The 70,548-nt window shown below is 45.5% G+C and overlaps 2 protein-coding genes across 7 annotated transcripts in view; both read left to right on the top strand.

Moving 5' to 3' along the window:
- The window catches only part of HEXA (hexosaminidase subunit alpha), a 26,744-nt gene extending 13,398 nt beyond the window's left edge, over positions 1-13,346 (top strand). The window contains exons 2-14 of one of the 2 annotated variants that reach the window (XM_021694082.2): positions 650-742; positions 1,644-1,709; positions 3,350-3,396; positions 3,913-4,023; positions 5,364-5,465; positions 5,930-6,062; positions 6,678-6,858; positions 7,842-7,928; positions 8,201-8,273; positions 9,023-9,206; positions 9,416-9,506; positions 9,910-10,014; positions 12,591-13,346. In XM_021694082.2, coding sequence (XP_021549757.1) covers positions 650-742; positions 1,644-1,709; positions 3,350-3,396; positions 3,913-4,023; positions 5,364-5,465; positions 5,930-6,062; positions 6,678-6,858; positions 7,842-7,928; positions 8,201-8,273; positions 9,023-9,206; positions 9,416-9,506; positions 9,910-10,014; positions 12,591-12,696 — 1,379 coding nt within the window. In that variant the 3' untranslated portion in view covers positions 12,697-13,346. Of the gene's footprint in view, positions 1-649; positions 743-1,643; positions 1,710-3,349; positions 3,397-3,912; positions 4,024-5,363; positions 5,466-5,929; positions 6,063-6,677; positions 6,859-7,841; positions 7,929-8,200; positions 8,274-9,022; positions 9,207-9,415; positions 9,507-9,909; positions 10,015-11,048; positions 12,127-12,590 lie in introns of those variants that run through there. The other variant, XM_021694083.2, reaches the window with a different exon arrangement.
- A 22,091-nt stretch (positions 13,347-35,437) lies between these two features.
- CELF6 (CUGBP Elav-like family member 6) lies at positions 35,438-61,296 on the top strand. Of its 5 annotated transcripts, none has more exons than XM_021693813.1 (12): positions 35,438-35,699; positions 39,454-39,536; positions 48,213-48,261; positions 58,650-58,778; positions 58,878-58,957; positions 59,126-59,269; positions 59,375-59,507; positions 59,591-59,740; positions 59,926-59,988; positions 60,248-60,328; positions 60,415-60,558; positions 61,169-61,296. In XM_021693813.1, exons 1-12 carry the CDS (start codon positions 35,438-35,440, stop codon positions 61,294-61,296), a joined length of 1,446 nt encoding a protein of 481 aa, XP_021549488.1. The 5 variants fall into 5 exon arrangements, with proteins under 5 accessions (XP_021549488.1, XP_021549489.1, XP_021549492.1 ...); XM_021693817.1 differs by having other exon boundaries at positions 35,555-35,699; positions 59,375-59,514; positions 59,598-59,740; positions 60,251-60,328; XM_021693816.1 differs by having other exon boundaries at positions 35,555-35,699; positions 59,375-59,514; positions 59,598-59,740.
- The last annotated feature ends 9,252 nt before the right edge of the window (positions 61,297-70,548 follow it).

The raw sequence follows: 70,548 nt of genomic DNA, 5'->3' as shown, positions 1-70,548 counted from the left end.
CATCAGCTCCTGGGCTTTTACAAAGCTGGAAACCTTTTACCTGGAGCCCTCCAGAACAGTGCTCCTTCAAGCGAGAGTCTGCACTGAGAGGAGAGGTACACACACCAGAATGTGAAACTATTCCCTTCATCAAAAAAATGTGTTATGAAAAATGTTAGGACTGAACAGTGTGTTTATTCTGACATAATTGATTTACATTCTGGCATTGTATAAGCTTCCTATCTATCAGTACCTTTCCTTTCAACCAGTATTGCAGTTTGCAAGTCAGCAGCTAATCTGCAGACCACGCTTTGAGTAGAAATGCCCTCAAGCTGCCTCTAGTTTAAAAGCAGTTCTCAAAGTATTGGAATCGTGCTTACTGTACCAAACTAGAAGTATAGAGCCCTGGTTACAAAGAACTGCTGCCAGATCATTGATACGTGGGTCAGGGCAGGTTACTGGGGAGAGAGGGCAACACAACCAAAATGAGAAAGTTGAGCAGGTGATGAGGCATACCTGTGCCAAGGGTAAATGCCCTCTCCTCCCTTGCCTCTTCCCACACGCATGCAAGCAGAAGGGACTAGAGCTAGGGACCTTCCTGTAGGACCTTGATTTTGCCTGTTGCTTCTGGTGGCAGGTCAGCCACACTGAGTTTACCCTGTCCTTTCAGGAAAACAGCATGCACCGGAGAAGAATTCATTGGTTATCCTTGTGGTCACTCCTGGATGTAACCAGCTTCCTTCTTTGGAGTCGGTGGAAAACTGTAAGTACCACCCTGTCCCCTGTTGTAGAGAGCAAGCACTTGTCTGGGGCTGTAACTCTGGTTGGTCTGACCTAAGTTCCTGGTGCTAGGCCTACAGCCCTCCAGGACTGTGGAGACCCCGGGTCATCAAGGGCTGAGAGCCACAGAAGGTGAATTTTTCATACGCACTCTAACCAGTGTCTGAAGGTTGGCTGTGGAACATCACAGTGGCTTTTCACGGAGTCCCACAGGACACTTGCCTTCTGGACTGCATATAATTCTGTTGCCGTTTTAGGAGTTTGTACACCTTGCTGATTTTCTTTAAGAGACCCCACTCTGGGGAGAGAAGGAGTTTTTGGACATAATGACTGAATAAAGTCAATTCATGAGCCCTGTGATGCCTCCTGTCTTCCCTAAGCAGCAGTATCGGGGAACTTCTCAATCTCCAAAATGAACGTTCAAGTCTTGGCTTCCTCCTCACATTCTTGGATGAAGTAGCTAAATGAAGCCTGGAGACAAAGGGAAAGGAGGGTGATTACAAAGGCTTTGGGAACACTGTAACCTGGACACATCCTCCAAGCATCCCTGTCCGCCTCATACTTTCAGCTAAGGGCTGGCAGGAACTCATGTTTCTGGAGGGGTAGACTGAACCACAAGGCAGGTGGTACTTTTCTTCTCTAGCCTGACCCTCCTTGTGCATTATCTTCTAGGGCCCACAGAGCCTCTGGGAGACCACCCTCCCACTCTGACCCAAGCCTAGCTGACCTGCAGCTGCTCTGCTCTGGGGATGTCTCCTCTTTGAAAGGAAAAAAAAAAATGTGATCTTACTGTTGTTTTGTAATCCAAGGATTTACACAGGACGTGTGATCTGTAATCTGAGAGTAGAAGTCCTTAACCAATGGAGTCATTCCTGTCGTTTCAGACACCCTGACCATAAACGATGATCATTGTTTCCTCCTCTCTGAGACTGTCTGGGGAGCTCTCCGAGGTAACATGGGGACTGATGCTGGGAGAGAAAGAGAGGGATGAAGTGGGAAGGTTGGCATTGGTGGGTTGGGAGGACAAGACTGGGGGCCCAGCACGTATCCTCAGTGTAGGAAGCTTTCTTTATGGAGACCGATTGGAGTGTTTCCCCATCTCGCTGAAGGGCGTGTTCTCCTTACAGCTGTCTCTAGAAGTTGGCAGGTGTCAGCCCGTGTGGTGGTGGCAGCAGCTCTCCTGGGCAGGTGCTCTGGGGAAGCAGTGAGAGACCCTGCAGGCTGACGTTCCGGGTGCCAGCAGGCAACAGGCTGCTTGGGACTCTGCCACAAACACTGCCTGTTCAGCTCTCACGAAACACACGTAATTGGAAAGGTTCTTTAAAAAGGAAAACTTGATCACAAGAAATAGATAAATGTCAAAAAGAAGTAAATAGTGTAAGTCATGTAGAACTATAGTATTTCAGGAGAAAATTGGAACTTTACTAGCTAACATGTGATGGGCCTCTGCCCTTCCTCTTGCTTTACTGAAAAGGTATTTGGTCCTTAGATATAGACTTAGCCAAATACCTCTACTACTTTTGCAAAGTCCCTGCTGGTGAATGAGGAGGGAAATTCTCACAGAATTTCAGACCTTGTTTTGGTTCATCTTTGTTCCCTTACCCCTCCTCTCCTCCTCTCCTGTGTTTGGGAGAAACAGGGAGCTGACTCCCTTCTCTGCTCTCTCTATACCTTTTGTGCAGGTGCTGTGATTAGTCAGGTTGGGGCAGGGGGAAATCTGGGACTCCAGAATTCTGGGTGTCAGAATCAAAATAGAAAGAAGCCAAAACAATGTAAGAGCAGTCTGCCTCGAAGTAGGTGCCAAGTGACCGCTAAGACCTCAGATTCTTTCATGCTGAAATTTTGGGACTCTGGAAATCCTTCTGCTGCGTTTTCAGAAGAGGGGCTCCAGTTGTCGAGAACATACAACACTCTGGACTCAGCCTGCCTGCCCTTGGGCCTTGCTAGAATCTAGGAGTTTGTGTCCAGTGGACTGGGGCAGTCCTTCTGGGGCTGTTGCTGCCTACCATATCTCAGCTCTCTATAGCTAGTTCCCTTCTCAAGAGGAAAGGTAGATGATTCTTTGTCTTTGCGGTCCAGCTGTGGACCCAAGCTCCTTGGAAACTTCAGCTTATAACTACTTTTTCACAATTCAGTCTTGGATAATAGAAGGGGCAGTAGATTGAGGAGCCCTTTTTCTCAGTTCCCTTAGCTCCTGATCAGTATTAATTTGGAAAGCCTTAATCCATGTGAGCTGGTTTGTCCCTGCCTCTGTACTCATAAGCAGACATCTTGGCCTGTCTTAATACTCTTGTGAGTTCAAGGCTTAGGAAACATAGATAAGAGGTATGTGGATTTTGAGGGTTAGTGTGTTCCTAGGAGAGGCACTAAAGTCCCTTACACTGCCACCTCCCAAAATAAAATGCAGAGTAAAAACAGATGCTGGCTTCCTAGTATCCCCTTTGCATCTATGTTGAGACTCATCAAGCCCATGCTATATCCACTTTTACCATGTGCCCAGGCATTCTCCTCTGTCACGTTGGGAACCTTCCAAATGGGTGCATCTCTTTTCCCAAATCCCTAAGCCTTTACTCTCTCTACTTCCCCATAGGTCTGGAGACTTTTAGCCAGCTTGTTTGGCGATCTCCTGAGGGCACGGTGAGTGGGGGCCCTCCGAAAGGGTTCCTTTTATACCTCTGGGGATTTGCTCCGAATGTTGAGAATCCTGGAAATAACTTACTTTGTCTTAGACAGAGTCCTGGTGGCTCATGATGGCCCCAACAAGAGTTAGAAGGAGACATGACTGGAAACCAGTTTGGTAGATTTGGCCTGTTTGTAATCACTGTAATTTAGTTCCCCTGAGTCATTATTTAGTAATGACCTTGAGACCACACTGCTTTGAAGAAAATAAACAGATTAACAGTGAAAATCCAGAATGTGTAGGCTGAGTATTGTGTGGGACAGTTATATCTGGCTAGCATGGGACCGTTACCCTCTGACAGGAGCCTGCTTATGGTCGCCTAAGTTGAGATGTGGGGCATTTGGGGAGATAGTTCCTCTGCAGAACAGTCATAGATTGGCTTTTGAAGGATCAGGAGACTTTTCCTCATTCCCCTCCACCCCCATGGTGAGTTCCCTTTGAATCTTGATATGTTCAATGTTTGGTCCGCACAGTTCTTTATCAACAAGACCGAGATTGAAGACTTTCCCCGCTTCTCTCACCGGGGCTTGTTGTTGGATACGTCTCGCCATTACCTGCCACTGACTAGCATCCTGGACACTCTGGTACCCAGGCCTTAAGGCCATCTTTGCCCTTAGTGTTTGGGGTGATGGGGCAAGGGGTAGACCAGTTGCCATATTCCTAAAGAGTTGCAGAGGGAATGTATGTAACTTCATGAGCTCCTAGGGAAAATGGAAAAGATGACCCTCTCTGAGACAAAAAAGAAAAAAAAAAGGAGTGATTTAAATCTACCCCACTGGCTGCTCTGGATCAATGTCCAGGTTATCTCCAGGAATACAGAAGGTAGTCTGGGGAATTGGCTTCTTTGATCAAGCCGAGCTTATTTTAGCTTAGTTACGGACAAGGTCATAGGAAAGAGATGTTCAAAAGCCATAGCTCAGGATGTTCCTAACTATTTTTTTTTTTTTTTTTTTAAGATTTTTATTTATTTGAGCGAGAGAATGAGAGAGAGAGAGAACACATGAGAGGGGATAGGGTCAGAGGGTGAAGCAGATTCCCTGCCGAGCAGGGAGCCCGATGTGGGACTCGATCTAGGGACTACAGGATCATGACCTGAGCCGAAGGCAGTCGCTTAACCAACTGAGCCACCCAGGCGCCCTGTTCCTAACTATCTTAAGTTTGATGGGCAGTCTTATCTTACAGTTGCTGATCCCACTCATGTGTCTACCTTTTCCTTCGCTCCTCTTCTGGAACCAGAGGAGGGGACACATCCATCAGTCTTGGCTTCTGAGATTTATGGGTTATGGCGCTACCAAATTCAACAATAGACTTCACAGTTTGGATAAATGTTAGTCATACAGGGCGCCTGGGTGGCTCAGTTGGTTAAGCGACTGCCTTCGGCTCAGGTCATGATCCTGGAGTCCCGGGATCGAGTCCCGCATCGGGCTCCCTGCTCGGCAGGGAGTCTGCTTCTCCCTCTGACCCTCCTCCCTCTCATGCTCTCTGTCTCTCATTCTCTCTCTCTCAAATAAATAAATAAAAAATCTTTAAAAAAAAAAAAATGTTAGTCAGACAACCCAGAACAAATGGCAGTAAGACCTATTAGTCTTCAGGGCATGGTGGTGCTTTTGGAAAACCAGGGTACCACATAGTTGTGGCTGTCCTCTCAATGTGGCTAAAAAAGAGGAGGTAATGCCTCTGTCAGACATCTTTGGATGTCCCCTGGGAGAAGAAGAAATGTGTTAGGTCTTCCTTCCCTCTATGGTAAGGCATTCCCTGATGGGAAGATTTGATAGATAGACCCTATAAACATTGATCAGGAAGCTGGTGCAGATTGAGCCTGGTGGGGTATGTGGAGCAGCCTACCAGTCTGCCTACCTTCCCAAGTTTGAGGCCGAAACTGGAGAAGCTCTGATGGGTTCACAGTGTGTGCTCTCATCTACAGGACGTCATGGCATACAATAAATTCAATGTGTTCCACTGGCATCTGGTCGATGACTCTTCTTTCCCATATGACAGCTTCACTTTTCCAGAGCTCACCAGAAAGGTACATCTTAATTTCTCCAAGAGCAAGTTTGTGGGTTGATGTCTGAGCCTGGGCTGTGGCCCTGCTGGCAAGGACACTGGCTCTCATCCTCACCAGCCAGTTTGAGGGACACACTGACTTAGGGGAAGGGCACTGGATTTGGACCAGGAGACCTAAGTTTGAGTCCAAACTTTGCCATTAATTTTCTCTGACAGATAATCTCTCCTAGTCTCATTTTCTTTTTGTTTGTTTATATTCTGCTACCTGCCTACCTGTTGTCTCACTGGCATTATGACACTCAGGTAAAGCAATAGATGTGCTAGCTTATGGGAAATTATGATAAAGATCTTTGGAGATAGTCCCTGATACCAAAGAGCTGTGGGTAGATTTCCTGATATGCAGTGAGTCCTGGAGGCATTTTGAGTATCTTCTACTCTGCTAGCCTTCAGATAAGGACGTTGTTAAGGGTGTCTTGTGCCTTTCAGGGGTCCTACAATCCTGCCACCCATATCTACACAGCACAGGATGTGAGGGAGGTGATTGAATATGCACGGCTTCGGGGTATCCGTGTGTTGGTAGAGTTTGACACTCCTGGCCACACTCTGTCCTGGGGACCAGGTAAGAATAAAGTCAGATAGAAAGAGTCTACTGATCCCCCTCGGTGGGGCTTCAGGGCATTGACTCTTGGATGCAGCATGCCCCGGCCTTGGTCCCTGGAAGAATGTTTTCCATCAGCTCCTTCCACCTGGGACTTGAGGTAGGCAGAACTTACTTTGGACAAAGGAGGCCACTGCTTACTATTAAACTATGGGCAGATTCTTCTCAGATGTTCTTGTCTTAATGATGCTCTTGCAAGTTTTGCCCTAGAGTGGAAGAAAGGTCTTGCCAGTTTGGCTGGATCAGGCAGTCTCTCTCTGCTGCCTAAAGGCAGTATGAGGAGAGCGGCCTTTGGGAACAAAGGTGAGCCCTGCTGTGTGTCAAGGCTAGAGTGTGTGTGTTGATAGCCGTCTGGCGGTAACCCATCTCTGTCTATGATTGTGGATATACTTATTTCTTTGTGACTAAAAGCTCATGATCACCAGCGTCTGTGAGTGCCTGATGGTCCCTACCTATGTACATGTAATGTTTATGAACATGATTATCTTACTTTGTGCAGCTTAATGTCCTTAAGTATATGACAGTGTGGGGGTCTATGTATTTGTGACACTTGTGTGGGATTCTCTGTCGGCTTAGGTGTCCCTGGATTATTGACTCCTTGCTACTCTGGGTCTCATCCCTCTGGCACCTTCGGACCAGTGAATCCCATTCTCAACAGTACTTATGAATTCATGAGCACATTTTTTCTGGAGGTCAGCTCTGTCTTCCCGGATTTTTATCTTCACCTTGGAGGAGATGAGGTTGATTTCACCTGCTGGTATGATCCCTTTGATCTTCCCATCCCTGCCTGATGAATTGCTCACTCAGAATAGAGGTTAGCTCCTAAGACGCTACCTACCTTAGGTGCTCCTCAGGGGCTAACCTCTGAGAACAATCTGTCTCCGTCCAGATGGCTCAGGCCTGGGCCTTTCCTCTCTCCACCTACATCAGGGCCCTCCCTGATTTTGGCAAGGCTGTGAATGTGAAACTGTCCCTTTTTCCTGTCATATTCTTGATATACTTAGGGAAGAACCAGGTCTGGGAACAGAATTGTCTTGGGAAAGTCCAGGATAGAGAAAAATAATCCCCGCCTTTGTAAAATAGTCTGGTTGAAGGGTCAAGACACAGATGAATTTGACACTAATGTATGAAAGTGTCTAGTCAGTATTAAAGTGTAAGGTCCAAACCTTCAGATCTACTTTGCTCAAAAGAGGCTGATGGGCTTCTCTGAGAAGTGGACATTAGAGCTGGATCTGGGTGAAGTAGGCTTTTCTGAGAAGTGGAGGAGGGGGAAAACATTCCAGGAAGAAATGTGAGCAAAATGTAAACGTTCTTGGGGGAGGGAGCTGCAGCAGGTAACAGCAATAGTTAACATCCAGCTGGAATAAAGAATAAATGAGAAGAGCAGAATATGCCTGAGTGTGGGGGGTTAAACAGGGAAGCCAGAATCCAGTGTGCCAGAGCCCCAGACCAAGACCTCAGAGCCACATGCTGTAGACCAGACAGGTTAATATGTGTTCTTGTTGAGAGTTTAAATTGAAAGCTCTTGGGGTCGAAACTCCTCCTTGCTCAGCCTATGTCAATGGCCCCCTTCACACAGCTTTGTTCAGCCACACCTGCCATATTTGGGGCCTCTGAGATCCGAAGTTGATTGGTTTTTCAAGTGAAAAAAGAAGTTGTGGGAGGCCAGGTGACTAATCCCCAAGCTTTGGACTTTGAGGATGTTGAAAGAATTAATCTTCATTTTCTCTTGGGATTCAGGAAGTCCAACCCAGATATCCAGGCCTTTATGAAGAAGCAAGGCTTTGGTAATGACTTCAAGGAGCTGGAGTCTTTCTACATACAGACGTGAGGAAGGAAAGAGGGTGGGCAGGGTTTCTTGGGGTTACCTCCTGTGCAGTCCTCCCTTCCCATACCAGGGCCAGGCCCTGCTTGACCACTCTCTAGGCCCTTGGAGGGGTACTTTGTCCTATCTTTTCAACTTTGGAGTAGTCCGTTCCCAACTGGGGAAGACACTGCTCAATCAGGAACGAGTCCCTAGGCAGCCTCAACCCCTTGAGCACCGGCACCAACAGCCTAGAACCTATTTGATCTGAGCAGACCCTTTCTTTACTCTCCAGGCTGCTGAACATCGTCTCTGCCTATGGCAAGGGCTATGTGGTGTGGCAGGAGGTGTTTGATAATAAAGTAAAGGTGAGCCAGGAGCAGAGAGAGAAGGAGCCACCTACAGTGCTTCCCTCTGGTCTCTCAGCCCTTCTCTGCCTCTGCACAGACTGGTCCTCCCTGGGTTTGGATTAGGCTTTAATATTCAGAGCACTGAGGGGCCATCTCTCCTTTCCCCTCCAGAAAGGTCACAGAGGTCTAAGCCCTGGGTGTGAGTGTCAGAACATCTGTCTCTCTTCCCTCACCACAAACTGATCAAGAGTTATTTCTGCTGCCAGGTTACTTGGGATTCCTGAGACTGGCATGCTGGGTTGGCTTTTCCTTTCTGAGTCATAGACTAGGGTCTTCCAGGTTTGGGAGCAGGGCTTCTTTCTCCTTCATTGTTGATCAGTTAGGTCCCAGCCTCTTGCCAAATGCAGGGGCTCTTCAGGAACCTTGTCTCATCCTCAGAAACATCTGGAGATTCTTGGACATGGTAGCTCTTGATGAGTCTCCCTTGCTTGTCTCCCACTGCTTGTCTCCCTTAGCTCACAGCCAGTATTACTGTCTCATTCCGGACAAGGAGGCTGCAGAAGGACTGGGGGTGGAAGCAGCAGGGAGGACTCCTAGCGCCTACAGAGTCCTTGGCTTCTGTTCTGTGCTAGGCGCCCAGGGGTTAGGAGTCACAGAGAAATGCTTAGCTGCTTGAGAGCAGAGTGGGCACACATCCCTTGGCCTGGGTGGTTTGTATAAGCATGTGGGCCAGAAATCTCAGCTATGTGCCATTAATTTTCTGACAGGTTCGGCCAGATACAATCATTCAGGTATGGCGAGAAGAGGAGCCAGTACGTTATATGAAGGAGATGGAGCTGATCACCGGAGCTGGCTTCCGCGCCCTGCTCTCTGCCCCCTGGTACCTGAATCATATAACTTATGGCCCTGACTGGAGACAGATCTACATGGTGGAGCCCCTGGAATTTAAAGGTGAGAGCAGGGAGCTCTCCTTGCTGACCAGAGGAGGCTGGGCTGGTGCACAGAGTGGGAGACAGGAGGGTCTGGGCTAGACCTTTCAGGTGAGATGAGGTATGAGCTCTCTGGAGAGGGGCCTACAGTAGGAAGGCGGTTGGGGGGAAACCCTAGGGTTACCACCTCCCCTCACCAGCAGCGGCCTGTTGGCCCTTGTTTCCCCTTAGGTAGCCCTCAGCAGAAGGCTCTCGTGATTGGTGGAGAGGCCTGTATGTGGGGGGAGTACGTGGACAGCACCAATCTGGCCCCCCGACTCTGGTAAGGGCTCCCTGAGGATGTGGTGGTTGAGCTTGTGGGCACGGGTTCTTCCTTAGAGGCTCGCTCCTGTCTAGTCGCGCCCACACAGGTGCCCTCCTTCCAGGCCCGAGAGAGAAGGAGCTGTACGTTTTGAGAGCACCTGCTGCTGCTGTCAATAACAGCTCATGAGCCCTTTACAACTTACTCTGGTTCCATATCTCTGGGAGAGGATGGGAGTGGGATCATGATCCACCTCTTAATGAAGATGGAGCTGAGCCCTAGAAGTCCCCAGGAGCCCCCCAGCCAGGTTGTCGCTCTGAATGACCTTGGCCCTGAGTGCAGGGTGCCTAAATAAGAGGCAGCAGCCTGTGAGTGTCCGGCTCCCTTGAAGGGAGCCAGCCTGGTGCGTGACCCTTCCCTCTAGGCCCAGGGCAGGGGCTGTTGCTGAGAGGCTGTGGAGCAACAAGTTGGTGACTAGCCTGGACTTTGCCTTTAAACGTTTGACACAATTCCGCTGTGAGCTCCTAAGGTAAGCAAGCAAGCCGTGTTGGGGCCTTCCCACAGTGGGCGGGCGGATTGAGGACTTACAGGAACAACAATAGCAAATGCTCACAGAGGCTTACTTTGTGGCAAGCACTGTGCTGAGCCCTTTATGGGCATTATTTCACTGAATCTTAACCATAACTCTGGAAGGTAGGCAGTTTTATCCTCCCTTTAGAGATAGGCAGCTGAGGCACAGAGAAGTTAATGTAAAGCCCCAAATCACTCAGAACCAGAATTTGATCCAAGCCAACTTCAAAGTCTATGCTCTTAGCCATGGCCATGCTTTTTTGGGCTCTCCTGGCGCCCCGTGCCACTGTTGGGGATGGGCCTGCATAAGGTGGTCATTTCCCTGATTTATTCATCGACTAAGTCTTGAGGACCTGGAGGACGCAGCCTAGTGCAGGGCTGAGAGCCAGCCGTGGCAAGGTCTAGGCCTCAACTGTGGGTAATTCACCGGGCGACTAAGCTAGTTCCCTACCATCTCTACGCACCTTGCTCGTTTGAATAATAAAGAAGGCATGCCCAGGGGTCCCCTATGGAGACTGGTTACATCCTGGAACTTGTGAGGTTAAACGGGATTTCATGTCCACACCCCGTGCGTGAACAGGACAGCACGTTGGTCCCCCGCCGCCACTGCATTTACAGCATTTGAGCCATTTTAGGGGGGCTCGGTGGGCCAAGAGCACTAGGCACCCCTAGGCATCAGCTCTTTTCTGAAGGTGCTGCGTTATTTGGAACTCGGGTTCAGAGGCGGGTTAGAAAGAGGTGTCCCCCCAAATTCCCGGATGTCCCTGTGGGGCGCCTGTTCAGAATGCAGATTCTTGCCAACAGGTGAGCCCAGGCCAAGTAAGAATCTCTGGAAATGAGATCCCTGAGTAATTCTGGTATACAGTGGCAGTTCGAGATGCACTGGGGGAGGGGAAGGGGAGACTGCTGGTTGTGGTAGAGGTGTTGCGGGGGCCTTGGACTGACCCTGTCTCAGTGGCTCATCTCGCCCTGTTTCTTCATGTCCTCTTGCAGGCGAGGTGTCCAGGCCCAGCCCCTCAGTGTAGGCTACTGTGAACAGGAGTTTGAACAAACCTGAGCAAGCAGCCCCAGGCACTGAGGAGGGTGCTGGCCCTAGGAGATTGGGAGTGGGGCCAGGCTTCCACTGCATCCCGGCCGGGGGACGGAGCCCCTTGCCCACGTGCCCCTGTGCACGGAGAGAAGGGGGCCAGTGTTGGCACTAGCATCCAATAAAGAGTGATGTGGCATTTTTCCATAAGGAACATGGATTACCTGTGTAAGAGAAATGTGACTGGCCCTGGGGTAGGGAGCTGCCTGCCCTGGCCTTCTGCTCCCGGGAGCGACAGGGCGCAGCAGCCCAGCCAGGCTGGGATCAGTGTCGGCCCCTGGAGGAATCTCAAAAGTTGACAGCTGGGAATGAAACCCTGCGCAGCCTCTGAGCTGTGTGACGCCTCTCCCACCCCCGACACTTAGTCTAACCACATACCCCCATGCTCAGTCTGCTCACTTCCCTTCCCTCCAAGTGCAGAGGTCACTTAGGCCTCCAAGGCTTCTGTGTATGGAAGAAGGCATTAGAGTAGCCCCAGGAAGTTCCGGGGAGTGGCAAGGGCTCCAGACCCAACCTAGTTACAGAGCAGCCCTCCCCCATGCATACTCACACACTTCCCTGCCCTGGAGCTTTTCTTCTGCTTTGGGTTTCTTGTTAGTTCAGTTTTGTGCAACCGTTATTTTAATAATATTGAACATACATTGTGGTCTTGACACTGTGTTAGGTGTTGCATTTGGAGGATTTGGTCCCAGGAGGCCCTGGTCCACTCCCCAATATGCCAGCAACTTCCACCCACCTCCTCCCATCCATTTGCAGCCCAATAGCATCTTCTCAAAGACCTAATGGCTCAGCCGAAGCCATGAGGGGACAGCCCCTGAGGTCTGGGAGGTGGGCAGGTGGCTCTGGTAGAGGGTCTTTGCGCATGTGACCCGCTTTGCCTAGGAAGAAATGACTCACTGTTGGGCCAGACTGCCCCTTGGTGGTTTCATGTTCAGAACCAATGATGCAGGGGCGCCTGGGGGGCTCAGTCGTTAAGCGTCTGCCTTCGGCTCAGGTCATGATCCCAGGGTCCTGGGATCGAGCCCCGCATCGGGCTCTCTGCTCAGCGGGAAGCCTGCTTCTCCCCCTCCCCCTGCTTGTGTTCCCTCTCTCGCTGTGTCTCTCTCTGTCAAATAAATAAATAAAATCTTAAAAAAAAAAAGCAGCAGCAACGATGGCAGTCCAGAGGCTGGGCCAACAGTAGGCAGCAGCTGTTCTAGATGAGGATTTCTTTGACGATGATTTAATTCTTTTACGTGGTCCTGGGTTGCAAGGGCAATGGAGAAGTCTCAGACATTTCTTTCAGAAGGTTTCTAGTCTGGTGGACACAGAAACTTGGGGAAGACAGGCTGAGAAGGGGTCTGAGTAGAATTTGGTCCGTAAACGACATCTTTCGGTCCCTTTATCACGCTCCCGTGGGGACCTGGTTGGAGGTATACCAGCCCTGCGTTCTTGTGCTGTTTTTACAGGGACAGGGTGGGCATCTTCTGTCTGCAGAATCCTCTTGGGGACAGGGTCTCCATACAGCCCAGGTTAGCCAAGCCCAGGGCTCTGGCCTGGAGAGATTCAAGCTAAGCCTCTACCATCTGCACTACCAAAGGAGCCCCCTTACCTGGGACCCTGAAATGCTGCTCACTTTAAGTGCCCCTGCTTCCTTCCTGATCATAACTGTTACTTTTTGAGATAATGTGAAGTAAAAAGATCAGACACTTAGGTTGTCTCAGTCAAGTCAAGGAAGAGGCCATGAAAACACTGTTGCAGCAGTTCATTTCTATGATTTCTTATTCCTATTATTATAAACATTTTCTGTAATGTTACTATTTTTACAATTAAAAAAAATTCGTGTGGCCCAGTCAAGACTTTCACTTGTGGGATGTGCCGTTCCCCAACCTCCACCATTGCTCCCTTGGGCCCACTGATCACGAGCACATTGACCTGAAGATCCTCATCAGACCTGGAACCTATGGGGGGTCAGAGGCAGTAACTGCAGCAACTGCCCAGTCTGTTCCAGTGCACAGAACCACTGCTTCTCCATCTCCTCTTTTACTTGGGCAGTGCATTCAGTGCCCCACCCTGCACCGGGCCGGCCACCTCCAGCCTGCTCATGTTCCTTGTGCACCACCAGGGGGCGAGGAAGTGCCCCGATGGATTTCCTGATTCTTCATCTTAGCGCAGGGTCCGTGCTCCTCTCTTATGAATCTTAGTACAGATGCAAAGCAGGCCTAATGGGGATACAATTAAAGGAGTGAATGGAGCCTGGGAGGACATGCAGCGTCCCCTCTCCTTGGTAGGAGCTGAGATCAAGTGCCAGAAAGCCCACACCCTTGGAATCTAGGTGCACCTCAGTGCATTAGCAGAGGGATGGGAAAGCAGAGGACCTGACAGCACAGGGGAATAGCAGGGGCTTCAGAAAGCCGAATGATAATGGGAAAGGGTGAAAAGGGGTTCTGTGGGTATAGACTGACTTAATTTGTACTGATGTACATATACACACATGGTGGCAACATTGCTGCACTCTAAAGTTCAGGTTTTTATAGTTTTGTCAACATCACTTGTAAGATTAATCAATACAGGCCATGACAATTGTGTTTCATATACTTTTTTTTCCCCACTAAGAAAGAAAATAAGTAGGAACTGGGTACTTTGTTAAAATCATTCTGTATTTTTTCTTATAAATAAATAAACCCTGAAAAATTGAAAATTAGTATCCTTTTATTCCAACTGTTAATAAATGTATACATAAATACATATTAACCAGTTTCAGTGAAATGTTTACTTGTTGAATTTTTTCATTACTTTTCACTCTGTATATAAATCTTTACAGTCCTCACGGTTGTTTTTAAAAATCCTTTTTGCAAAAAAAAAAAAAAAAACCTTTTTGCAGCAGTCCGTGTGTGTGTGTGTTTTCCTGCATTTTTCAAAGAGATTTTTAAAGTGAAAAAGTCTGTGAGTCTTGCTTATTTTCACAATAATTACTGTACCTAACCACATCCATGTTATGTCTTCTCTACCACAGTAACTACTTATATTTTTTCATGATTTCAAATGTTTCAAGCAAATGGAAAAGTGTAGAGAATAAAATAATAAACACAGTATAACCACCACCCAAATTTACCACATCTCAGTAGTTATATTTGCTTCAGATTTTTTTAAAAGAGATGAGATGTTATATATGTCCCTTTCCCAGTCCCTTCCCAAAATAACCGCTTTCTAGAATTTATTTTAAATCTCATTTTCTTTGGAGTATCTGATACTTAGCTGTGATTTTTCTTCATTGTTAATCATTTTTTATAGCTCACTTTATAGCAAATTAGGGATATTTGAGAAGGCACCCCCAAAAGAGACAGAGAGAGAGAGAGAGAGAGAGAGAGAGTGTGTGTGTGTGTGTGTGTGTGTGTGTGTGTGTGTGTACCAGCCGGCAGGCAGACACAGGCTGGGAAGAGGGGCATCTCTGCTGTGCTGGGGTGCTGCTGAATGTAAGAGAAAGCATGTTGGAGGTATCTGGATAATCTATTATAAAAGAGAAGATGTTGAACATAGGAATTTTGAGAGAACTATGTGGATGTTTAGACTCACATAAATCAGAAATTTGAATGAAGATGCTTGTGAAGATCCATCTAGGGGAACAGTGCTTCTTCATTTTTATGTGCTTTCTGTGTCAGGCACTGTTATAAGTACTTTATTGGATATTAACTTATTTAACCCCCTTCCTAACCAGTGAGTTAGGTATCAATATTATCCTCACTTTTTATTTTACTTTCTATTAGCTTCAGACAGATAAGGAAACAAAGATTAAATGGTTACACAGTTAGGCTGAGTCAGGATTTGTACTTAGGCAATATGGATCGAAGCTCACCTGGTTAATTCTACCTTACACTGCACCCAGCCATTAGCCACTACCCCACACCGCACTCTTCTGCTCTTGGACACTATGCTCAGGCACATGGATAGAGCTGAGTACTCAGCTATATCTGGGCTCTAGTCCATTTCCTCTCGCCTTGCTCTTCAAACCTTTTCCTTATGAATGGTTCCTTTCTCTCTGCACACAGGCATAATATGTCAGTTTTCTGCTTTTAATTTTTCAAAATCGCCCCCTTGTCCAATTCACTTAAGGTATGCTAGTTTTCCCCTTCAAAATGGGGTGTCTCTTGAGCTCTGCATCATTTCCTGACATTCTACCTGTATTAGGACTCCTTGAGTTGCAAGGAAACAAACTGGTTTAAGCAAAAAAACATAACATTGACTCATGTAATTGCATACGTCATGTAACAGGAGTCAACAATTATATGATCCTAGGAATAAATCTAATAATATAGAGAGAAAATTATTAAATTTCTGAAAGACACAAGAAGACCCAAATGTAAATAGGTAACATGTTCATGAGTGAGAAGACTCAACATTGTAAGGATTTAAATATGATCTGTAGATTCCATGTGATTCAAATTAAAATCCAAGTTTTAGTTTTTATGCTACATTGGTCTAACAGGTAACAGTTTGTTCAAAATAATATATTTGGTTATTATAGCTTATAAATGAGATAAATGATAGTAATGTTATCACAGATGGGAGGGAAGAATTGGAAATACTCTGTTATAAGGCTCTTGTACTACTTGTGAAGAAGTATGGTGTTATTTAAAAGTGGGTTTGGATTAGTTGTAAATGTATTTCACAAGAACTAGAGCAACCACTAAAAAGAAAGTGTAACTGATGGGCTAATAAAGGAGAGAAAATATAATCATAAAATCCCCAATAACCACCACCCAAATTTACCACATCTCAGTAGTTATATTTGCTTCAGATTTTTTTAAAAGAGGCAGGAAAATAGAATACCAAAAATAGAAACAATGAAGAAGGGCAACAAATGGAAAACAGTAACAAATATGTTAGATAGTAATCTAGCTTTACCAATAATCAGTTTAAGTATGAATGGTCTAAATACACCAGTTAAGGGTGCCTGGGTGGCTCAGTCGGTTAAGCGTCTGCCTTTGGCTCAGGTCATGATCCCAGGGTCCTGGGATTGAGCCCCACAACAGGCTTCCTGCTCAACGGAGAGCCTGCTTCTCCCTCTCCCTCTGCCCCTCCCCCAACTTGTGTGCTCTCTCACTCACTCAAAATCTCTTTTTAAAAAATTTAAAAATAGGGGCGCCTGGGTGGCTCAGTCGTTAAGCATATGCCTTCGGCTCAGGTCATGATCCCAGGGTCCGGGATCGAGCCCCGCATCGGGCTCCCTGCTCTGCGGGAAGCCTGCTTCTCCCTCTCCCACTCCCCCTGCTTGTGTTCCCTCTCTCGCTGTGTCTCTCTGTCAAATAAATAAAATCTTTAAAAAAAAAAAAGTTTAAAAAAATATTTTTTTAAATAAATACACCAGTTAAAAGACAGAAATTGCCAGAGACGATTAAAAAAAATAAGACCCAACTACATCTTGTCTGTATACATCTGCTTCTCCCTCTCCCACTCGCCCTGCCAGGCTAACAGTAATGGAAAGAAAAGCTGGAAAGGTGATACTAATTTCAGACAGAGCCAGCTTGAGAGCAAGGAAAATTATCAGGGAAAAAAGGGCATTACATGATGATAAAGGAGTCAATTCCCCCAAGAAGACATAATCCTTAATGTGTGTGGCCTAACAATAAAGCATAAAAGTATATGAGGGAAAAATTTATGAAACTGCAAGGAGAAACAGATGCACTATTACAGTTGGGAGTCTTCAACTTTATCAATTGAAGACTCAGTAACTGACATTCAGCACATAGAAAATCAGTAGTGGCATAACATCATTTAACATAATTTAGCATCATCAGTCAACTGGATCTATACATTCCTCTTGAATTTACATGGAACATTCACCAAGATAGACCACATTCTAGGACATAAAACACGCCTTAACAAATTTTTAAAAGTTGAAGTCATACAATGTATGCTCTCAGACCACAAAGGGATTAAATTAGAATCCAATAATAAATATAGCCAAAAGTCCTGAAATATTTGAACAACATAGTTCTAAGTAACACACAGGTCAAGAGAAATTTTAAAAATATTTTAAAACTAAATGAGGGGTGCCTGGGTGGCTCAGTCAGTTAAGCACCTGACCCTTGATCACAGGGTTGTGACTTCAAGCCTGGTGTTGGGCTCCACGCTGGGCATGGAGCCTACTTAAATATATTTTTATATATTATATAAAATACATATATTTATATAGTTAAATATATATAAATTATATATAAAATATATGTGTGTATATAAATATTTATATGTATACATATATATAAACTAAATGAATATGAAAATACAATTTATCAAAGTTTGTGAGATGCAGGAAAAGCAGTACTTAAGAACTTACAACACTGAATACAGATTAGAAAAGAAGAAAGATCTGAAATCAATAAGCTTTCGCCTTAGGAAACTAGAAAAAAAATCCAAAGTAAGCAAAGAAAGGAAATAATAAGAATTAGGGCAGAAATCAATGAATAGAAAAAACAGAGAAAATCAATAAAACCAAAACCTGCTTCTTTCAAAAGATCAATAAAATCAGTAAACCCCCAGCCAATCTAACCAAGAAAAAAAAAAGAAGACACATATTACTCTTAACAGAAATTAAAGAGGAGCCATCACTATTGACTTCATGGATATTAAAAGAATAATAAAGGAACATTATAGATAATTCTATACCCACAAATTTGATAACCTAGATGAAATGAACTGGTTACTTGAAAGACAATCTACCAGAATTCTCACAAGGGGAACTAGATAATCTGAATAGGCCTATATGTATTAAATTGAATCAATAATATTGTTCCAAAATAGAAAGCACCAGGCCCAGATGGGTTCATTGGTGAATTTTACCATACATTTGAAGAAGAAATTGACACCAGTTCTCTCCAATCTCTTCTTGAAAGTAGAGGGCAGGATTATCCTAATATCAAAACCAGATAAATACACTATAAGAAAGGAAAGCTACAAACAATCTCTCTCCAAACATAGATGCAAAATACTCAACAAAATATTAGCAAATCAAATCCAACAAGGTACACAAAGAATTATACACCATAACCAAATGAGATTTACTCCAGGATGCAAAGCTAGTTCAACATTTGAAAATCAATTAATGCAATCCATTGCAACATGTTAAAGAAGAAAAATTATATGAACATATCAACAGATACAGAAAAAGCATTTGAAAAAATCCCAAACCCATTCATGATAAAAACTCGCAGTAAACCAGGAATTGAGGGGAACTTCCTCAACTTGATAAAGGACATCTACAAAAAACCTACAGCTACCGGGCGCCTGGGTGGCTCAGTTGGTTAAGCGACTGCCTTCGGCTCAGGTCATGATCCTGGAGTCCCGGGATCGAGTCCTGCGTCGGGCTCCCTGCTCGTCAGGGAGTCTGCTTCTCCCTCTGACCCTCCCCCCTCTCATGTGCTCTCTCTCTTTCAAATAAATAAATAAAATCTTTAAAAAAAAAAAAAAAAACCTACAGCTACCATCATACTTAATTGTGAAAAGCTAGATGCTTTCCCCCTAAGAGGAACAAGGCAAGGATGATGCCTTTCACCACTCCTGTTCAACATTGTACTAGAAGTCCTTGCTAATGCAGTAAGAACAAGAAAAGGAAATAGATATACAGATTGGGAAGGAAGGAATAAAACTGCCAATGACGTTATTGTCTATGAAGGAAATTTAAAAGAATCAACAAACTCCTAGAACTAATAAGCAATTATGGTAAGGTTTTTAGGATGCAAGACTAATATACAAATGTCAATTGCTATCCTATATATCAACAATTAATAATTGGAATTTGACATTAAAACACGACACAATTTATATTAGCACCAAAAAATTAAATATGTACAAGATCTATATGAGGAAAAGTACAAAACTACGATGAAATCAAAGAAGATTTAAGAGGTATTCCATGTTCTTGGATAGGAAAATTCAATATTGTTATCAGTTCTTCCCAATGTGAACCATAGATTAAACGTAATCCCAGTCAAAATCCCAGCAAGTTATTTTATGGACATTTACAAACAGATTCAAAGTTTTTATGGAAAGGCAAAAGACCCAGAACAGCCAACACAATATTGAAAGAGAACAAAGCTGGGAGGTCTGACAATGTCTAATTTCAAGACTTACTGTAGTCAACATAATCAAGACAGTTGGCATTTGGTGAAAGAAGTCTAGACAAATAGGGGTGCCTGAGTGGCTCAGTCATTAAGCATCTGCCTTTGGCTCAGGTCATGATCCCAGGGTCCTAAGATCGAGCCCTGCCTGGGTAGCTCAGTCATTAAGCATCTGCCTTCGGCTCGGGTCATGATCCCAGGGTCCTGGAATCAAGCCCTGCATCGGGCTCTCTGCTCCGCGGGAAGCCTGCTTCTCCCTCTCCCACTCCCCCTGCTTGTGTTCCCTCTCTCGCTGTGTCTCTCTCTGTCAAATAAATAAATAAATAAATAAATAATCTTTAAAAAAAAAGAATAGACAAACAGATCAATGGAATGGAATAGAGAACCCAGAAAGACTAACACCATATAATCAATTGATCTTTAGTGAAGGACTAAAAGCAACTTAATGGAGAAAGCATGTTCTATTCAACAATGGTCCTGGAACAACTGGACAACCACATACAAATAAAAAAAAAAAAAAAAAAAAGAGGGCGCCTGGGTGGCTCAGTTGGTTAAGCGACTGCCTTCGGCTCAGGTCATGATTCCGGAGTCCTGGGATCGAGTCCCACATCGGGCTCCCGGCTTAGCGGGGAGCCTGCTTCTCCCTCTGACCCTATCCCCTCTCATGCTGTTTCTCTCTCTCTCTCTCTCAAATAAATAAATAAAAATAAAATCTTTAAAAAAAAAAAAGGAACATCCAACATTAGTTAATATAATACAGCATATTAATAGAATAGAAGACCCACATTCTTATCTCAATAGTCACAGAAAAAGCATTGGACAAAATAGAAAACATAGTTATAATGAACGCCCTCAACAATATACTAATAGGAAGGAATTTCCACAACCTGATAAAGAATATCTAAAAAAAAATCTACAGTTGACATCATACTTAATGATGAAAGAATAAATGTTTTCCCCTAATATTGGGAACAAAGCCAGGATTTCCATGCTTCGCTCTTGTATTAAAGATTATAGTGGAGAAGGGCGCCTGGGTGGCTCAATCCTTAAGCGCCTGCCTTCGGCTCAGGTCACGATCCCAGGGTCCTGGGATCGAGCCCCACGTCAGGCTCCCTGCTCAGTGGGAAGCCTGCTTCTCCCTCTCCCACTCCCCCTGCTTGTGTTCCCTCTCTCACTGTGTCTCTCTCTGTCAAATAAATAAAATCTAAAAAAAAAAAGATTATCCTGGAGGAGAATCAAATGTTTCAGTTTTCTGAATTTCATGAATTCAATTTTGGTAATGCTTACTGCAGATGTGTGCTATAGACATTTATGTAATAATAATATAGCATATACTAAAAACGAAAGTGCCTAAGGTAGAGTTTATATATCATAGTATGATCATTATGAGTAATGCCACCATGTAGGAGAAACAACTCCCCTACCACAGACTTGGATTCCATCAATATCTTATTTTTTATATATATAAAAAGAGGAAATTGGACTAGATATAGCTAAACTTTGTTGGGTCCTATAATTCTGTGATTATTTCCTTGATGATTTATTTTGAAATACAACTAAAATATTAAAACATCTTTTAAAAACAATTGTATTGGAAGTTCTAGTTAGTGCAATTAGGCAAGAAAAAGAAAGGCATACAGATTAAACAGGAAGCAGTAAAACTGTCTTTATTTGCAGATGGTGTGGTTGTTCATGGAGAATATCCAATTGAATCTATAAAAAAGCCACTAGAACTTATATTTGAGTTTAGCAACATTGCAGGATATAGATCAATATACAGAAATCAATTACATTTTTATATACAAGCAACAAACTACTAGAAATTGCAATTTTTAAAAAAGATACCATTTGCAATTAAAAATTTGAAATTCAGGACACCTGGGTGGCTCAGTCGGTTAGGCGTCTGCCTTCGGCTCAAGTCATGATCCCAGGGTCCTGGATCGAGTCCCGCATTGGGCTCCTTGCTCAGCAGGGAGCCTGCTTCTCCTTCTGCCTGCCACTCGCCCCTGCTTGTGCTCTCTCTCTGACAGATAAATAAAATTTTTAAAAAATTGAAATTCAACAAAATATATAAAAAACCTTATACACTGAAAACTACAAAATATTCTTTTGAGAGAAAAGCCTAAACAAATGGAAAGACATACTTCCTTCAACAAGCAAAAGTCTCAGTTTTGTTAAGATGTCGATTCTTCCCCATAATGATGTGTAGATTCAATGCAATTCCAGGCAAAATCTCAGCAGGCTTTTTTGCAGAAATTGGCAAGCTGATTCTAAAATTTATATGGAAATGCAAAGGTCCTAGGATAGCCAAAACAACTCTGAAAAAGAGCAAGGTTGGAGGTCTCACACTGATTTCAAAGATTATAGTAAAGCTACAGTAGTCAAGGCAGTGTGGTATTGGCATAAAGATAAAGAAATAGATCAATGGAGCCATATAGTCCAGAAATAAACAAACACATATTCATACCATTGATTTTTGACAAAGGCAATTCAGTGGAGAAAGGATAGCCTTTCTCAACAAATGGTGCTGACACAAATGGATATCCATATGCCAAAAAATATATATATCTTTTAATTAGCTCAATCCATATCTCACACCATACACAAAAATTAACTAAAAATGATGCATAGAACTAAATGCAAGACTGAATGCTATAAAACTTCTAGGAGAAAACATGGAAAATCTTTGTGTCCTTGGCTTAGGCAAAGATTTCTTAAATATGCCACCAAAAGCATTATCCATTAAATTACAAATTGATAAATTGTTCATCATAGAAATTAAAGCTGAAAACTGCTCTTCAAAAGTTACTGTTAAGAGAATGAAAATATAAGCCACAGCCTGGCAGAAAAAAATCTTTGCAAAGCATAAATTTGACAAAGGATTGGAACTAATTAAAGAATATCTAAAGAACTCCCAAAGCGTAACAAGAAGAAAACAATGCAATTTTTCTTACTGGGTAATAGATTGCGGTAGATTGTAAATAAATGCATGAAAATATTCTCAACATCATTAATCACTAGGGAAATGGAAATTAAAACTATAATGAAATATCACTACATGCCTATTAGAATGATTAAAATTTAAAAGACTGACTATAAAAACTGTTGACAAGAATGTGAAAGAACTTGAATTCTCATAACACTGTGAGGATGTAAAATGTAACAACCACTTTGGAAAACAGTTTGACATTTTCTTAAAAAGTTAACCATACACCTGTGATGTGATCCAGCCATTCTACTCCTTGGTATTGACCCTAAGAGAAAAATAAATATATGCCTATAAGGAGACTTGTACATGAGTGTTCATAGCAGCTTAGCTTGTAATAGCCAAAAACTGGAAATAACTCAAATGTCCTTTAAAGGTGAATGGATAAACAAATAGTGGTGTATACATACAATGAAATAGTACTCAGCAATAAAAAGGAGTAAACTATCCATGCTCACAACAACATGGATGATTCTAAAAATAATTTGCTAAGTAAAGAAGCCAGAAAAAAAAAAAAAAGAGTACATACTGTATGTTTCCATTTATATAAAACTATAGAAAGTACAAATTAATCTATACTGGCAAAAAAATATATCAGTGATTGCTTGAGGATGGGATAGGCAGGAAGGAGCGGAAGGGAGAAACAACAGGAACACAACTAAACCTTTGAATGTGATGGATCTGCTTGCTATCTTATTTGTGGTGATTTCACAGGTTCATATGTCAACATTTATCAAATAATATATTCTAGGGGTGCCTGGCTGGCTCAATTAGTAGAGCATGTGACTTTTGATCTTAGGGTTGTAAGTTTGAGCTCCACATTAGGTGTAGAGATTACTTAAATAAAATCTTTTTTAAATTATATATTCTAAATATGTGCATTTTATTATATTCAATCATACCTCAATAAAGCTATTTTATTTTATTTTTTTAAAAGATTTTATTTATTTATTTGACAGAGAGATAGAGAGCACAAGTAGGCAGAGAGGCAGGCGGAGGGAGAGGGAGAAGCAGGCTCCCCGCCAAGCAGGGAGCCCCATGCGGGACTCGATCCCAGGACCCTGGGATCATGACCTGAGCCGAAGGCAGCCGCTTGACCGACTGAGCCACCCAGGCACCCCAACAAAGCTATTTTAAAACACGCTATCACCCTATAACCCCCCCCCCCAAAATACTACCATTTGGGGATGAATCCATGCCTGTACAACCAACATGTATTCAGTATCTATGCAGGAAAAAGCAAGGGAAGGCAATGAGAGGTATAATATTCTTTTTTTTTTTTTTTTTAATTTTTATTTTTTTATTTTTTTATTTTTTTTTTATTTTTTTTTTTTTAAGATTTTATTTATTTATTTGAGAGAGAGAGAACGAGAGACAGAGAGCACAAGAGGGAAGAGGGCAGAGGGAGAAGCAGACCCCCTGCCGAGCAGGGAGCCCGATGCGGGACTCGATCCCGGGACTCCAGGATCATGACCTGAGCCGAAGGCAGTCGCTTAACCAACTGAGCCACCCAGGCGCCCGAGAGGTATAATATTCTTGAGAATAGGAAAGCCCACAAATCACTGACAGAAAGTAAAGGTAAGTACAATCTGAGAATCACTCCAAAACTAGGAGGAAGTCATGCAGACTCAATTTGCAGGCGAATGCAAAGGATCTGCAGTAATTTCTGGAGATGTTGAAGTGGTCTGACTGCTTATAATATCTTGATACTAACAAATCAAAACTTCCTTCCAGGACAAAGCCAAACTGAGAAGAAACTGATGGGAGTAGAATCCAAATAGAGCTGGGCAGGGACTATAAGGGCAAAAGACAGAGAAGGCCCTGATAAAAGTGGGTGGGACAGTGGAAGATGCAGGTCTCAGAAGTCAGAGGCCATATTTTCATTATTTCTTTAAGGAAAAATAAAGAAAACTCTATAGCTTTGAAGCTAAAATACCTATTCTTCCCATTGTTCCTTGTAGTCAGAAAAGCTCATTGCACTCAAACATGAGCAATTGAAACCGATCTCAGCTGAATCCCATAGTCATAATAAAAAAGAAAAGAATATAATAATGTCCCCATTGACAATGAAAGCATGGAGGAAGGATTTACCCAGAAAGAAAAAAAGAAGAAAACCATTAAGAAAATGAAAAAAATTATTAAAAATCAGTATAAGAATTAGAAAATTTCAGAAATGTGATAACAGGAAAAAATTAAGATTTTTTAGAAGTCAGTTTACAGAAGTCAGGAAAGAGAATAAACTAAAAGTTATTTCTGAAATGAAAACTAAATGAGAAGGAACCCAAGAGAAAATGACAATGCCTAATATTTTCAGACAAACAAGTTTCAGTGAAGGACTTTTTTCAAATACAGAAGAAAGAGATAAAAATGGATTTGAGAGAAAGTGATAGAAAAAGAAGATAGTCAAAGAAGATCTAACATTTGTATGATAGGATTTACTGAAGAGGAAAACCAAAGCAATGGAACAGAATATGTACTAAAACTATACTTTAATAATATTTTTCTCGGGATGCCTGGGTGGCTCAGTCAGTTAAGCGTCTGCCTTTGGCTCAGGTCATGATCTCAGGGTCCTGAGATCAAGGCCCTCATCAGGCTCCCTGCTCAGTAGGGAGCCTGCTTCTCCCTCTGCCTTCTGCCCCCCCTTGCTTGTACTCTCTCTCTGACAAATAAATAAAATCTTATTTTATTTAATATAAAAAGGCTTCAAACTACAGGTTGAAGAGACACACATGTACCTGGAAGAACAAACCCAGATTGACCAACACAGAAGAAATGGTAACACACATCTGCAATGCCAGTGCTGGGCCCTTATCCAAAGATGGTTTCTGTATACTAGCCCTATGTTGTTTACTCCTTCAGACGGACTAGGACCTACTAGCCCAAAAGCCCACTGCCAACAATTTTACACATTGAAAAGCTTTATTTGTTTTTAACTTTTTTTTAAGAGATTTTATTTATTTGTCTGAGAGAGAGAGAGATCATGAGCGGGGGGCAGGGATAGAGGGAGAAGCAGACTCCCCACTGAGCAGGGAGACTGATGCAGGACTCGACAGGACTCCAGGATCATAACCTGAGCAAAGGCAGACGCTTAACCGACTGAGCCACCCAGGCACCCCACACTGAATTCTTTTAAAGATTGTTCAAATAAGCAGATTTTTAGCCATTTACAACCTGCCTGCTTTGTGTAATGTTAACCTTAAAAATAAAACTGCCAGTTATTTTACCAGCAAAATTGAGTTTATGCAGGAATAACAGAATTGTGATTCAGGACGAGCAAACTACAGCAAGCCCATAGGCAACTACAGTAAACAAAGGGGAGGAATGCTGTTTTGTAGAAGAAAGGGGCAGTTCTGGGAGGGCTGTGGAGTAAAACTGGGAGTAAAAAAAAAAAAAGCTCAGTGGAGTAAACTGGGAGTTTGCAGTAAAGTGGAATTTCATTGGCTGAGTTGTGGACAATCTTTTATTGGCTGGGCTCTTCCCCAGAGAGGAGAAAAACCTTTTCCCCTCCTTCTGGGGTAATAAAGTAGTATTGACTTGCAAGGTATGTCTCTTCCTGCTGGATCTGCAATCTACTAGGAGCATGAGAGCTCCCCCTGCTGGTTTCCTGACTCCATTCTAAAGTTGTTTTTTTTTTAAAGGTTTTACTTATTTGACCCAGAGAAAGACAGCCAGAGAGGGAACACAAGCAGGGGGAGTGGGAGAGGGAGAAGCAGGCTTCCCGCGGAGCGGGGAGCCTGATGCGGGGCTCGATCCCAGGACTCTGGGATCATGACCTGAGCCGAAGGCAGACGCTTAACGACTGAGCCACCCAGGCGCCCCTCCTGACTCCATTCTAAATGAGGCTTCATTTCATTAATTTTCATAATGCCTGTGAAACTGAAGCTGACATTAAAAAGCCATAAATAAGGGCGCCTGGGTGGCTCAGTTGGTTAAGCGACTGCCTTCGGCTCAGGTCATGATCCTGGAGTCCCGGGATCGAGTCCCGCATCGGGCTCCCTGCTTGGCAGGGAGTCTGCTTCTCCCTCTGACCCTCCCCCCCTCATGCTCTCTCTATCTCAGTCTCTCTCTCAAATAAATAAATAAAATCTTAAAAAAAAAAAAAAGCCATAAATAAGTAAAACCCCGGGGCTGTAAAGACCCTGAGCCACTGTTGAGCATCACGGAGACATGTAAACCCTCTCTTTGGTCTCCCTCCCATCAGGAGTTCTCTTGCTCTCCTCCCCTTCTGGGTCGTGGCTCCTGTGCAGGTGCCCTTGGAAGGTCTCCAGCTGGGAGAAACACCAACGCCCAGGAACCCCTTGCAAACCTGTCAAAGCGCCACACAAATAAAACTCATTGTGTGCTACTGCCACTCTGTGGTCATATCTTTTACATTAATCAACCTTGAAATCTTTCAAACTCACTATAGGCCAGCACCCCTGATTATTAAGTGAACCAGGTCCTACAGAAACCCTACATTGATTTGATTGGAGACATTACCAATTGGGTTACAGAGTCTCCCACCTGATTCTCAGGCTCTTGTCCTCTTCATCATAAGACCCTACTCAATGGTTACATCGCCTATTACTATATATTTTGGCACATGGTTATTACCACAACAGAAATAGATGGGGAAGTAAGGCACAAAACTCCTGGCTCAATCTGGGTCCTTGTTCCTTGTCACATCCCTTTCCTGATTCTCACTATTACTGTTCAACGTCCACAGGCCAGTCACATTGATTTATGAACTGTGTGCTCTTACTACTGTCTAGTCAATCTTAGTGTTTTGGGGCGCCTGGGTGGCTCAGTAGGTTAAGTGTCTGCCCTTAGCTCAGGTCATGACCTCAGGGTCCTGGAACTGAGCCCTGCATCGGGGCCCCTGCTCCACAGAGAGCCTGCTTCTCTGCCTCCCTCTACCCCTCCCCTGGCCTGTGCTCTCTCTCTCTCTGTCAGAAAAATAAATAAAATCTTAAAAAAAAAAATCTTAGTGTTTCCCTCCTTCCTAGGTCTGTAACAGTAACAAAATGTTGGGCAAAGATATGTCTAACAAGCTCAAAGTAAAAGAGAGTATGGATGGTGAAACAAATCAGAATTAAATGCAAATAGCTTGTGACCTGATTGTGAGGATAATTTTATGTTTTAAGGGTACGCTGTCATTGCAGACATAACCTCTATAAATCTTAAAATTCGGTATAACTTAGCCTCAAACCATATAACACAAGAACTGGTAGGAAAATCTATGTGTGCATATATGGCAAAATAGAAAGCCATAAAACTGTCAAGGGAGTTGTTGGAGAATGTGACCCCCTCTCCCATAATGATATTCCATGTAAAGGATGTAGATGTAGAGGATGTGCAAATTATAACTGAATTACTGCATATCTGTAGAACTTTACATCCCAGAAACAGAATCAGTATTTTATCAGGTTGGCAAGCTAAATACAAGTTTCAGCTTCCCTCTGCTCTCCCAAATCATACAAATATTATTATATATATTCCATAATTAGAGTGGGTAAAAGTATTGGATTAAAATCATGAGAAATTTCTCTAAGACAGAAATGAAATGAGTTAGGATTAAAGATAAAGTCTCACCCCAGGAAAAATTATTGCAGTAAGTGGGAATAGTTTCAGGGTATCTTACGGAGTGTATATACAGGCATGCCTCATTTTACTGTGTTTCACTTCATTTGCTTCACAGATACTGCATTTTTTTACAAATTGAAGGTCTGTGGCAACCCTGCATTGAGGAGGTCTATTGGCACCATTTTCCCAACAGCATTTGCTCACTTCATGTCTGTGTCACATTTTGGTAACTCTCATAATATTTAAAACTTTTTCATTATTATTATATTTGTTATGGTGATATGTGATCAGTGATTATGACTTGCTGAAAGCTCAGATAGTGAGTGGTTAGCATTTTTTAGCAATGAAGTATTTTTAATTATGCATTTTTAAAGACATACTACTATTGCACACTTAAGAGATTACAGTATAGTCTTTTAAAAAATATTTATTTATTTATTTATTTATTTATTTATTTATTTATTTAACAGAGAGAGAGCAAGAGAGAGCACAAGCAGGGGGAGTGGCAGGCAGAGGGAGAGGGAGAAACAGGACCTGGGATCATGACCTGAGCCAAAGGCAGACACTTAACCAACTTAGCCACCCAGGAGCCCAAGAGATTACAGAATAGTCTTAAATATAACTTTCATATGAACTGGGAAACAAAAAAAAATTATTTGGCCCAATTTATTGTGAGATTCACTTCATTACAGTGGTCTGGAACTGAACCCGCAATATCTCTGAAGTGTGCCTATATAGGGTAAAATCAGCATAATACCAGGTATACCAGTAAAATCAGAGTAGTTGCAACTACTACTACTAAAAAATTCTAGAGAGCCAATCCCTACCTTGTGCCAAGAAGCAAGTAGTAAAAAATTCAATAAAGATGAACATAGAAATTAATGAAATGAAAAATTACAACACAGTTAGTCAATAATACAAAAAGATTATTGTTTGGAAAATGCAAGCATTAGTCAACCATGATCGAGAAAAAAAAGGTGGGAGCACCTGGGTGGCTCAGTCGGTTAAGCATTCCACTCTTTTTTTCTTTTAACTTTATTTATTTATTTGAGAGAGAATGAGAGAGAGCACATGAGAGGAGGGAGGGTCAGAGGGAGAAGCAGGCTCCCTGCCGAGCAGGGAGCCCGATGCGGGACTCGATCCAGGGACTCCAGGATCATGACCTGAGCCGAAGGCAGTCGCTTAACCAACTGAGCCACCCAGGCGCCCAAGCATTCCACTCTTGATCTCAGTTCAGGTCTTGATCTCAGGGTAGGGAGTTTAAGCCCCATTTTGGGCCCCATGTTGGGGGGGGGGCCAAAAAAAAAAAAAAAAAAAGGAAAAAGAAAAAAAGAGAGAAAAAAACATTAAGAATGAAAGACAAGATATAGCTGCAGGAATAGAAGAGATGAAAAATTGAGAAATATTAGGTTAAATATTGTGCAAATACATTTAACACTACAACACAAGTTTTTAAAGGAATTATTAATTACCAAAACTGAATCATGAAGAAGTATGAAGATATTTGTGTGGTACCAGATATTTGAATGGAAGAGACGCACCAACCAAAACACTAAGCCTTTTTTTTTTTTAAAGATTTTATTTATTTATTTGACAGAGAGAGACACAGTGAGAGAGGGAACACAAGCAGGGGGAGGGGGAGAAGGAGAAGCAGGCCTCCCGTGGAGCGGGGAGCCCGATGCGGGGCTCGATCCCAGGACCCTGAGATCATGACCCGAGCCGAAGGCAGACGCTTAACGACTGAGCCACCCAGGCACCCCCACTAAGCCTTTTAAAAATCAGTTTTATGCTTTTTTTTTCCCCTAAAACACATTTTATTAAATTTTCCAAGTAAATCTGCTAGAAAATTTTGTAAAGAAATACCTTAAAATAATAATTCATAATAAAAATGGTTGAAAAGAAAATTAGTGAGCTAATCTAAAGTAATAGCTCTTAGGAAATTACCCAAAATGCATCAAAGAAAGTCAAGGGGATGGAAATTGTGAAAGAGATAAAGAGTTAGGGAGAGAGAGTGAGACCATCTGACATATCTAATCAGATTTTCTGAGGGAGTGACTAGAAAGAACGGGATATTGCAGGTTTGGTTCCCTGGGAAGCTGCCTCTTAGACCAACTTTAGCATTCAGGATGTTTATTAAGGCGTGCCATTGGAGTCAATTTCCATAAAAGGGAGAGTGAGAGGAAGCAGGAATAGTGGAAGAAGATGAGCTGTGATTCAGGGCCAACAACAACTACAGATGACTCCACAGGAGCTCTGTTAGCCTTCAAAATTGTTCTGATTTGGGCTGAGACATGTAGGCTTTTATAATCCTATGTTGATCAGTCATTGGATGTGGGCTGCCCTGGAAGGGACATGACCTTGAGGCAATCTCTGAAGGTGCTGACAGCTGAAGGCTACCTGCCCACAACACTCCTAGCAACGATTACAACAGATTCTTCACCAAAGGGGATGGAAGAAGGCCTGAACAGCACATCATACCACATGGGAGAAAGACACTAATTAAGAAAACAATGACTGAGGATTCTCTAGAATTGAAGAAAAATATAAATATGGTGATTTAGGAAGCACAAGAAATTTCAAGCAATTTAAAGAAAAAGAATTATACACTTAAACACATTTTGAAAATGAAGATTATAGAGAAAAAAGAGAAAAAATCTTAAATGCAGCCATAAAGAAAACCCAGTTACCTGAAGAGAAATCACAAGCTGACTGCTAATTGACTTCTCATAAGCAAAAATGGAAACCAAAGGATGGTGAAATCATATCTTCAAAATGTTGAGAGAAAATAACTGTATACACACTAAGCTATCATTCAAGAAATGGGCCAAAATACAAAATTTCCAGATAAGCATAGCAAAGTTTACCACCAACAGACTCCTCACTAAAGGAAATTCTAAAGCAATAGTTTTTAAACTTGTTTGCAAGTACACTGAAATCAACAGGGCAGCTGTGAAACACTACACCTATGTACCACCCCAGCAATTCTGATTCAATTAGTCTAGCCTATGGCTGTAAGAAGGTACCCCTTCTCCTCCCACCACCAAGGTGGTGTCAGAGGAGGTCAAATGGGGAGGTAAGGACTTTCATCCCCACCCAACATAACAAGCTCCTCTTCTCTGGGTTCAGTGAAGGCCACCTGGGACTCATCCCCCTCCTTGCTGGAATAGTGTCTAAAGGGCCTAGTTGGAAGTTCCTACCTCCAACCAGTAGTAATAAGACCCCTTTTCCTCCCATTCAGGGTGGTTTCAGCAGAGACCTAGTAGGAAACCTGCACTTAAACCCCCACCTGTCAGTAACAAGACTGTGTTTTTCAACTAGTGTAGGGTCAAAGGAGACCTGCTAAAAAAGAAATCGTAAATATTCAGAGTTTCATAAAAAAAAAAAATACCCCGTCTCATAATAGGAATCAACACTGAGATGAAATAGATATTGGAATTAACTGCCAAAGATTTAAAACATCCATCATAAAATGCTTCAAGAAGCAATTACAAACACACTTGAAACAAATTAAAAAAAAAAAATAGAAAGTCTCAGCTAAGAAGTAGAAGATATTAATAAGAACCACATGGAAAGTTGAGAACTGAAAAAATACCACAACCAAAATGAATAACTCACGAGATGGGCTCAACATCAGAATGTAGATAACAGAGGAAAGAATCAGTGAACTTGAAGACAGAATAGAACTTACCCAATCTGAACAACAGAGGGAAAATAGACTTAAAAAATTTAACAGAGCCTCAAGGACCTATGGGATTCTAACAAAAGATCTAACATTCCTGTCATCATAATCTTGGAGAAAAAGGGGAAAGAGGAAGGGGCTGTAAAAGTACTTAAAGAAATAATGGCTAAAAATGATAAAAATTTAGCAAAAGGCAAAAATCTATAGATTAAAGAATCAGAGCAAAGCCAAAACAGGATAAAGCTAAAGAAATCCGCATCAAGACACATCACAGTCGGCGGTGCCTGGATGGCTCAGTCAGTTAAGTGTCCAACTCTTGATTTCAGCTCAGGTCATGATCTCAGGGTCGTGAGGTCAAGCCCTGCATTGGGCTCTGGACTGGGCATGGAACCTGCTTGAGATTCTCTCTCTCCCTCTGCCCCTCACCCTCTCTCTCTCTTAAAAAAAAAAAAAAAGACACATCATGGTCAAACTTCTGAAAACTAAAGACAAAGGTAACAATTGTGAAAGCAGAAAAAAAAAAAAGAGATGATACTTTACCAATTGGGAAACAATTTGAATGATAAAAGATTTCTCATCAGAAACTATGGATGCCATTTTTAAAAAGTGGCACAACATTTTTTAGGTGCTGAAAGAAAAGAACTGTCAAACTAGAACTTTATATCTGCAAAAATTTCCTTCAGGAAAGAAGAAGAAATCAAAACATTTTCAGATGAAGGAAAACTTAGAGAATTCATCACCAGTACAACTACCTTAAAAGAATGGCTAAAGAACTTTTTTACATGTAAATGAAATGATAAAAGAAGGAATCTTGGATTATCTGGAAGGAGGAAGGAACAATGGAAAGAACAAAAGTATGGGTGTATACAAGAAGCTTTACTGCTCCTTTTGAGTTTTCCAAATTTTTCTTGAATAACATTGTCTTATGTGGTTATCAAAATATGGAGAGAACAGGGGTGCCTGGGTGGCTCAGTCATGGTTAAGTGTCTGCCTTTGGCTCAGGTCATGATCCCAGGGTCCTGGGTTTGAGCCCCGCATCGGGCTCCCTGCTCTGCAGGAAGTCTGCTTCTTCCTCTCCCACTCTGCCTGCTTGTGTTCCCTCTCTCGCTGTGTCTCTCTCTGTCAAATAAATAAAATCTTTAAAAGAAAAAAAATATGGAGAGAACATATTTAAGACCCTTATATTATAAATGAGGGAATATAAAAGGACTTAAAAGTAGGTGAGTTTTCTGTACTTCACTTGAACTGGTAAAATTTTAACACCGGTAAACTGTGATATTTCTGTACGATATACATAGAATAAGGAACAAATAACCCTTAGGAAGGCAAAAGACGAAAGAAAATAAAGAAACTGGGGCCCTTGGGTGGCTCAGTTGGTTAAGTGTCTGCCTTCGGCTCAGGTCATGATCCCAGGGTCCTGGGATTGAGCCCCATGTTGGGCTCTCTGCTCAGTGGAGATCCTGCTTCTTCCTCTCCCTCTGCCCCTCCCCCCACTCATGCTCTCTCTCTCTCTCTCTCTCTCTCTTGCTCACTCTCGCTCTGTCTCAAATAAATAAATAAAATCTTAAAAAAACAAAACAAAACAAAAAAACTAAGTGGCGATTTAAGCCCTAACATATGGATAATTACATTAAATGTAAATGGTCCAAATACAGCAATTAAAAGATGAAGATTGGCAGCTTGGATTTTTTTAATGACCCAATTATATGCTGTCTACAAGAAATTCTCTTCAAATATAACAGTATAGGTAGGTTGAAAATAAAACGGTGGAAAAAGATATGCAAACCTTAACCAGAATAATCAGGGGTGGTTATATTAATATCAGATAAAAGTAGATCTCAGAGCAAGAAATTTATCTGGAACAGAGAATGACATTACATAATGTCAAAGAGTCAATTCACCAACAAGACATAGCAATTCCAAATTTGTATGAACCAATCAACAGAACTACAAGACATGTGAAGCAAAAACTAGTAGAACTGAAAGGAGAAATAGTTAAATTCACAAGTAACAGTTGATAAAACAACTGCCCATAAAGTCGGCAAGAATATAAAAGAACTCAACATCATCAAGCAACAGGTTCTAATGATCATTTATAGAACACTCCACCCAAATACAGCAGAATATACATTCTTTTCAGGCACCAACAAATCATTTACTGAGTTTGATCATGCTCTGAGGGTAACAAAACCTCAACAAATATAAAAGAATTGAAATCGTACAGATTATTTCTGACCAAAATGAACTCAAACTAGAAAACAATTACAGAAAGATAACAGTAAAGTCTCCAAACACTTGGAAACTAAACAATACAGTTATAAATAATCCATGGGTCAAAGAGCAAGTTTCAAGGAAGTTAAAAAATACATCAAACTGAACGAAAGTGAAATATTCTGGTAACACACTTTATAATTAGGTAATTAAAAGGGGTAGCTTTTATTAAAAGTTAAAAAAATAAAAAAAATCACAATTTATTTCTGAATTTGAATGTTTCCGTAAGAATATTTTGTTAATTCCGATTACTACTGCTGCTCTTTAATGGTTTCTTGGAGTGGTCAATCAGCAGAGTTTAGCAATTTTGTTGAAAGAAAGCAAGAAAAAAATTTTATGAAATAATTATAGAATTTATAAATTATTTATCTCTATTGGATTCTTCTGTTCAAACATCACTAGCCTATCAAGAGAACAGTCAAACATAAACAAGAGTAGTAAGATTCCATCAGCTCTGATATTCTGCCAACTTTCAGCCGTATAAAAAACCGCTCTACACATACTTTTTATTTTAATTATAGACGTATATTTGTGAAAATAAGAGGCGAACATATTTAACAAATTGTAACTTGATTTGTATCTTTTAAATATTTAGATACACGGTTTGTCTATCTCCCCTTTCTTCTCTTACCCTGGGCCCAGCGGATGTTAGGGGCGGGCCTGTCCTAACCTCCTTAACTCTCAGACCCGCAGCTCCTTTTCCGGAGAAGGAGGATAACACTTCTGAGCTCACGGAATTGGGATGAACGAGACAACTGAGAAAATGTGGCTAATATAAGTTCCCTCACTCTCCTGCGGAGGAATCCGTGTCCAAGGAATGTTTTGGAGTTTTGTTCTGTTTTATTCTTTTTTTCTCTCATTAAGAATTTATTTTTTACTTTTATTTTGGGGGGGATGCAGGGGAGACGAACGTGTTTGAGGCTCGTGGTTAAGGAAGTGAAGACACCGAAGAGAGAAGTGTGATGGGGCGGGGTGGGATCGGCTCTGAGGAACTGGCTTTGGTAGTGGTAATGAAGAAGAGGAATCCCCATCCACCCCCGCAGGAAACGCTCCAGTGATTGGAGGTGTGTGTGGCTGCGTGTGTGCCTGTGTGTGAGGAGGGGGCTAGCTCCAACTCCCGCAGACATCACCACGCATGACGAAGCTACTTCCCCTCACGCGGTCTAAGGCGCACACGCGCGATCCACAGCCACGCCCGCACACACTCGACACACACAGGGCGTCCGAGGGTCCAGTTGCCATGGCGAACAGGAGCGCGTGAGCCCAGCCGCCCCTCCCGCCCCCAGCCGAGCCCGGTCAACTCCAGCTCTGATTGGTCGCTGCCTCCTCATTATGCAAATCATTTGCGTAGACTCGGCGGCCGGCTGCCTGACGTCACCAAGCACGGGGGCTGGGGCTCGGGGCTCGGCTCCGGGAGAGCTCGGGCGGGAGCACGCATAGCGCCGCGCGGGGACCTCAACCCAGACCCCAGCGTCCCGCCGCCTCGGCCCGGTCCTGCCCCGCCCCCGGCCCCGCCCCTTTCCAGCCCGCCCCACCCCCTCTACGCCCCTCCACCCGGACCCCGCCCCCTGTGCAGCCCCCCCCCGCCCCCGCAGCCCGGACCCCGCCCCCTCCCCCCTGGCCCTCGCCATCGGTCCAGGGAGGGGACGGCGGGACAGGCGGGACTGGTGGGACCGGCGGGAGGGCGGACCGGGCGGGGATATGGCCGCGGCGCCCGGAGGGTCTGCGCCGCCCGCCGGCCCCGGCCCGCGCCTGGGTTTCAGCACCGCGGACAGCGGCGTCGGCATGAGCGGGCTAAACCCCGGTCCTGCCGTGCCCATGAAGGACCACGACGCCATCAAGCTCTTCGTGGGGCAGATCCCGCGGGGCTTGGACGAGCAGGACCTCAAGCCGCTGTTCGAGGAATTCGGCCGCATCTACGAGCTGACGGTGCTGAAGGACCGGCTCACCGGCCTCCACAAAGGTGCGCGGGGTCAGCCCAGCCCAGCCCAGCCCAGCCCTGCCCCAATCCGATTAGAGTGGGCCCGGTCCAAACCCCAGCCTCAACCGCAGCCCCAACCTTAGCTTTGCCTAGAGTCAGTCCAACACCAGTCCAATACCAGTCCCACTTCAGCCCAGTCTCCTCCCCAGATCACAAAACCCCCAACCCAGAATTTTCTCTCTGACATCCTCCCACTGATCATCACTCTGATCCCCTGATATGTTCTCCACTCTAACCTCTAACTCCCTACCTTTCACCTCTCACATCCCAACAGTCCCGACCTTTCAGTTGGACCTCCCTCCATCGCTCTCATCAGACACCCTAAATCCTGGAATTAGGAAACTTATTTGACCTTTTGGTCTCTAATACCCTCAATCTCCCAAACCCTGGACCCAATCATTTCTGACCTCCCCCAATCTGGTGCCGCCCCCCACTCAGGCCTAACCACCCGCACACACATCTTGGACTTGTACCCCTCATTCTGGCCTCCAAGCTCAGTCAACCCCCACAGAGCCTTCTTTTGATGCAGACTGCTAACCACCCCCTCCCCAACCCAAAGTCCTCCCTTCTTCAGAATCCAGGCCTGGCTAACTCACAAAATCCAATTCTCCTCGAGGAGGCTCTGGGCTCCAAATTCCACCCTTACGTTTGACAATAACCCAATCTCTCCAACCCCCTGACAGAATGCCAACACTCTGCCTCTTCTGACTTGAGTCCAGAACCCTGACCTCAGCTGGGAAAATCTGTCACCTTGTGCCCCCTCATTTCAGGTTTCCTGTCAGCTGAACCCACATTTCTTTTATCCTTTAATCTCCCCACTCTGGTGCCTCATCTTTACCCCTCCCCAATCCTCTTTATGGCCTCCTGCTTTCCCTCCTTCACAGGCTGGTCCCGGAGCAGAGCCTGTGAACCAGAGCCTCAGGGTGGGTCAGGTTGAAGAGGCAGAAGAGATTTTCTCCCTGCCCTTGCTAGAGAGACAGGCACCACAATCCTGTCCAGCCACACCCCTTTCTTCCTGTAGAGAGAGGGAGGAGGCTTGTTTACATGCAGAAAAGTCTGTCCAGGCTGGGCTAGAGTAAGAAAGCCAGAGTCACATGTCATACATGGGCTGGGGAAGGAAAGTATTTGAGGAGAGACACCTCTACCTCTCCCCACCCTCACCATGCTTCAGTTTCAGGATTTGAGGGGGAAGGGTCACCAACTATTCTCCATGATTTTCCTAGGAGAAAAGTGGTGGGCCCTGGGTAATAGCTAAAGGTACTTTCCTAAGGGCTGAGAGTTGGAATCAGGCTACCACCTCTTTTCAACTGGGAGGCCTTGGAAAGTTCCTAGGCACACTTACACAGGGGTTTCACAAAAATGCCCACAGAAGATCTGGGACCAGCGAGGTAGCAATGTGTCTTTGATACTTTGGGGTAGGGTTACTTTAAAAGGGGCATGAAAGAATAAGACTATACCATCCAGATTCCTTCTAATGCAGTCCAACTGCCTGGCTGTCCATCCATCCATAGCAACTCGCTTTCTTATTTTCTAGACATTTATTTCAGTATGTAAGCACAAGATAATCTTTCTGGGCCATCTGTACAATAAGAGAAGTGTATAAGATACCTTTAATTCTCACTCTTCTCATTCAAATACCACCAGAGTCTCTGAATTGTTCCCTCATCCTTTTTCTCCCTCTCCATTTAGCTCTAATTCTTCCTGTTTTTTATTTTCATGTGTCTCTCCCTCAAGCCATGCTTCTCTGTCTTTCCATCCCTCCTTCTTCCACCACCTATCCCAGGTAGTCCACATGGGGCTCCTTTGGGCAGCAGTTGGGCCCCTGAACCTTTCAGACAGGGCCCTGGCCCTGCCCAGTTCTGACGTCAGCTGATATGGCTGAGTGGCAGAAGATGGAGCAGAGATGTAAGCAAAATCAGGTGTTTGGTGATTTATCCCCAAACCAAACCGAAGTTCTCCAAGGCAGTGTTGCCTTGCAAGATAATTGGGGAGGGTCTCCACGTCAACATCTTCCCCACTTTCTCCGCAGCAACAGCGATATACAAAAGCCAGAGTGACTCATTTTCCTTTTGATGACTGGGAACTGAGGGAGGCAGCCACGGTGCTTTGAAAACAACGTCAGCCTAGGAGTTAGGAGATTCCAAACCCTACTCTGCCACTGACACACTCTCTGGGTTCAGTTTCCCTATTGATACAATAGGAGTTTGTCTCAGGTGTTCTCTAAGGTCCCTTTAATTTAATGAATAACAGATAGCCACCCACCCTAAGGGGGCAGCCACATAGAAGACGTCAGAAAAAATGTTCCATTTGCCTTCCTAGTCTGCTGAGGTCTAAGTAGAAAACTTCATGAAGCTCCTAATGGCTTCTCACATCCACTTTCTCTTCCTTCAGTGTTTCTCCTTCCTACACTCAGAAGGCTCTTTTTGAAAACATAGATCTTATCATGTCAGATCCCAGCTTAAAATCCTTTAGTGGCTCTTCATTGCTCTTAGGTAAAAGTTCAAAATCCAGACTGAGGCATACAAGGTTATAGATGACCTGATCCCTGCACACCTCACTGTCCACTCTGCCTCCTTTCACCAATCTCCAATCATACTAGTTTTCCATCCATTTCCCCAAGACATCAAATTCTTGCCTCAGTCTTCATATGTGCTATTCCCTCAGCCTGAAATAATCACCACTCTTCTTGTCACCTGGTTAAGCCCTATTTGCTATCGAGGATTCAATGTGTTCTTTGAAGCATTCCTCAACCTTTGGACTCAAATTACATTCCCCTCATGATTCTTTACATAATCCCCATGGGAGTAGGGGACGTGTCTGTCTTGTTACCACTTCATCCCCAAGCCCGTTATAATGCCCCACTGTAATAAGTAAGTATTCAACAAATATTTTCTGAATGAGTGAGTGCTCAATGACTGTTGGAAAAGAGGAGAACCCTGCCTCAGTGCGTCCTAGCAGGCTACAGTTTCTGAGGCTGAACCTAAAGAAGAGTAGGACTGATCCTTTGGCTCAACCTAGTCTCCTTCTCTGTCCCATAACTACTGGCTCTTTTAGAGAAGTAAGATTTTGGGCACGATAACCCTTTAACAGGCCCTATCTTGAAGTACTGGGAGAGCTGACAGATCAAGCTCCTTGGATAGGATTGGAGGTCCCTGAAAGCTCCTCTCTACAGAAAGTCCTTAAATCAGCCCCATCTTGCAAGCCTCAAATTAACCCATTCCTCAGCTTCAAACTTGGAGGAGGGAGGCATTAAGAAGAAGTTGTGGGGTCCTGGGTTTGGCTCCCAACCCTCTTCCTCTTTTTTGCCTCCTCCCATCTGAAACTGAGTTGGGAAGGAATTGAGGTTGATTCTGGGAGACTCTGTGAGTATGAATCCAAAAAGGAAGGGAGAGGCTGGGGTTAAAGCTGAAGGCAAAGCTGCTTAGGGAGGTTTAACCCCAACCGGAATTACGGCTGGAGTGGGGAGGGAAGATGTGGGATTGTATGAGCATGTGGCTGGATGTGGGTACACATGTTCCCTAGGCAAGAAGCCAGGAGCAAATGAGAGGGAGCCAGAGTCTGGGACTCAAACACATGAAGCCCCTCCCTTCAGAGAAGGTGGGAGGCAGAGAAGGCTTCTCAGAGCAGTGCCCTTGTTAAAGGAGAGTGGCCTTGAGTTTGTCACTTAATGGGGTCTTTCCAGGAAGAGTATTTGGGGGTTTCAGGAAACCCCCTGAGCCAGCCTCTTCCTCCCCAGGCTGTGCCTTCCTCACCTACTGCGCCCGGGACTCTGCTCTCAAGGCCCAGAGTGCACTGCACGAGCAGAAGACCCTGCCAGGGGTAAGTCCACCAGGGTTGGGGGGTGGGGATCACCTCAGGCTGGGGACATGCCCTATGTGCATGCCAAAGTAGCATGTAGGGGCTGGGTTGGGACCAGGAACTAGAAGCAGAGTCACCTTTCTAAGAGTTGGCTTACCTGTGCCCTGAACAGCTATAGGTTCTTTGTTATATTTAGTCTTCTGGCTCAAAGAAATGGGCTTAACACTTGGGCCAAATGTTCCACCGTATCTTTTCAGAGAGGCGTCAGTGTTGTGGGCTATGCTAGAATTTGTCAGCCTTGGCTAAAATCATGGCTTAATGTATCATTTGTCCCTGGTGTGAGAATATATGCAGATACATGGGGTAGAGACTCTGCTGGGCTGGTATCCTATTTTTTCCAGTTCTAGGGTCCTTTATAGCACTTCTCTCTGTCCTCTTCCTGTAATTTCTTTCTTTCTTTTTATTTTTTTATTTTTTGGTGCCTTGACTCACCAAGATTGCTTTCCCCCAAACACTTGGTTAAAGCTAAGAGGACCTGATTATATGTGTGCAGTTAGGCCATTATATATCAATGGCACCTGGTATGGCCTTAGCTAATGGCTAATCACTGGACAAAAAGCAAAGTGGGACCTATGGACCATGTGAGAAGAAGAGAACGGTGACTGTTAGGAACTAGTGTGGGTTCACCAAGAGCAAATCGTACAACAGAGCCTCATTTTCTCTTGTCAAAGGAGTGATGTGTCTACAACAAAAGCACTATTCAAATGCCCTGAGCAGGCCAAGCCTGGGACTATATCCAGTTTTAAGCTTCAGACTTAAGAGGATCATTAGCCTATCAGAAAGTGACCAGGATGGGATGGGGACATAAAATATGTCATGGATGATGGTTTGAAGAAATTGGAGATATTTGGCTGGAGAAGATAGGGTTTAATGGGAGCTTTAATAGGGAGGCATCACAATGTGATGATTAAAAATACTACTTTTTGATTCTCACAAATCTAGATTTGAATCCCAGTTTTGTCATTTAAGTTTTGTGTCTCCAGATACATTACTTAGACTCTTGAGCTTCAATTTCCTCATCTATAAGGAGTGGGTTATACTAAGAGCTCACTGGGCTATCATGAGGATTAACTGAGGCTTAGCAAGTACCTGGCACAGAATAAGATCTCAATAAATATTACTGTTGGGGGGGGGGGGCAACCACCTTCAGATTCTGAAGAGGGATTTGGTTTTCCATGGGTGGCTCTAGAGGGCAGGATCAGAAAAGATCAGTGGGTATAAAGAACAGACACTCTAATTTCAGCTCAGTATAAAGATATCACTTTTCTGAATTGAAGCTGTCCAGCAATGGCACAAGCTTTGCCTAGAGCTGATCAAGCTGTTAGTAGACCATCAGCTCGTAGGACAAGTCCCAGTAATTGAAGCATCTTGAGCCTCATGCTTGAAGACTCAGCGTCAAGTAACACCAATGTATTACCCTCACCAAGTCTCTGTGTATAGGCTCTGGAGTCAGACAGACCTGGGTGTGGATCCAGGCCCTACCACTCACTAACTCTGTGTGTGGCCTATGGCAAGTCTTTACTTCTAAGCCTAAGCATCCTCCTATGTAAAACCGAATTCATAGAATTGTTATAATAATTAAATGAACTAACTCACATAAAGTACTTGGCACAGTTCTTGGTAGAAAACAAGCACTCAATATGGGTTAGCTTGTGGTGGTAGTAGTAGTAATAGTAACAGCAGCATTCGTAGGGGTAGTAGTAGAAGTTATTACTCATCCAGCCATGGGAGTAAATGACTTCTGCTGCTAAAACTGAAAGGCACTGAGACAAACTGTAACATTCCATGTGGGAAACAGCATGGTAAAGGTGCAGAGACAGAAGGAACAAGATGGGTGTGAAATGGGGTTGGGAGTGTGGAGGAGGGCCCGTGTGAGCATGGGCCAGGCCAGAGAGAAGATCCACCAGAGGGCAGTGGTGGAAGAGGAAATTTTGGATGCCAGGCTGTGGGATTTGGACTTCATCCTGAAAGCAAATGGAAGCCCTGAAAAAATTAAAATGAACTTTCGAATTAAAAAAAAAGGGGGGGGTGCCTGGGTGGCTCAGTCGGTTGAGTGGCTGCCTTCGGCTCAGGTCATGATCCCAGGGTCCTGGGATCGAGCCCCGCGTCGGGCTCCCTGCTCGATGGCGAGTCTGCTTCTCCCTCTCCCTCTGCCTGCCTCTCTGCCTACTTGTGCTATCTCTCTGTCAAATAAATAAATAAAATCTTAAAAAAAAAAAAAGCAAAACCCTCTTCAACCAGCCACAGGGCTCCACAAAGGGAGGACTGTATGAGGCTGAGGGCACCTGAGATAAGAGTTGTGAAGCTCTAGACTAGTGGAATAATTTCTGAAGGAGAAAAGAGAATAATAACTAGCATTTGTTGATTCCAGACAGTGTTCCTAGTATTTTGCATGTTCAAAGTCATTTATTCCTCTATGAAGAAGGTATTATTGGCCCTCCCATTTTACAGATGAGGAAATTCAGTCAAAGGAAACAAGTGACTTGCCCAAGGTTATGTAGCTACTAGTAGGAAGATCTGGGAAGATCCAGGTAGTCTGGCTCCAGAACTCATTCACTTAACCACTACACTATTACCTGTGCCAAGCTGGTGGCAGACAGGGGTCTAAGGTTCTGGAGGGGATCATGACTGGGTACATCTGCCCTCTGCCACCCTTTCATCCGCAGGCTTCCAACATGGCCCGGCTTTGTACTGCCAGGATGGCTTTATTCACCCTTTCCAGCTTAACAAAGTGAAAATTAATATTTAATTATTCTCCTAAATGAAAATCAATGGCTCTGTTGGCCAGCCAAGCAATGTCCGTGCCATCAGTCTTTCCTCTGGGCCTGCCAGGGGCAGCAGCAGCTTTAGTCACCTGGCCTCAGGCCCACCAGCATGAAGGGAGGAGGGTGTCCAGCTCCCTGTAGGCACTGGGTCCTGGGCACAGCTGCCATCTGCTGGAGAAGCAGGGAAAGACTTGAATCTGGGCTCCTACTAGAGACAGGCAGGACTGTCACTCTGAGAGCAGGAAAGGTTGAGTCTCCCCCAAGAGAAAGCCTGAACCCCCTAGGGACAATTTCATAGTATCTACTGGGCTGGGACCTCCCTTTGACTTCCCTCCACAAGTACCTGCTAATTTCTGTTACCTATCAAAACTTGGCTCCCTACTCAGGACTTCCTTAAACCTCAATGGTCTGTCCCATCTTCTGTAGCTTCTTCTCCATAAAGCTGAAGCTACTTCTTACAGCCTCATTTTAGGCTCCAGAATCTACCTAAAGAAGGTGGGCCCAACCTTAGCCCAGAGAGTACCCCCCTACTTGTCTCTCTCCCTGCTCATGACCTCCCTTCCCTTGGGCATTCATCCCTTCAAACACTGTGAAGGAGACAGACGATTGAGTGCATTTGCTTTTGCAGGTTGTGCCCTGCACAAAACAGCTGTGTGGAAAGGGCAAGTGGGAGCTAAAATTCAGCCATGCTCTATTGGCCAAGCCATGAACATTATCACAGGGCTGTGTCAGCCCAAAGGAAGAGGCACATTTTTTTCTAATTCATCCACAGAGTTGGGGGAGTGCCTTTTTGTAACTCACATAAAGGCACTGTATGTGCTAGCAGCTGCCTAGTGAGTAAATCAGAACCTTTGCCCTCAAGGAGCTTTTTCCAGGCCAAAAATAACTCATTGCATCTCAGTGCAGTTTACACCTGGGCACATAAAAGAAGCATCAAGAGGAGAGAGAGAGGAGATGCTTTGCAGAGGAAATGCTACCTGAGCCCAATTATGACTGTATTTCATCACATTTGAGGGTCTAGAAAGCTAAAAGACAAGGCAGTTTCTGGAATTCTGGGTACAGTGTGATAACTGGCAGGAAAGGTGTCCAGTGAAGACAGCCAAGGCTCCATGTGAATGGAGAGTATTATGTATTTGGGGCAGCAAGAGAGGCAGGACTCACACGTTTGGACTGCCAGTCTTAGGATCTTGGGCTTTATTGGGAGTCTTGCAATGGGGAACCATGGGTGGATTTTAATCAGGGAAGAGTGAGGGACTGGTTTTAAAAGTTCATTCCAGCTATAGTATGATGGTTGGGTTAGAGAGAAAGGGACACTGGAGGCAGATGATCCTTTAGGACACTGTTGCTTGAGTGCAGCTGAATGATGATGCTGGCCTAGAGCTGGGGATAGGGCAGGAATGGGGAGGAGAGGATAGACTTAAGAGCTATTTAGGATATCCATATACATGCTAGAACTAGTGGGACTTGGCAGTGGATTGGATTAGAAGAGAGGGTGAGGTAGAACAGAGAGCTGAAAATTGTGAAGTTTGCTTTTTCTCTGCCTCTCTCTTCCCTGCATCCATGACACCTCTCTTGGACCCACCAGTAATCCTGATAAGTATTCTTTCCATAAGGGGGGTAAGAGGTTGAGGGCACAAGTGCTAAGTATAAGGAATAGTTGACATCAAGTCAGAATTGTCTGAAGAGGGCAAGGCTGAGCCCAAAGCAGGAATTTTAGGCAAGTCAAGCAGGGAAAAGGGGTAGGGCCTGGCCTTCCTTTCTGCTCACGGGAGCCAAAGTACCAGGGCCTCATATATGTCTGTGCTACCTCCAAACTTCCCCACTCCACTGCCTGGAATAAGTTCTCTCCTCTTTCTGACATTCTCTCCCTTGATTTGCCTGGCAGGTCTGGGCCCTGAAGCAGATGTGGGCCTGGACTCTACCTGGGAAACTCTCAAGGGAATAGGTACTCAGCCAAGGGCAGGAGCTCACCTGAGGTCCCATGACAAATTCTTGGCCAAGGATGCAATGCCCTCTTTTCCTCAAGGCGGAACCGTGATTACCTCACCCTACTTCCACATCCTTCCCCTGGCTGTGGCAAGAATGAGGCAGGGTAGTGTTGCTTAGGCAGTTCATGCAGCCAGCTCTCTTTCTCCTCCAGTCACACAGAGTCTACCTAAATCCCAGGTGGCCTCCCCAAGCACTTCCCAGTGGGGACCAAAGAAGAACCACTCTCCCCAACTCTGCCCTCATCCTCTTGGGCTCCTCCCCTGGGACTTTCCCAGCATCTCCAAACTCCCAAACTGCCAACTTCCTCAACACCTAAGCCATAAGCCTAAAAGTCAGCCAGTATTTCCTTCTCTGCCTCAGTTCCCACATCCAACAGAACTTTAGTCCAGCTAATTCATCCTAAACATCTCTTGAATCTGTCCATTTCCTTCTGCCCTGGTCCAGGTCACCCTCACCACTTACCTGTATCCTTGATCTTCCCACCTCTAACCTTTCCCTTTCCAATCTTTTTTTCTGCATAGTGACAGCTCATGGGATCTTGCCCCACTTAATATCCTTCCCTGGATCCCTATTGCCTTTGAAATATAACAAAGCCAAAATTTCTTGTTGTGGTTTTCACAATCTGCCCCAATCTGGTCATTGGCTACCTTTTAGTTTTACACCCTTCCATTAAAAAGAAACAAACCAACCAACACAACACAACACTGCAGGTTGGATCATGATTCCCTCTTTTACTAATGTGGATACTGAGGCTCAAAGACCTTAGAAAAGTTGCCAGTGATGGAGCCACAATTTAAATCCACATCTATATGACTCAGAAGCAATTTGCTCTACCCTGGCTACCTCCGTGCCAGGTACTCACCAGAATCCTTGCTCCTGCAGACTTGCAGCTCCCTTTCGACCCCCCAGCCATCTGGAGTGCTCAGCCTCCAGCTCTATCACTCCCATTATCTCCACATGGCCCAATGACCCCAGTCCTGCAAGGCCCAGGTCAAACTTTGCCTCCTCTGTGAAGCTTTCCCTGTGTCAACCTCTCCAGTGGAGTCAGCCTCTCCTACAGCACTCTACTTTGCACTCCTCCTAAGGCCCTGGTCACGCTATGCCTCATTGCTTGTGTTCATGTCTTAAGAATGGAGTTGAGCAGCGCAATGCAAAAACATGGTCTTCAGCATCAGACAGACCTGGGGACAAATCCCAGCTCAACCACTTACCCATCCTGTGATCTCAGACAAGTGATTTAACCTCCCTCAGCCTCAGCTTTCCCATCTATACTACGGGGACAATGGTATTACCTTGCAGAGCAGTTGGAAGGAATTTAGAGACAATGTATGTAAAGTGTCCCAGAAAGGGCCTGGTGCATAATGGCTCTTAGGAAATGGTGGCATTATCTTCTGCTCTATAAGTCATCGAGGACAGGATCTCAAGGGTCATTGCTGTCTCCAATGAAGGGCCCAGACTGGGGCTCTTCACAGAGTTCAGGAAATGCAGGCAGCATGTCCGAGTGGTGGAAAGCTTAGGTGCCCAGACTCTGAGGCTTGGACTCTGCCAGGTCTATGGAACATGTATATACCACCCAATACCCACTCTCCATTCAAGAGTGAGAGAGCGGGGGAGGGGGAAAGGGGCGTCCCCCAGAGCACTGATGAGCTCCATCTCTCCAGAAACCCAGCCGGGGAGGCAGCTGCCATGGAAACCACTGCTGTCACATGTGCTTGTCACTCTAGGTTCCAGGGAGAAATTCTCAGGGTCTATTTAAGAACTAATAAAATAATGATGGTCTTGCTCACCCTCACTGCACCCCACCCCAGGCTTCTACCCCTCTCTCCTTCTCCCCGTCATACTCCTCCCTGCCTTTCCTGTGTTCCCTTCCTGACCCCTTATCCCTTCGTTTCCTTCCCATATCCACCAGTATTTCTCTCTTTTCTTGCCCCTTTCTGGGTCTGTCTCTTTCTCTCATCATTTCTGTCTTCTTGTGTCTCTTCATCTCTACTTGTTTCTCTTCTCTCCATGGCTCTGTCTCTTGGTCTCTCCTCCACAATCACAGGTGGCCATGCCCAGGGACGGTTCCCGTTCCTCCTGGTCCCTGGTCCCCGCCAATCCAGACCTGTCCAGCTCGCCCTGATCTGCTTGGATTGATCTGTCATCCCCTCTAGACTGCAGCCTGAGTCCTGTCGGTGTCTCGGCCCCCACCCACAACCTGGTACACGGCAGGGGCTCCACCACCAGCGGGTGGGTGTGTCAGAGCGTATAAGATCCTGAGCCCTGGGTGGGAGGGGGATTGTGCTGGTTCAGGCTTGGCCTGTTTTCCTTTCCTTTCCTTTCCTTCTTCTTTTTTTTTTTAATAAGCCCTCCCCACTCCTCCACCCCCAAATTTGATCCAAAGGAAATTGCTCAGCTGTGACTGCCAGGGCGTTACCATGGTTACTGGGTAGCACTTGTGGCTATGGTAACAGGAAGCTGCCTGTTGTCTCGGCAACGAGCACATTGGTAGAGGATGGAGTGGCCCTGATTGGTGCAGAAACAGTGCATTTCCTGAAGGGAGGGGGTCAGATCATCACCTTCTCAGGCCAGATGGGCATCAGTACCCCTTCCTCCATGAACGGGAAGGCTGCTGTTCTTTCCTCCCGGCACTCAGCTGTCTGCCCCCAACAATAATTCCTCACATCCTACGCACCCAGCTCTTGGCAGTTTACAAAGATCTTTTGCATCCCCAATATCTCATGTGATCCCCACAACACCCATGAGAGGAAGGTGAGATGGGGATTCAATCATGAATTCTCTCAGGGTGGTTGGGGGATGGGAATGTGTGGGGGTGTATGTCGAAATCACCTAGGAGCTTTTGCAAATTATACAATCCCCCAACTTGAGAGTCTGGTGTGGTTCCCAGGTGATTCTTATCCACCCCTGATCAGGGAACCCATGAATTAGAAGGTGAAATCGGTTGGTGGGGGAGGGGATAAAGGGAAGAGTCAAGCTGTTTTCCAGGTTTCTAGCTTGGATGACTGGAAGGATCAGGTCCGGGCAAAAAGATAAGCTCTGGTATGGGTGTGTTGAGTGGAAGATGCCAGTGGGACTTTCTAGTCACGATGTCCAGCAAGTAGCTGGGTACATGGGTCTGAAGCTCAAGAGGGAGGTGTGGGCTGGGGATGCAGAGCTCTGAGTCAGCCCTGTGGGAATGGTAGCTGAGGCTGTGGGTGTGGGCGAGACTATCCAGGAAGAATGGGAACAGCGGGATGAGCAGGGCCGAGGTTAGTGCGCTGGAGAATGCCAGCATCCTCAAGGGACGAGGGGCTCAGGGAGGGAACTGAGGGGGTGAGTGTAGAAACTGTGGCGACACAGAAGCTGGGGAAGGTTTTCCCCCATTTAACAAGCTGACTCTGAGAGAGGGTGGCTTACTTGAAGTCATACAACCATGAAAAGGCAGAGTTGGGCTAGACAGCACTAAGTCTGATTCCCAGATTGTTTAATCTAAATGACATATAGAATTATATTCTCAGTTTTAGAACAAAACACAAATCTTCAGTATCCATTCTACCCTCCCACCCAACTCCTTACCCAAAGCCTTTAAGGAGGTCCAGGAGCCAGAGGGACAGGCCTCACGTAGTCCCAGGCCAGAGCCCAAAGCAGAATCTCTTTAGCCATCACGGTCCATCCGGGCTTGCCACCAAGCTTCCTATCACCCCACCCTTCGGGTTTCAGCACCTTCTGAATTCCCTAGTTTAAGGAAGAATCTTGGAGAAAATCTATAGTCCATCATGAGAGAGGTGGAGTACAGAGTTCGAAGGGGCCAGGGCTTAGATCCTGATGCATCCAGGGGAAGAGAAGCAGGGTGCCAGGACCAGGCAGTCATGCTGACTGGGTGTGTTGGTCCAATGTCTTTCAGATGAATCGTCCGATCCAAGTGAAGCCGGCTGCCAGTGAGGGCCGAGGAGGTAACTTCCCTATGTGACAAACCTCAGGGTATCACCCATGTAGGGGATGGTGGGCCTATTCCTTGAGTTAGTCGTATCCATGGTTTATTAGTAGAGCTTCCTTGGGTTGGGGGAAAGTGGGTCCCAGAGTTGCTCAGCACCAGAAACAGCTCAGTCTTCCCAGCTCAGACTGAGGAGGGATGGGGTCCCCAAGGTCCCTAGACTCAAAAGAAGCAGGAACAGCCTAAGAAGATGCTGGAGATAAAGAAGGGGGCTCTTGTCACCTTGCCCTGGAGAGAGCTCATTCCTGTTTTTTCAGGTGGAACTTCCAGATTTGTTTGAAAAACCAGGCTGGAATTATTCTCTTTTTTCATATTCTTCTGATCAGAGGGACCCAGTCCACTCTGCACTGGGGCCACTCATTTCTTCACTGCAATTGCCTGTTTACTTGTGGTAAAAGATGAGTCTGGTAAGACAGAATTTGCAGGCCATGTGAAGGAATTTGACTCTATACTGAGGACCATGGCAAGTCTTTGAAGGTTTTTTTTTTTAGCAGCACTCTTTCCTGGTGCAGAAAGACCAATGCTTCTTAACAACAGGAGGGGTAGAAAGCCTGTGCTTTCTGACAACCAGCTACATTCCAGCCAGCTTCCATACTGGAAACGTGATGCTAGCTTCTGGTGTCAGTTCTTTGGTGTCTTTCTCACTCTTGGGTCTTATATCATTCCAGGATATCTGCTTATAGCCCTGATGTCTGCTGACTCTCTCCCCTGGATAAGATTCTCTCCCTGCCTTACCCAAGATCAGTCATGGTGTTCTTAGGTGGAAGAAGCTGCCCACGGATCAGGGAGAGAATGGAACCCTGTTGACAGGGCTTTATTAACTCGTACTAATTCTGCACATCCTCTCAGACTTCATGCTCCCTGTCTGCACTTACAAGGGGCTCTGGTAGTTTCATGGGTCCATTGTGGAGTTCTTCCCTCCATGAAATCCTTCCTTTATCCTTTTAGATTATCTGACCTCTGGTCTCTGATTCTCAATTTGAGGTCAAGATATTATCAGTTCTACTTTGCCTTGAAGAGATATTTCCAAGGAGGTACCTCCTTCCCTTCAGACATGTATCCTCCTTTCCCACTTCATTCTTTCCAGACAGGTTTTTTTTTTTTTTAAGATTTTATTTATTTATTTGACAGAGAGAGAGAGAGAGAGAGAGAGAGAGGGAACACAAACAAGGGGAGTGTGAGAGGGAGAAGCAGGCTTCCCGCTGAGCAGGGAGCCCAATGCGGGGCTCAATCCCAGGACCCTGGGATCATGACCTGAGCCGAAGGCAGACGCTTAATGACTGAGCCACCCAGGCGCCCTCCAGACAGGTTTTTGAGAAGTTCCAGCCTCCATATGGAACCTCTGGTTCACTCGTCCCAAGAATTTCTGCCTTTTGGGAAGCTCTGTTAGGCATCAAGGCCATTGTTGGCCATTGTTGGTCATCTTCTAAGCCTTGTCCACAAACATTAACTACTCCCACAGCTCAGAGGCCAGTTTAGAGTATGTGAGTGAGCCAAGAAGCAGACGGGTTGAGCTGTAGTTTATTCAACCATCCAACCAGCATCTTCTGAGTAAATTATTCCACATTAGGAATAGAGATGTGAGCAAGGCAGGCCTGGCATCTGGCCTCATTGAGCTCTGGAGCTATGAGGGGATAGTAAACAAGGGGTTACTATTCAGTGTGATCAGTGCTTTTCAAGTCCTGGAGGGACTGTGGGCACAATAACAAGGGGGCATCTATCTTAGTCGAGGAGGTCAAGGTGGATTCCCAGAGGTAGTAATATTCAAGCTGAGATCTCAAGGATGAACAAGAAGTAGTCAAATAGAGAAAGTAGGGGAGAGGGAGCAAGTTCTTAGGCACAGGGAATAGCATGCACAGAGTTCAGAACATGATGCAACTCGGATCTGGTTCAGGAACTAAGTCCACAGTGCTGGGGGCACTCTTACCGTTTGGAGTCCAATACATCTTGTTGAGGTGAGGGCAGCTCTCCAAAGGATGCTTCTGATGATGCTTCTGCTTGGTCCGGTCCATATGTCCTCATCATCCGCCCCACGCAGTGGCATCAGCCTAAGTTTTATCATTTTCCTCCCCTATTTGCACAGAGTTTTCAGTTGTCACATCACTGATAAATTCTGTACCTGTGGCAGCCCACCTATACACACCTGTTCAGATTCAGAGCAGCTCAAGAGAGCAGGAAAAGCAAATCTAGTTGAAAAGAGGTCTGCCTGGCAGTACGATTCATAATTCTAGTAGTTATGTGGTGCACAGGTATTTCTTGACAAGCGATGGCTCTTAATGAGTATATACTCCAAAGGCATCCATAAATAATCCTTCTTGCGGATTTAGATGACCAGATCTCTCAATTCTTCCCTGCTCCCACTCAGAGTCACCAAATGTTCCCTGCTACATTTCAGGAGAGAGGAGGCATATGTAATAAGTCTTGCAAAAACAGTTGGGACTTTACAATTTATAAGTATTTAAGTACCAACTGATCTGTGTTAGATAATCTTGTTACTAATCAAAATGTGTTCCTTTTCTTCAATGTTTCTTCTAAAGTGAGTTCAGCTTTCTGCTGAATTTTAACACAAACTAATGCTTTAGAAACTCAGCTTTTAAAATGGTATTGAATTTTGCTTTTGAAATGTAACATTTAACACCAGTGCAGGACAGCTTGCCCTATTCAAGTCTTATCTCTGTGATCCCAAACATTCAATAAACCTTCAGAGTTAATGGTCACACCTGTCCTAATATATTTAAGCCTATATGCTTGCATATGTTTTTCTTATTCCTGAAATTAAATCCCTTAGTTTACAGTTGATTAATAATGATTTCTATATCTTTTAAGAATACTGGTATCAATACAGACATAATCCAAACAGTGTCAAGGCAAACAGTATAATCTTCCAAGATTCCACCATTTTCTTCTGGAAGGGATTATTAGACTCCCACCCCACCGCCCCACCCCCCGCCCCATAAAACAGGGATCTCCAACTCAAATGCTACAGGAGCCAGGTAGGTAAATTTAAATGGATGAGACTGTCATGATTTAATTACAATTTACATTTTAATTATATTAAATGTTGGCAACTGATTCCACTTTTAAAAGTTCACCAGCACCGCGAGAACTTAACCTAACTTACCAGTTTTGCTTCTTTGGCCCAAAGACTTCCATGTCTTCCCATCTGCATATAGGAAGAATCTATTGTGCACACATGAGCTTTTTAATGAAAATAGTTACTTTACATTCTCTCCCTTGAATTTTGATGCCAATGCAACAGAGTAGTATTTCTCTTACCTTTAATCAATAGACATGAGGTTTATGGTTGAAATAGCCTATGTTTTAAACACACTGTATGTTGTATTACTTTTAGAAATTATTGGTAACACTTGTACATTCAATGCTTACAATGTAATAATAGTAGCAACACAACAGGATCTGCCTGATAGAAGGTTCTGGGGTCCTCTTCTTCCATGACCATCCTCTGTAACCTTGATGATACTCAGAGTGTTAGTTGTGCGTCCACGTCTTCAGGGACTATGTTCTAGCAGCCTTTTCATGATCTCAGCCTGTTCCCATAAATTCTCCATGCTGTTCCTGTACTTTGCACTCTGTGCCTGTATTTTACATCCTGTGGCATTGAGCGGTATTCTTAAAGGAAAATGCACCCTAATTTTCCAAAACAAAATGATATCATAATTATAGTAAAGGCACATAGTGCCAGAAACTTTTCTCCTCAGCATTTGAATTTATTTGAATGTAAACATTAAAATGTCTGCCTTGGATAAAAATTCAAGGGTCGTGTATTTCAAAATGTTAACATCAAATTGTATGAGGTCAGAGCTAGGGATCCCTAAATCCTTCAGACAGTGGTCACTAAATAAGTCTATTTTACTTGCTGTTCAGCATGGAGGCTGTGGTTGGTTTTCCCTAACTTACATGATCTCTACTATGGAAGCACAAAAAATAAGTTTATTTGTGGGTACCAATCTTATAGGAAAAGTATTTTTTAGTCCTAAGGCAAAATCTTCAAAATCATTGAAACTCCTGTATATTTTTTCCTCTCTTTCAAATTTCATAACATAAAATCAATAAATTCATAAATCATAATAGTGATTGCTCCGCTTGTTCTATTCTCCAACTTTGGCGGTATTTTTTTTACCAAGCACATATTTATGTTTCCAGGATGCCTGAGGTACAGATATAGGTTAAGTAATCAACCTATGCACTCTTTCCACATCAGTTTTTTTAAACTTTAAAAATATTCTCTGAAGTGAGGCATCTCTTTTTTAATCTTGAAATTTGGCTTAACTGAAGAGACCAATTATCTGTTATCACATCAACCCTCCTATCACCGTCCTTTAATTAATTGTTTAGGTAATTTCTAACTGCATTTACATGGTTTTGTTTAAATATCAGCGTGGATTTTGAATAATAATAAATATATATAATTATCGAACTAGGTGAGCCATGGTTTCCAATTTTTTTTTTTTTAAGATTTTATTTATTTATTTGACGGAGAGAGACACAGCGAGAGACGGAACACAAGCAGGGGGAGTGAGAGACGTAGAAGCAGGCTTCCCGCAGAGCAGGGAGCCCGATGCGGGGCTCGATCCCAGGACCTTGGGACCCCAGACGCTTAATGACTGAGCCACCCAGGCGCCCTGGTTTCCAAATTTTATCCAGGATTCTACTTCATTCAGTGTTTAACAACTAAACTTTGAGTTAAAGTTAAATTTTGAGCTAGAATTTTCAGAATTTCATAATCCTGGGGCATATTCTCTGACCTAAATCAGATATGGATCTTAGCTACAACTGTTCTGCTGGTCCGTCAACACTCATATCTGTCTTTGATCCTTATACTTACTTAGTTCTAAAAAGTATTCTTCCAGTGAAGACCTGACTGGATAAGTTTCACAGTACTGCTTAAAGACTACTCAAGTTAAGGTTTCAGTTCCTGAAATTAATTCTACCTCCGAAGGTAAAGGGAGGTGCTTTCCTTCAGCCTGACTCAGAGCAGATCACCCAAAGCTGATTGTTAACACTTTTAGGTGACGGCATCGGCTAATCCTCTGACAAGCCCTTCCGGTACAGGTATGCAGCCTGCAAAGGGAAAATGAAATCTGGGGGCTGAGATTCTTTTCTCTCGGGGGGACCTGGAATCTCAGGCGTGGTCTACCATTCTTCCTTACTTCCTGGTTCTCCTGGATCAGGATGAAGGGAAAATAGAGCCTCTGTTCTTCCTTGGTCTATGTACCTATTTTTCAGCCCTCCTTAAAGTCATTCTTCATTTTTAAAAATTATGTAAGATAGGAATAACATAGATTTTATCACCTTTACCATTTTTAAGTGTACAGTTCAGTAGCGTTAAGTATATTTACATTGTTGAGCAACCTATCTCCAGAATTTCTTCCTCTTACAAAACTCAAAATCTGTACCCATTAAATAATTCCCTTCCCTCCCCGCCCCCAGCCCCGGTAACCATCATTCTGCTCTGTTTTTATGAATTTGACTTCGCTAAATACCTCATATAAGTGAAATCATACAGTATTTGTCTCTTTGTCACTGGCTGATTTCACTTAGCATGATATCCTCAAGGTTCACCCATGTTGTAGCTTATGTCAGATTTTCCTGCTTTTTAAAGGCTGAATAATATCCCATTGTATGTATGTACCACATTTTGTTTATCCATTCACTGGTTGAAAGACATTTGGGTTGCACCCACCTTTTAACTGTTGTGCATAATGCTACTGTGAACATGAGTGTACAAATACCTCTTTGAGACTCTGCTTTCAATTCTTTTGGTTATAATACCCAGAACTGGTATTGCTGGATCATATGATAATCTTATTTTTAATTTTGGAAGGAATTGCCATCCTGTTTTCCATAGTGCCTATACATTCCCACCAGCGGTGCACAAAGGTTTCAATTTCTCCATATTCTTTCCAACACTTGCTTTTTCTTCTCCTCCTTCAACTTCTCCTCCTCCTCCTTCTACTTCCTCTTCTCCTTCTTTTTCTTCCCCTCCTCTTCCATTTTCTCCTTCTCCTCCTCCTTCTTTTCCTCCTCCTTCTACTTTTTCTTCTCCTTCTTCTTTCTTCTCCTTCTTCTTCTTCCCCTCCTGCTCCATCTCCTTTTCTCCATATTCTCCTCCTCTTCCTCCTTTTCCTTCCTCTCCTTCTCTTCCTTCTTTTTCTCCTTCTTCAACAGTCATCCTAATAGGTGTAAGGTGATATTACATTGTGGTTTTAATTTGTACTTCCTTAATGAATAGTAATGTTGAGCATCTTCGCATATGCTTACTGGCCATTTGTATATCTTCTTTGGATAAATGCTTATTTAAGCCCCTTGCTCACTTTTTAATAGGATTATTTGTGGGGTTTTTGTTTGTTTGTTTGTTTGTTTGAGTCATAGGAGCTCTTTATTCTGGATATTACCCCCTTATCAGATATATGATTTGCAAATATTTTCTCCCATTCTGTAGGTTGTCTTTTCACTCTGTGTCCTTTGATGCACAGAAGTTTTAAATTTTTATGTAGTTCAGTTTATCTATTTTTACACAACCGATTTTGTTTGTTGATTTTGTATTCTGCAACTTTGCTGGATTTGTTTATTAGTTCTCACAAGGTTGTTTTTGTTTGTTTGGTTGGTTGGTTGGTTGGGAGGTTTTTTGGAATTTAAGCTCTTCTTGATGCTTATCAGATCAGGCCAGAAGACTCTGTTTGCCCTCACTGAATTTCCCAGGCTTTCTTGGCTCCTTATGCTGGAGTCCATACTAAGAATATCAGGGCAAAGATTATTTGCTCCATATGCTGCCACCAGCAGGATCTCCTGGGTTGGTATTTGGACTGAAAGGTAGATGAGTATTTTTAGGATGTATTTGGTGGTAGGTACCCCAATGCTGAAACCTTGTTCCTACACAGTCCCTACAATAATGACATCCCACCTACAGGAAGGTGAATGAGTATGAGAGGCCTAGAAGCTAGAAACTTGGGGTCCTTAGGAATTCCTCTGAGCCAACCTGAGGCAGAGCCTCCTTTCTTGAACAGCATCTTGGTGCCTTTCCTGAGGAAGAGGGAATGGACTAACTCTGACTCTGGGCTCTCAATCCCATCATTTGCTGCATTAGAATCCCTGACCTATATGACCAGTTGCACAAGGCAGCTTTATGGAGCTGGGCCTCTGGGGCTCAAACAACTTGGTTTGGGTTCAAAAAAGCATTTGGTAAAAGAGCAAGGAGTACACATTAGTTGACAACAGGAGAATGCAGTTATACCATTCAACTGTGTTTCTATCCAACTATGTCTCAACTCCATACTAATGCTATCTTCCAATTCCTTCCACTCCAGGAAGACTGAGCCTCCTTATTTGATATTTCCATCTTTCTGGGGACCCACCCACCACCCAGGGGATGATTTTATTCAGAAATTTCTGACCCACCTCTTACAGAATCCTCTCTTTACCAAACTGGTAGAGTTTGAACTAGAGGAAATTGAATTACCTAGGCTAAATCCCATCATCATCTCTCTCTGGGGGCACTGATCAGCCCTCAGAACCTTCAGGGCTGTATATTTGGGAGCTACTCTTAGGAGGTCTAGTCTGTACTTCTCTTAGACATGTCTCCTGAGAAACTTATCCCACCATTTCGGGATCATCTGAAACTCATGGTCATTGTGACCTTGATCATCTTGTTGTCAAACATCATCAAGCTCCCTTTAAAGTGGCAAAGAGAATACCAGCATTCAAGGTGATACCTGTGAAACAGGCAGTATAGAGCCCAGCCTCTAACCTAGCCTCATTTCAGTTTCAAATTCTGTATAGGCCAGTAGTCCAGGACCACAGGGTCAGTGACTTCTCATGGAGATTAAAATTCTTGACTTGGCACTGGAAAAGAAGGATCAGAGAATTTCATGGTCTGTGGCATGAGCTTGAACTAACGACCATCAACAGGAAAGACCAACAAGAGGAAGGGCAGATAAAGGATCAGACCACTGTCCACACAATCCTATTTCCTGTCTTGGGGTCTCCATCTCAGTCTTGATATTTCTCTTCCTACCTAGGGCTACCTGGATGCTGGTCCCTGTGGCATGGATATCTTACCTAGGTGCCATCACCATCTTGCAGACCCTATCCAATGACACAGCTGCACTATAAATTAGGGTATTATGAAGCCCTCTTTAAGCCTTGGGACTCTGGAGGCCACAGGATCTTCTCTAGCCCCTCCTGGGCCTCTGACAGACACATGGGCATGCTTTAGTGTCATAGCTCAGAACAATGACACAGTCTTCTGACCTTTGATTCCTTGACCAAATGGGGCCTGTCTTCCAATGTCAAGGCAAAGCCACTAGCAGACTGATCAAGCAATTTTTTCTTTATCTTCTTGGTTTCCTGAAGAGGGTGATCTAAGATCCCTCTTCCTATACCATGTGGAACTCTATTCACTATCTTTTAGGTCAGTGGTTTTTAAAGGACTTTCCTTGCAACCCTCTTTAGGGGGTACTAGGAGAAGATGAAGCAAAAGGAACTTCAGCCCCACCCCCACACCCCACCTTCTGGTTTCAGTCAGAGCAGTTCTACTCGTCTCTCATTTTTGAGCTTCATCCTAATAGTTTTGTTAGAACAGCAGATTCCACAGCTTTTTAAAACAGTTGGGAAACCAATGATCTGTTCCAAAAGCACTCTTCTGTGGCTAACGCTCCCGGAAGTGAAGCACACTCACCAATTATAATCTCTCCACATCAGGTTGGCACTTCCTCTAGGATTCCAGCACTTCCTCTAGGATTACAATGTACTTGTAATACAAGTACATTACACATCCCTTCCGCCTTGGGATCACTGGGCAGTAATCCTCTGGAGAGGGGGCAGGATTCTGCTGAAACATATTCTGCCTGTCCCATTTAACCACAGCCCCCATCCTCCACACAGACACAGCATTGACAGACACTTTAGGGTCCCTGAGCAGCCTAAGCTGAACCCCACACCATCCAGGTAAAATATGGACATACACATAACCCTACCGGAAAGTCCCTCCACTGCTAACTCCAGGCGGTCTATTCTTTCTTCTCTTTGACACCCAGGCTTCAGTCTATGACCCTCCCCAGCCTTGTCTCCCTTGCACTCAGGATCCAAGGATCCCCACTGGCCTAGCCAAACTTGTCAAGGAGTAAAGGAGTTTAGGATGGGTTTTCTTGGGCTCCAGGATCTGAAGGTGAAACCTGAAGCCAGATTCTCACCCGCTCCTTATCTCCCCACTTAATGTTGCCTGCGTGAAGCCACATCCTATTTCAGAGATTTATGTTGGTGCAGAAAGGAGGGGGGCTTTGACAGCAGGCCCTGTGACCTGGGCCCCTCTACCCTGGGTTCCTGGATGGTGCTCCTGAGGCCTGACTTGCTAGATGTGCAGCTAAGCCCTGGTTTACAGCCCCAGCTCTCTAGCTTTCTCCAAGGAACACATTCCCAGAGGAAGAGGGAACACAGGGAGGGATCAGACTTGTTCTCAGGTGGCCATCCAAGTCTACAGGCAGAACTTGTCCTTCTGTAGTGTGAACACCTGGGGAAGGATCAGGGCAGGAGCACAAGGGAAGGCAGAAAGGAGGCAGTAGGCCTGTGAGGGCCGTGGAAGCTCAGTGAGGAAATGAGGTGGTGGAAGTGGGAGTTAAGGAAAGGGGTCAAGGGCTTAGCAAGTGTAGGGAGGAAAATGCTAATGTTGGAGGCTCAGGAATCCAAGCTTCCTGCCCTCTTTAGGCCTTTGGGAGGGGCACCCAAGTTGAGTTTGGTGCTAGGCTTAGAGATTCATCATTCCAGTGCTCAACATCTGGGAATGAGGCAGTACGATGAGACAACTGTTTTCTGTGCTGTTTTTTGGCCCAGAGCCCTCCTTGATTTGAGCAGGAAGGGGCATTGATGTCACTGCCATTAACCTGACTAGCAAGGGTGTGCTTCTTTTCTCCTAATCCAATCTGAATACAAAGGTCTTCTCTGAGGACCCCCTCCCTGAATAGGGCTAAAATGGTCCACAATTGCCTTTCCCAAACTTTCAGAAAAGAAAGCTCAAACATATAAAAGATGCATATAGGACTGTACCCAACCAAAGGTATCACCCGAGTCACTTTCCACAAAAGCAGCAATCAGTCTTTCTTGTTTTTTCCCAGGACCCAGGTTTTCATGGTGTATCTGGGTTGAGTTCTTTTCCTCCAGATCTGTCTGTAGATCATCCTGCTCCTCAAAGAAACCCAACCTTGTAGCCCCACTCCCTATACCTCTTCCCAGAGCTGGACTGGGGTGAGCTACCTTCTTAAACTCCTCTGGCTACTCTGGGGAGTCCAAGAGGACTTAGGGTCTCCAGATCACTCCTGGATTTGTCCCCAGAGGACCGAAAGCTGTTTGTGGGGATGCTGGGGAAGCAGCAGGGTGAGGAGGACGTCAGGCGCCTGTTCCAGCCCTTTGGCCATATCGAGGAGTGCACCGTCTTGCGGAGCCCTGATGGCACCAGTAAAGGTGACTTGAGCTGACCCTGGGATTTCCTGCCTCATTCTGGGCCTCATGACCCTTTGGCCCCTGTGGCCTGAGCCACCCAATCCTTCTATTCTGCCCCAGGCTGTGCCTTTGTGAAGTTCGGGAGTCAGGGGGAAGCTCAGGCAGCTATCCAGAGTCTGCATGGCAGCCGGACCATGGCGGTGAGGGCGGGCACCCGGGGCCCAGGGTGAGACCAGTGGGGTGGGGACGGGCTTCTCCTCCCCATGTGCGATCGGTGCCCCAGCAAAGGGCCTGATGGGCAAAGCGCTTGGCCTAGGGCCAGGGCTGGGGTCTGGACTGGTCACGGCGGCCTCCCCTGCCCTACTCAGGGCGCCTCATCCAGCCTCGTGGTCAAGCTGGCGGACACGGACCGGGAGCGCGCGCTGCGGCGGATGCAGCAGATGGCCGGCCAGCTGGGCGCCTTCCACCCGGCACCGCTGCCGCTGGGGGCGTGCGGAGCCTACACCACCGCGGTAGGTGCCCGGCCCCAGGGGACAGGGACGCGCGGCCCGAGGTCGGGAGCCGGGGCAGTTGCCCGCCTCTGGGTCCTACATACCCGCCCTTCTTCCCTCCCAAAGATCCTGCAGCACCAGGCGGCCCTGCTGGCCGCGGCACAGGGCCCGGGCCTAGGCCCGGTGGCCGCAGTGGCGGCCCAGATGCAGCACGTGGCGGCCTTCAGCCTGGTAGCCGCGCCGCTATTGCCCGCCGCAGGTACTGCGCTCTGGGGCGGGGCGGCGGCTGGGACCCCGCGGGGCAGGGCTGCGGCCTGACTCTCCGACCTCCTCTGCCTCCAGCAGCCAGCTCCCCGCCGGGCGGCGGCCCCGGCTCGCTTCCGGGTCTGCCAGCGCCCATCGGGGTCAATGGATTCGGCCCCCTGACGCCCCAGACCAACGGGCAACCGGGCTCTGACACTCTCTACAATAACGGGCTCTCCCCTTACCCAGGTGGGCCCTCCGCTCCGCCCAAATCTCCCCGAAATGGAGTGGGGAGCGGGGGGGGGGGGGCGGGCGGGGAGGAGGCGGCCACGGCCTTGGGAAGGGACTCCTCTTTCCCTGCTGCCTCTCACAACATCGCTCCACCTCCCTGCCCGCCCGCCTTCACCGTGGGCCTCGTGCCCCTCTCTCCCCAGCCCAGAGCCCTGGCGTGGCTGACCCCCTGCAGCAGGCCTACGCTGGGATGCACCACTACGCAGGTTTCACTTGGCGCTACGCGGCCTGGGGGGTTTGCAGGGCCCCAGAAAGGAATAGGGAGATTTGCTGGGGGGGGGGGGGTTAGGCTCTCTTCTGAGGAGCCGACCCTCCTATCCCCCGACCCCTGGGCCCAGAACGACCTCTCTAAGGGGTGAGGGTTACTTGGACTGGGCCGAATTGGTCAAAGGTGGCCAGGCAGATGGGGCAATGCTTGGGGGATGGCTTCTGGGGGTCACTGCCCACTCCTACCTCTGTCTCCAGCAGCCTACCCGTCGGCCTATGCCCCCGTGAGCACAGCTTTTCCCCAGCAGTCTTCAGCTCTGCCCCAGCAGCAAAGAGAAGGTGAGGGACAGGGGGCTGGAGATCAGGGCCTGGTGGGGCTGGACTCAGGGTCCCTCCCCTGAGCCAGCCTGCTGCTGTTCCTGCAGGCCCCGAAGGCTGTAACCTCTTCATCTATCACCTGCCTCAGGAGTTTGGTGATGCAGAACTCATACAGACATTCCTGCCCTTTGGAGCTGTTGTCTCTGCCAAAGTCTTTGTGGACCGAGCCACCAACCAGAGCAAATGTTTCGGTGAGCTGAGCCCCATCCATGGACCCCTCCCACTCCTAACTTTGAGATTCACTGCAGACCCTAAGCTTGTCTGTCCATAAGTCAATGGCTCCCAGAAACCGAGTGTATGGCACAAAGCAGGTGCACAGACCAGTGACTTGGCTAAGCCCAGCCCAGGAACAAGTCTATTTCAGGTTCACCTGGGAAAGTCAGGTGTCTGGAAGATGCTCAGCCAGGTCAGGCTTAAGAGTCTAGAAGGACAGGAAGATGGATCGGAGGCCAGAGATCCCCTCCAACCCCCAGCTGCAGTTTAGAGGACCAGAATGGGAGCTGTAGAGGGAGAGAATCAACCCCTGCCAGGGAAAAACAGGCAACCCCCCCAAGCAGCACACTCCCCACCCCCAACACACACTTTCAGAATTGCCTCCTGTCCTTCAAGAAACTTAGGCCATCTGCCTACGTAAGTATGAGTGTGTGTTTGTGTGTGCGTGTGCACGTGCAAACAATGGAGGTTGGAGGGGCGTATGTTTGGCACTGGCCTGAGGGGACAGGGACAGAGGGGGCTGGTCAGAGAGAACGGAGGCCCTGCCAGGCAGAGTTCCCAGCTGATCTCTCTGTCCACACCCCCTAGGGTTTGTTAGCTTTGACAATCCAACCAGTGCCCAGACAGCTATTCAGGCCATGAATGGCTTTCAAATTGGCATGAAGAGGCTCAAGGTCCAGCTAAAGAGGCCCAAGGATGCCAATCGGCCTTACTGATCTTCTCTCACTGACCAGCCACAGAAAGGTAAGTCCGTGGTGGATCCCAGGCAGATGGGGCCTGAGTGACGGAGGCCCTGTCAGCTTTGATGTCCCTTTTGAAATGTTAGGAGCACCCACCTCTGAAAAAGTCTGTGAGAGAAGAGCCAGAAGTTAAGGAGGAATCCCCAGTTGGAGACTTTGTGTTTCTCCTTCGGCCCTAGGATAGGGATAAATTTGACAACGTCCTGCCCCCACAGTCTGGGAGAGACAGTTTCGGCAAGATCTAACCAGTTAGTTCTCCTTCCGAGATGGCCTCAGGGGGCCGTGGGGGTAGAGAACCCGCGTGGGGGGCAGGGCAGGGGGGTGGAGAATGAGGCTAGAAAACTTGGGAAGAATTGTGAGTTTGGACTTTATCCTGAAGATGGTAGGGAACCATTGGGGAGTTTAGGCAAAGAGGGGAGAAGACGCAGGGGCTGGGCCGATGGCAGAGAACCTGGAGATGAGGAGACAAGCAAATAAGCTAAAGAAGCAGGATCTGCAGGTTCCTGGTGGGTGATGGGGAGAGAGATGACAAGCTCCCTTAAGTTTCTGGCAGGACCAGCTGCCTGCACCTTCTAGAGATTTGCTGTCTCCGGAGGTCCACGTGGTCCGGCCTCACTGGTGCTACCCCAGGGAGCCCTTTGGGGAGGGTGTGGGGTCGGGGTCATCTTCCCAGGAGGCCCCAAGGTCACTTCAGTGGACGAGGCTGCTGCCTTGCCCCTGCTCCTCAGGTAGAGGTCAAGCCACTCATCTGCTATGTCACTGCTGGGGCAGGCCACTCTTCTTGTCTTGCCCTCCAGGGTGAGTTTTGCCTTTAATTTTCTCTTTCCTCTCTCCTTATCAACAAATACCCAACAACAGAAACTGAAGAGTGAGAAGAAAGGAAAGGAAAAGCACAGAAATGCTTGAGCAGCCCTTCCTGAACGAGCAGCCACAGAGGGAGGTGGAGCGGACCCAAGGCCGGCGCCACATTAGGGATTGTTTTCATCTAGTGTGTTGTCCTGTGCCTGTGGCTTAGATCACAGGCCGGCAAGGCAGCTGGGGCTGGCTGAGGATTGACTGTCTAGGGGAACCAGCAGAGGGCCTTGGGGGTGCCAAGGGCTTCTCCACAAGGGAAGCCCAGATTTACTTCTTTCAGAATCATATCATTCCTTAGAGTTTAGGGACCAAAGGACTATTGCTTTTTTAAGAATATAAATATATCTATATAAATTAAAAGGAAGAAACAGAAAAACAAAAGAAAAAAACCACAAGAGAAACAAAAAAGACAGTCTAGAGTCTCATACAAGCTGCCTTTAATTATCCCTAGGAGACAGGGTGAAGGAGACCCGTAAAAGCCCCAGCCTAGGCAGAGGGAGGCTGTGGAAAGAGTGTTCTGTGTCTCATTCCCTCTTAAATTGCCGCCCCCCTCCGCCTTTTTAAAATAATTAAGGACTCAAGGTCTAGGCTCCCATGCAGGCAACAAAGAGAGTTATGGAAGCAGGGAACCCACAATCCCCAAACTCGGAGAAGATCCCTGAAGCCAGGAGGAGCTCTGGCCTGCCCTGGCCTTTGCCGTCCTGAGGGGCTCACTAGCCAGTGGGAGTGTCCTTGACTGTTTTTCCCGTGGAAACACTGCTTCCCCAGACAGGAAGAAAGAGGGAGTTTTAACCACCCCAGCCTTTCCCTTCCCAACCCGGATAGACAGAGGCCCTACCTTTGGCTGAGCCGAGACACCTCCTGTTTCCCCTCACCTTGAGCCGGCCCCAGTGTCCCCTTGCTCCAGGCCACCTACTGTCTCCAAGTCTGTGTTTGCCTACCTGTAAAGTAGATTCAGGATATACGTAGAGGGCTGTGACAACAGACTTGGAAGGTTTGCTATTGTATATACTGCCATTGAGAAGGGGATCATTTCCAATATGTAGAAGCTTCAGAATTTAGAGGTCCCTCTTTACCCAAGACCTGGGAGGGAAGTAGATGTTTTGCCAAAATACTTCTTCATTCCTTTACAAAGTACATCTTTCCTATGCAAGAGTGTCTCACATGTGCTTATCCAAGGTGCTTCTAGATGGTGAGCAGTGTTCCGCTTAGAAGTGGTGTGTGCTCTGTCTGTCTTTGTCTATCTGTTGTATTCAGTGGGTGCCATATAAAGCTGATCAATGGTGGTGCTTCCTGCCTGCTTCTGTGAGATGGGCAAAAGATTCAGCTTAGAACACCATGAGGTCAGCCTGTCCTGGGCCTGCAGGGCCTTGCACATATTTTTCCCAGGAGGTGAATTTGCCCTCCACCTCACGGACATGGATCAAAGTAGTAAGGGGCCCCAGCTGTGTGGTGAGCGCTCTGATCCCCAGATGTCGCTGAGGCTGGAGGCCTCTGATCTGCGATCACATCAGACAGGAAAGGAAAGGATGTGGGGGAGGGGGCTGGAGGGTTCCTCCATAACAGTTTCTAAGAAAACTTGTTCCCACCTGTTCCTCTGTCTTTGACTCATTTTTGGAGGGAATGGGATGAAAAGTAGATACAGCAATGGCCTTACCAGGTAAGGTGTAACGCGTATCAACAAATTACTTCCAACTGAGAGAGGAAACAGTGTTGAGGGCATCATTGCAGGGGCACAACGCTGACACATAGACCCATCACCCTGGACACAGGCGGACGTGTGGAGCACCTGCGCCCTCAAACAGGTATTCCCAGGGTTGCAGAGAGGCCCTTCACCGCTAGGTGCTAAGCACTGAGCTAGAAGCTAGGGCTCCGGCACGTTATACGTGCTCAGAGTTAGCGGGAAGGACAGACCAATTCAGGAGTTATGATGGAAGGCCACACAGGGTCTACGATCACAAGCAGAAGCGTATCTCATTCAGACTCGATTGGGAACAGAGGTCAGAGAAAGATTTTGGTAAAGGAGCTGAAGGAGAGAAGGGTCTTCAAGGATGCACTGGGACTTTGAACAAAGCTGTCTGGACAGCTGCAGCATTTTGATAAGTTATCTTTATTACCAAGAAGTAATAATGATTACCATGTATTCAGTGCCGATTATGTGGGAGACAGTGGGCACGAAGACATCTCTACCCTGAACCTTAACTCATTACCAAGTCATATCAAGACACTTGAACCAAAATGGCACTTAAAGTATTTTGCTTCATGGTTAGGGACTGACAGACTGTGTGTCAATGCTGCAGAGGGTGGCAGGGTCTAGATCAGGCGTTGGCAAACTGTGGGCTGTGGGCAAATCTGGCCTGCAACCTGTTTTTGTATGGCCTACAAACTAAGAATGGTTTTACATTTTTTAAAGGGTTGTGAAAATAAAACAAAGAAACAATGAATATGAGATAGAGACCATATGTGCCCCCACAAAACTAAAATATTTATCTGGTCCTTTAGACAAAAATTTGCTGACCCCAATAAGATCATGCAAGACTTGTACAATATCCAATGAGTTTGAACAACATTGTGTTTGTGTCTCTGTTGTGTGTGCATGTATCAGTCTGGACTCTTTCAGTTGCAAGTATCAAAACCCCAACTCAAACATGTTTAATCCAACAGGAAATTAATTGGCTTACACAATTGATAAACCAAAGGATGGGTCAAAAAGCAAAACAAAACAACAAAAAACCAAAGGATGGGTCTGCCCTCATGCATGGCGGGATCTATGGGTTCAGTTGATGATGTCTCCCATTTCTTGGCTCTGCATCCTTCTATATGTCGGCCTCACTAGTTCTAGCTCTAAAGTCCTAGGGAGGACTTTGGCCACAGTGGACATGTGCCTATGTCTAGGGTGGAAGAGTAGGCCACCATAATTGACAACTTCACCAGGATTGTGTGGAGGGGAGAAATGGGTCCCCAAAGGAAGGGATGGTGGGTAAATAAGCAACATGCATCCATTGTATTCCACCCCTTTATTGCCCAGCAGCTAAATATATTTTTCTTGACAAACATACATTTCAAAAATGTGCTTGCCCAACAGTGAAATGATCCTAGGTGCAACAAAAATGGGAGACAAAGTGGAATCCTGTCCAATTGCTTTACTGAACTCTCAGTCCAGGGTCCTTTTGTGATGTGCAATTCTTCATCAGGTCTGGATGTAACTTATGATTCTACAGTCTATGGCTAAAAGATCAATTTAGCTACCCCTGCATAAATAACCAATATGAAATGGGAGGGGGAAATAGGATAAGTATTTTTTTAAAAGAAAGAAACCTTCCATTTGGAATAGGGGAGAAGAAAAAACAATGGTCACTAACCTATAGCATATAGTACATCTTTCTGGGTTGTGGAACGAGTTTCTTGGTTAACAAAACTGATTGCTCTTAGTCCTTTCCACTGGGAAGCATCTCCTATTATCCACTGTCCTTTATGGAAATCCCTCAGAGGATGCTCCTTCTGGAACTGAAGCATTCCTCTTCCCTTTGGACATGGTTTTGGACCGCACCTTAAAGACTGCCTTAGAGATTATGCGTTCCCAGAGCTATGTATACCAGGGGTGAGGATTCTCTGGTGATACAATTCCTTTCAAACCAATTGCTTTTATTCCTGGGCCCTCTGTGAGCTAGGAACCATCATCAAGAATCTTGCTGAGTCCTTGTCCTTGAACCTGGATCAGGCCCTTGTGGTTTCTGTTTCTTAGCAATAGGTCACACTTTGCCCGTTCCCCTCCCCCTCAGCTTCATGGCTTCCACAATGGTCTGTCTATGGTGATAAGTCAATCTTAATCTGCTCAGTGCCCCCCCCCCCCCGCCCAAAAAAACCTATTATCTATTCAACACTTGGCAGGCTCATGCTCCAGTACCCCTGACCAGATAGTCAAAATCCCTGGGTGGTACTGGCTCCTACATCTCAGCCCCAAGGAGATGCTTAGGATAGGAGTGAGACAGCCACACAAGCACTCCTTTTGGCCAACCTGCAACTTGCTCTGTTCCCCGCCCCCTGGCCATGGTCCATTATTACACTGAGGCCACATCACCAAAGCAGTTCTAAGAGGAGTCTGTCCATGGACATCGAATTTGCGGGCCCTCTGAGAACTGGTATCACTTGGGGACTGCGAGCAGGCTCTTCAACCTTTGTCAGGGCCTCTGGAATTTCTTTCTTCCTGGATGCAGCCTGGATGTCTTAGATGTAGGAAGAAAAGACCTCTAGTCTGAGATAGGATGGATGACCTCTGACATCGGAAGCAGCTCTGGATCTGGTATGTATTCTGACCAGATCTGCAGTCTTGCCTCTGCTTCAGTGGAGCATAACATGCATGGAATACCCTCCCAAAGGAGGTGCTAAGAACATGGAGATCACAGGATCTCCTTGGATAATTTCCAGCTTCAGTTGTGATCTTTGGACATCCACTGCTTTGACCACACCTGCCTGCCTCGTGACACGGCCAAATCCAGCAGGGACTCAGAGGCTGCTTTTGGCCTCCGGGCCTCCCCTCATGGCCCGTACGTGTATCCAATGATGTCACACAAACTTATGTTTTTGGGAGAACCAGTGAAGGAAGAAACCTCATAGGCTCAGGGAGTTCAGAGCCAATGCAGTCTAAGTGGCTGCCCTTCCAGGCTGAGCCATGTGGGGTCCACAAAGAGGTGACCAAATCTGTGCCAAGCACAAACTCGGAAAGGGCAGAGAGCCACCCTTGCTCTCCCTAGTCCCAGTTTTACACACTGCTGTCCGTGTTCTCCACCCTCCAGCAGCCCGGGTTGATCAGAGCCTTTGACTGCCCGGCCATCTGTAGAGGAGACTTTGAACTTCCAGGCTCTGGCCTCCTGCCTTCGAGATGCCTAAGAGCAGAGACCCAGAAATCAGAGCAGTCTGCAAGCCTGGGTCTGACTTTTCCCAAGGGAAGTATTAGGTGCCCAGGAGAAAATGCAGGGAAGCACGAAGACAGCCTGTGAAATGAGCCTCAGCTTCCCCTATGGAGTAGGCTAGAAATGGCCCGATCTCCATCACCCCCCCACCCCCGCCCAACCCCCAACCTTGGCCCTGGGCTCCTACAGGAAGCCAGCAGTCTCAGCTAGATTCTCTGCATTTGGGCAGGAAATCTGCTGTGTCCACAGGACCTTCTAGCTATCTCACTGTTGGGACTTAATGTTGGGACGGGGGCTTTGATTGTGGCTCTATGTCTTAACCAAAATACTCTAGAAACAGAATCTGAGACAAGGGTTACGGTGCTCACACTATTTGGGGAGATGGAAGGATGTTGAGAGGGGAGGAGAGACATGAGTCAGGAAAGATGTGAAGCAATGCAAGACAAGGTATTACTGTGTTGGCGACGTCTTCACATGAGCCATGAGGAGAGAACAGGTCACATGACAGTGTTGTTTGCTAAGGACATGGTGTTTGCAAGGAGAAACCACCTTGGAACAGTTCACCAAGAGGAGAATTGGGAGGGAGTTAATCCATCTGTTCCTCCCCTCACTTCCTGTTTCCCACTGACCAAGGTGCATCCCCCAGAGAGCTACCTCCACCGCACTTCCGAGTTGCATCATTTGCCCCCAGGTGGCTGCTTGGGAAGTCAGATCCCACGACCTGCCATGGGGCATTTCTACCACAGATGTGGAAGGGCAGGGGCTATTTGGCATAGGTGGGGATTTAAGTTTAAGAAGGCACATGAGGTTTGTGCCCAATATATCCTACCTTTTCCCACAGGATTCAAAGCCAATATCCCTAGGCACACAGAATCCCCAGCACTGTCTGAATTCTAAGTGAAATAAATATATATTTTTGGGGGGAAGAAAAAAAGATGCATTCAGGTGTGGCGTGGAGGATCAGACTTTTTCTTTGGAATTTCTCAGGCCGTAAGCTCCAGTATCTCCTGTTGGATGTCCCATGTCTCTGCTTTTGTTTTCACTCACTTAAACTTGAGGAAGAGAATCTGGCTTTTATAATCTATAAGACGTGTGATGACCCTTGGCAGTCTAGCTTGCTGGCCACAGGCAGAAAGGGCAACTCTGAACAAAGCTGGGTATAATTCTGGTTCTGCCAGCATGGAAGCAAGCGGAACTGCAGGACCTTAATGAAAATCTTAAGAGGCCAGCACACTTCAACATCCAGACATTTTTGCAGTGTGTTCCCAAGATCTCCATCTAGGATGGATGCATGACCCAAATCTCAAGATAGAGGATCATTTAACCAGCTAATTTGATATCACATAACAGGGATTTCCAACTTCCCAGCCAAGGACTGTCAGATCCCCACTGCCCCCATTTCACTTCGGTTCCACCATTCTAGAGTCTGCACACCCCATTCCATTTTTGTATTAGAACTGGTTGGGTGAGGGCGCCTGGGTGGCTCAGTTGGTTAAGCGACTGCCTTCGGCTCAGGTCATGATCCTGGAGTCCCAGGATCGAGTCCCGCATCGGGCTCCCTGCTCAGCGGGGAGTCTGCTTCTCCCTCTGACCCTCCTCCCTCTCATGCTCTCTGTCTCTCATTCTCTCTCTCTCAAATAAATAAATAAAATCTTAAAAAAAAAAAAAAAAAAAAAAGAACTGGTTGGGTGACAGGTGATAGAACCCAACACAAACCAGCTTAAGCAAGAAGGAACTGAGAGGTGTAGTGGTATTACTGATTTAGGCGGGGCTGAATTCAAGGGCTCAATTAAATGTCATCAGCTAACCCTCACTCCATCTCTCAGGGCTCTGCTTCTCTTTGTGCCGTGGTCCCATTCTCTTTCTTGTCACAGACACACTTTCTCCATGGGGCAGAGAGAGCTGGATGCCAGCAGCTTCAATCTCATATGCTCCTAGCACCATGGCCTTAAAAGCAAGAGAGCTTTGAAGAGAAAACTGGCTCTACTAAGGTCACAAACTCATGCCTAAACTAATCACTTTGAGCAGGGTGATGGGTCATGTATCCATCTCTGTGGGGGTGAAAGGGGGAGGGGGCATTGTGACTCTCAGCCCCACTGAGGACTTATGGAGTGCAAAGACATGTCCTGCAGGGTCTGTAAGAATGTGTGATTTGACCTGGCTGGAGTTTAGGATGCAGATGAAGGAGTAGTGAGAGTCAGGTGGGAGCCAGGTCCATAGAAAGGGTATCAGATTTATCATGGGGACAGGAAGGAGACACTGAAGGGCTTTAATAGGAGTGACATGATCAGATTTGTGTTTTAAAAAGATTCCGCTGGACAGCTAAGTGGAGAATAGACCAGAGGAGTAGATACTGGGATTGAGGGATTGAGGGTCTAGTTAGGAGGATAGTGCAATGGTTCTGGTGAGGAAGAATAGGAATATAAAAGAGAGATTGATTTAAGATGTATTCAGAGGTAAAATTAAGATGTTTAAGATAAAATTGGTTTTGTTTAAATGAGGGTGGGAGAACTCTAAGATGCTTCTCTCTCAGGGTTCAGGCCGCACAAGTCGTAGATGCTATTTACGAATCTAGGAACATGGAAGAGATGCAGACTGACAAGAAGATGTGTTTGTCTATGAGACATACAAATGGAGTTGTCTAAAAGGCAACTTATCCAAAAGGCAACTTGAAGTTCAAGAAGGAAAGGAGGGAGATAGACATTTGGGAGTCCTAGTCACCTGCAGTCAGGGTGCCACACAGGATGACTTAAACAGAAAAGCCATTTGTTGACAGGGCACTGGGTGGGTCATAGTATTGCCAAGCAGGGCATGCAAGCTTGGAAAATGAGTGGGAACAATGGGAGGCCAGTCTACCAGAGCAAAAGCCAGAGTCATATGTCATAACCAGACAGTGAGAATACTGTGGATTTCATCATCAGTGGGTGCTTGATGTTACCACCACCAGCCACCACACCACTATAGCCCCCATGCATGGGAGAGAGCTGACCTTGCTGTGTCCACTGCCAGGATGAATTCTCCACGGTTCTATTTCTCTGAATCATTTACCCCAGAATCTAAACTTCTGGGGGCTACTTTGCTAGGCCTAGGTCACATGCCTCTGTCTTAGCTGCCAACCTTTTCAATGTCGGTCATGGAATGTAGGCTCTGCTTATCTCCAAGACTTGTAAGAAGGAGGGGAATCAGATTCTGAGAAGCCCCAAATTACCAAGATCCGCTTTGGGTCAGTGCTGTGGAGGTCACCAGGAAGAGTGAGGAGATGAGAAATTGGTGTGGACTAAACTGTTTTCTCATTTTGGGGGAAGATTTTTATTTTTAAGTAATCTCTACACCCAATGTGGGGCTTGAACTCACAACCCCAAGATCAAGAGGCGCATGCCCTACTGCCTGAGCCAGCCAGGTGCCCTGTTTTCTTATTTAAATAGTGAACGACACAAAAGGAGTCCATGAAGGATGCTGA

The sequence above is a fragment of the Neomonachus schauinslandi genome, chromosome 9 (assembly GCF_002201575.2).
Source record: "Neomonachus schauinslandi chromosome 9, ASM220157v2, whole genome shotgun sequence".
NCBI lineage: Eukaryota > Metazoa > Chordata > Mammalia > Carnivora > Phocidae > Neomonachus > Neomonachus schauinslandi.
Note: the sequence above shows the minus strand (reverse complement) of the source record. Positions and strands in the feature narration are given on the sequence as shown.

What these genes read in the sequence shown, in the direction of transcription:
- CELF6 (XM_021693813.1), top strand. Translation starts at nt 35,438, where the DNA reads ATGGCCGCGGCGCCCGGAGGGTCTGCGCCGCCCGCCGGCCCCGGCCCG. An exon ending in TGCCAGTGAGGGCCGAGGAG is followed by an intron (nt 48,262 to 58,649) that starts GTAACTTCCCTA and finishes ATTTGTCCCCAG; the next exon opens with AGGACCGAAAGCTGTTTGTG. An exon ending in CGGGCTCTCCCCTTACCCAG is followed by an intron (nt 59,741 to 59,925) that starts GTGGGCCCTCCG and finishes CTCTCTCCCCAG; the next exon opens with CCCAGAGCCCTGGCGTGGCT.